The sequence below is a fragment of the Bos indicus genome, chromosome 24 (assembly GCF_029378745.1).
Source record: "Bos indicus isolate NIAB-ARS_2022 breed Sahiwal x Tharparkar chromosome 24, NIAB-ARS_B.indTharparkar_mat_pri_1.0, whole genome shotgun sequence".
NCBI lineage: Eukaryota > Metazoa > Chordata > Mammalia > Artiodactyla > Bovidae > Bos > Bos indicus.
Window position 1 is genome coordinate 23,152,837 of NC_091783.1, and position 62,048 is coordinate 23,214,884.

At 40.5% G+C, this 62,048-nt stretch overlaps 1 protein-coding gene across 1 annotated transcript; it reads left to right on the plus strand.

Moving 5' to 3' along the window:
• Positions 1–38,142: 38,142 nt before the first annotated feature.
• Positions 38,143–38,888, plus strand: LOC109577717 (protein maestro). Its single transcript, XM_019986473.2, is given in 2 exon segments — positions 38,143–38,484; positions 38,487–38,888. Coding segments are annotated over 2 exon segments (744 nt in total).
• Positions 38,889–62,048: the final 23,160 nt, after the last annotated feature.

Genomic DNA, 62,048 nt, shown 5'->3' on the forward strand with positions numbered 1-62,048 from the left:
CCTGATCTTAGGGGAAAAAATATTCTCTTTAGTGTTTTCTTTACATCCCTCTGTATCGTTCTCCTGTTTCAGAGGCCGGCAGGTGCCCTTGACTTTGGTACTTGCAGCTGCAACCCCCAGGACCCAAAGGTGGAGACCTGGCACAAACGGCCTGATTCTGAACTATCAGAGGCTGGCTTGAAGATAGTATGAATCCTTTCTCACCTCTGGTGGCTCAGAAGGTAAAGAATCCATCTGCAACGCAGGACACCTGGATTCGATCCCTGGGTCGGGAAGATCCCCCGGAAGGGAGGAAGTGGCAACCCACTCCAATATTCTTTCCTGGAGAATTCTGTGGACAGAGGAGCCTGGCAGGTTACAGTCCATGGAGTTGCAAAGAGTCAGACACGACTGAGCAAATAACATTTTCACTAACACTTTTCTCACCTGTTTCTCTTTGTCCATTCACAGCCCCTGTCCTCCTCTCCCAAAAGAATCACTGGGGAATTTCTAGCACGCTCCAGCTTCCTGACCAATAGCTTGCTCACTTGTTCTGACCAACCTTAAATAAGATGTATGATAAATAAAAACAGTCTGATGGAAGGAGTCCTAGGATGCAGTGATTCCAATTTAGACTCCAAATCTGCAGAAAGCACATAGTCCAAGAGTGGGATAGCAGTGTCTTTTGCCTGTGGGGAGCCTGTGTTTCCTCCTGAGAGAAAAGTCCCCTTAAGGTGGAGGAAGCTCTAGTTTACACCTGGAGCAAGTCTGGCCTTGTGATTTCTGCTAGATAATGCACAGGAGGCAGAGAATACTTCAGTTGAGCTATATGAAAAGGAAATTATAAGTGATTATTCAAGAAGTCTTATTTTCTTTTTATTATGAGACTTTAAAAAAAAAATTAATTCAGGATGCCAGTGTCTTGGAATCATTCAGTTTCAGTGTATTCATTTACTATTGGTGCAAAACAAATTACCGCAAACTCCCAGGCTAAAAACAATACATTTCCTGTGATTGTGTTTTCTGATTCTTGTTGTGTATAAGAAAGCCATCAATTATCTCAAAGTTTCCACACTTCAGGAGTCCAGGCATATCTTCACTGGAGCCTGTGCTCAGGTCCTTGGCTCACAAGACTGTTAAGGTGTCCACCAGCCTACACTGTGTGTGTATGCTAAGTGGCTTCAGCCATGTCCGACTCTTTGCGACCCCATGGACTGTAGCATTCCAGGTTCCTCTGTCCCTGGGATTCTCCAGGCAAGAATACTGGAGTGGGTTGGCATGCCGTCTTCCGGGGATCTTCCTGACCTGGGATTGAGCCCTCATCTCTTATATCTCCTGCATTGGCAGGTGGGTTCTTTACCACAATGGAAGCTCAACTGGGGATGAATCTGCCTCCAAGCTCATATGTGTTGTTGGCAGAATTCATTTCCTTGCAGTAGGAGGACAGAGGTCATGACTTTTTGCAGACTGTGGGCTTGAGGCCACCTGCAGTTCCCTATGTGTGGCCCTCTTTGTAGGCAGTTCACAGCATGGTTGTTTTCTTGAAAAGTAATTTTTGATATGAGAAAAGGCTATTAAATTATCTGTTACTTTTTCTAGTTGTGAAAGTTATTAGATTTTGACTGCAGTGTAACAAATTTCCATGAGCTGAGTGGCTTGAAGACACCCACTTATTGACTCAGTTTTATATGCCTGAAGTCTGGGCATGGTGGGACTGGGTTCTATGCTCAAAGTATTACAAAGTTGAAATTGATACGCCAGCAGGACTGATTTTTCTTCTGGAGGCTCTGAAGGAAAAATCTGCATCTAGATTCAATGGTTGTTGGCGGAACTAATTTCCTTGTGGTTGTAGGACTGAGGTTCATGTTTCCTGGCTATCAGTCAGCCAGGGACCACTCATAGCTGATAGGAGCCACTCACAACTCCTTGCACGTGGCTTCCATGGGCAGTTCACAACCTGGGGTTTTCTTCTTCCAGGCCATGGAGAAAATGACTTTCTGGCTTCTCCCTGTAAAACCAGGCAAAAGGAAAATAATCTTCTCACTTTTAAAGGGTTCAAGTGATTGATTAGGTCACACCCAGCCAGATAATTTCCCTTTCTTGAGATTGAATGATATGGATTCTTCATTATATCTGCAAAATGTTTTCCCAGCAGCCCTTATGTTAGTGTTTGATAGAATATCTGGGAGAAGGGACGTATACACCAGGGGTTGTCTCAAAATAGTAGTTTTCTCATAACTTCAGCTGTTCTGATATGAGTACCTTAGCAGGGTGATTGGCTGTCTCCAGTGTACTCTGTCTTAGGAGGAGTTATAGAGAGTTATGGGGTGGTAAAGAATCTGCCTGCCAATGCAGGAGACCCAGGTTCGATCCCTGGGTCAGGAAAATCCCCTGGGGGTAAGCATGGCAACCCACTCCAGTATTCTTGCCTGGAGAATCCCATGGACAGAGGAGACTGGAGGGCTATAGTCCATGGGGTCTCAAAAAGTTGGACATGGATGAAATGACTGGGCACGCACACATGGAGAGTTACAGTGTTCACCTTCTGCACCCTCCTGGGCTGAGTCAGAGGACATGAGAGCTGGAAAAGTTGTTAAAGATGAAGGCCAGTCTATGGGAGACCATAAGAGGTGGGGCCAGAAATGAGTCACACAGAGGGTGGCCCTTCTGTCTCTGGCCAACACCTTCTGACTTCTGGGCCAGCCTTCAGCCTCCTCCACTCAGCAGTGCTGCTGCTTGGTAGGGCTTTCACCAGGCTGAGGGAAAATTAGTAAGTCTTTAATTTTACTAAAAATTTTATTTAATTAAAGTCCTATTTTTTTCTTTGTCTTTTTGGTAGTGGCGAGAGATGAGCTAGCCAAAGTGCAGCAAAATGATTTGTATGATTTTTCCAGAATTATTATTTTTTTTTTGGCAAAGATGTAATATAAGTCTTTTGATTTCTAGATCAGGACCTAAGTATGAAAGATCATGCTCTCTAGAGCATTAGATCCTTTAAGAGAAGGAAAAATAAAACCATGTCAAAAGTGAACATATTTTGCTCCAACTATTTCAAGTACTTAGTCTGCTTTTGACAGCAGGAGAAGGGGGCAACAGAGGATGAGGTGGTTGGATGGCATCATCAACTCAATGGACTTGAGTTTGAGCAAGCTCCAGAAGTTGGTGATGGACAGGGAAGCCTAGCATGCTGCAGTCCATGGGGTCACAGAGTTGGACATGACTGAGTATCTGAACATCAACAAAGTCTGCTTTTTAGTTATTATTCACTAGTGTTCTTAAGAAAGTTCATTGCCATTTAAATTTTCAGATTTATGTTACAACTTCCCACCCCAACACATACCACATACTTGGTAGTGGTGATGAAATTTAGGCACAGTAGGGTCAGATGTCATTCTTACGGTCACTGACATTTCAGTGACTGTTGGGATGGAGCCACGGAGTCCCTGAATTTTTAATCTGTTTTATCACCTTAGTTTCGGACATGTTCAGAAAACATTGTGAGCATGATAATTATCTTTCCTAATGGATTCATAAGTGTAGTTATAGGGATTATTAAGAATTAGTAGCAGGATCAAGAAAATGGATAAATATGTAAAAGCTGTCATTTAGTGATGACTGCTATGTGCTGCCTGGCACGCGGAATCACTTTCTCTAATTCACTCATCAAGGTAGATATTATCCTCTCCATGCCACATGTGGATAACAATTTTCAGAGAGATTAAATAACTTGGTCACAGCCAGAAATCTATGAAAGGGCAGAAGTATAATTTGATTTCAGGACTCCCTAGGCCAGGTTCATTTTGCTGTGTGCCTGTTAGTAAGCCACTTCAAGAGCAAGTGGATATCTTTTTCCCACCACATCAGAATGATTCTATTCAGAGATGAGATTTTACACTGCTGCTAAGAAGCTCTAAACCTGGAAATGGGAATGGACTGTAGGCTTGACACTGTCAGTCATTTTGATGAAGTTGGGTGAGTCACTTTGTTAAGTTCTCTAAACCTCCGTTTCCTTGTTGGTACAACAAGGTGATGGGACAAAGTGATTCCCACTGGTGGTGACTGACCTGAAAGGCTGGCACGCTTACACTGAGATTAATTTGCCTTGCTTTGTTTATTCAATCACTTCCTTCCTCCCTCCTCCTGCTGTTTATTTCTGTGCCTGTTACCATTTCCCCTGCTGAGGCAAACATTGGTGTGGCTACTATCCATATCACTACGCTGCTGTTGCATTTAGCGCTGTGGTGACAGCCTGCAGTATCACTAGTAAGTTCCATGACAATCCCGTCTCTTATTTGGATTTCAAAATTTCTGTGAGATCAGTTGTTATTACCTTGATTTTTACAACGGAGAACTCAAGTATTTGGAGACAGTTTTAAAACTTACTAGAGATCATGTGACTAATCAGTGGTAAGTACAGAATTTAAAATGGTCCTCAGAGCCTGAGATCTTTATCATAACTACCAATGTGACATGTATTAGATTCTCTTTATCCAGTGCTAGCTTCCAGAGAAAAATAATCTTTTAAACGTGACTTGATAAAAAGTGGACTTTCTAGGATGATGGACTCTGTTTTGCCTGTGACTTAGGCTCCTACTGGTACACAGAGACATACTCCTGCAAAAATGTGCTGTGCTCAATCGCATCTGACTCCTTGTAGCCCCATGGACTGTAGCCCGCCAGGTTTCTCTGTTCATGGAATTCTTAGGTGAGAATACTGGAGTGGGTTGCCATTTCCTTCTCCAGGGGATCTTCCCCACCCAGGGACTGAATCCTCGTCTCTTGCCTGGATGGGCAGGCAGATTCCCTACCATTAACACCACCTGGGAAGCGTGGGAGTATGGTTACCCAGATTTGAGAAACTGGGGAGAGAATCAGCTCCTGGAATTTCATTTTTCAGCAGATCTTTACCAGCCTCTGTTCTCTGACAGGCACTGTGCTAGGGGCTGCAGATGCAAAGATGAGTAAGAGTATCCCTGCCCCAAGGGCAGTAGGGGACCAGGCAAGGGAGGAGGTTCCAGCAGCTGTCTGGCTCCTGCAGAGGAAACCTGGGGGCTCTGGGTCATCTTGCTGTATCTCAGGGAATGATGTACAAAGCCGGTCAGTCCTCAAACCTAGCTACAGAGAGAGGCTGTCCAGTTTGGGGCTAATAGTGATTTCTCTTTGAAATAGAAAGATTTAACTGTGGGCCTGAAACACAAAGGGGGTGTGGAGGCAGCTGGTAGGAATGAACTTTCCCTGAGGCACTGAGAAGAGTGTGCTGAAGATTATTATCTTTCAAGATGGAAATGATCATACCGCTCAGAAACCCAGAGGCCTGAAGCAGGGCTGGGAAGCCAGAGCCCTTCTATTCTGACCAGTCAGGGAGTGTGTGTGTGTGCAGCTGCGCATGCACGGGAACATGTATGAATTAGCATGCACGCACATGTGTGTCTTTATATTTGTGCAAGCATATGAATGTGGGTAGGTGTGTATGTGCCTGTTCTTGTGTGTATGTAAAGGTGTGCAGGTCTGTGCATGGTGTTCACATGTATATTGTGTTTGCAGATCTGTGCACCTGTGTGCATGTGCTCTGCAGAAGGGAAGCTTGCAGAATGTATTTCTGTTGATGGAGTCAGATGCCTATTTGTTCTTAGTCGAGGATGGACAGATACTAGGAAAGCTATGAATGGATGTGGCTGAACCCATAAGAGTAAAAAAGCAAGGCATGTTTTGGAGATGAACAATATTTTTGATGTCTCATGTTTCCCAAAAACAACTTGCACAGCTGAGAAATTTAGCCACCAAGATCCCCAGAGTATGTGAAGGAGTGGTTTGGAGGGAAAAGGAGTGTATCCCGTGAGCATCTATGCTTTCTATAACACAGGATCTACATCTCTGCATGCCCCCTGCTTGCCGGAAACATTGCTTCCTTTGTCTGAACTTGTTTACAACAGATGCCTTATTACAGACTGGGTTTTAATTGTCCTTGTGAACACTGGAAACGAAATGAAGGCAGCGGAAAAACAACAACAAACAATATCTATCTACAAATAGTTTTAAACAGAGCCAGAAGACATGATACATTCATTTCAAAGGATTTTAGTTTGATAAGGAGGCTGGAAGCCGGGCTTTTTCCTGAAGGGGTTAAGTCCCTGGGGCATGGATAATTACGATGTTCGTTACACACACAGAGCTGTAAGAATCTGTTGTCTTTCTCTCTGGTTGATGATTTTCTATTCCAGTGAGCTTCTGTGAAAACAGAGCTTTTATATCTATTTCTGAAACTGATTTTAGGCCTTTTGCTTTCAGCATAAACCAAAATAGTGTGTTTCAGGTACTGGTTTGATAAGAGCAACATTCCAGACCTAGAATACAGCCTATGTGTTTATTTAGAATCGAGTGAATTTTCATCTGGGTACATAAATGCGATGTTTTGTTAAAAAGAAAGTGCCTTCTTTCCTTCTTGTACAGTTGATTTTTTTTTTTAAATGCTAAATGTTAAATGTAAATCTGAAGTCAGACATCATCAGGCTTTGGATGGCTCATTTGTAAAAGGGTCTCTGGTTCTCAGAAAGCAGTCTTTTTGTACAGCTTTGACAGGCCTTCTGGAAGCCCCAGAACAATTGTGGCCCAGGCTGCAGTGGCAGCTGCCATGGCCCAATCCAGCTTTCAGGGCAAGAAGTGCATCTCTTAGCTACGTAATCAGTAACTCTGAGAACCCACCAATAAGAAGGAGTACCAGATATGTCCCGCCTTCACTTCATTTGGCAATTGATCATGTTAAAGTAGCTTAGAGTCATGGAGCATTTAGTCTGTACTTCGTGAAAAGTAGTATTTTGGGAAAAATGGGAGAGACTGAATATCTCGGTGCCTTTGGGTTCTGAGAGCACCTTGCACAGTCTAACATACATTGGTGCACGCATGCTTGCTCAGTCGCTCAGTCATATCTGACTCTGTGACTGCATGGACTGTAGCCCACCAGGCCGCTCTGTCCATAGGATTTCCTAAGGCTAGAATACTGGACTGGGTTGCCATTTCCTTCTCCTGGGGATCTTCCCGATCCAGGGATCGAACCCATGTCTCTTGCATTAGCAGGCAGATTCTATACCACTGAGCCACCTAGGAAGCCTGAAATACATTGATATTAAAGATAAACTCCATGTGCAGCCCAGGAAATATCCTTGACGCTCCATGCTTGAGGACAAAGGACTCCAATCAATAAGACATTAGAATACTCCTGAGTGTAGGGAGGAGGCAGGGGAAAGAAGGGAGGTTGGAAGGCCTCTGATGGATGGGCCAGGGAACTTCTCTGTAAGCAAACATGAAGAGCAGAGCCAGTTAAACTTCAAAAAAAGGTATTCAAAGGACAAGCAAGCTGGGGTGGCTTCCACAGTGAGGAAGTGGCCCAAAGGCAGAGGGCAGAAAATTAATCACTGAAAATGTCTGACCATCAGCAAAATTGTGGACAATTCATGAAAATCTAGGCTAGATGCTGATTTATGGGTAGAGGTGAATCATGAATCTGGAACAAGGGAAGGAAATGCAAAGTCAGGGAAAATGGGATTAAGACTATGTTTGGAGGACTTCTCTGGTGGTGCCGCGGTTAAGACTGCACCTTCCAGTACAGGGGATATGGGTTCAATCTCTGATCTGGGAGCTAAGATCCTGTGTGCCTCACAGCCAGGAAAAAAAAAAAAACATAAAACAGAAGGAATATTTTAAACAGATTCAATGAAGACTTTTAAAATGGTCCATATAAAAAATTCTTAAAAAAAAAAAAAAAAAAAAAAACCTTTTCAGGTGGTTGGTGGCTGCAAGCCAGAAAGAGGTTTTCAAATGGGCGAGAGGTCTCAGATTTTCTTCAAATACCTGATCAGTGTCACTGCTGTCTTCCCTTTGGGAGGGAGCTTTGGGGGCCCTGAATCACACTGGTTAAGCTATAGAATTACATTGCTGGTGGAGATGGGATTCTTGGTGTCTCTGGCTGTTGGAGCCAGAAGGAACTTTGTATATCATCTCATTCAATCACAGATGTGGAAACTGAGGATCCGCAAGGTGAGAAGACTAAAGTCCACTCAGCCAAGAGGTGGCAGAATTGGTGTGAGAATGGACCTCCTGGTTCCTGTTTTGTTCTCTCTCTGTCCTAAAACAAAAAGTTTTCCTATTCCTCTGAAACAAAACTTACATTCCCTCTAGTGACCAATGAGCGTGATTGATTTTTAATAGATAAGACACCTGTCTAAACACTAACAGAAAACACTCAAGTCGCTATTATTGATTTCTGCTCACGCTTCCGGGTACCGCATCATCTGAAACCAGGAGGCAGCATTTTCACCCTGGGAATGAGTCCAACCACCCTGTGGGTTTATACAGTATGCCACACAAATAGCAGTCAGGTAAACCTGATCCAACAGGTGCTCCCATAATAGGTTCATCCAACCTCCAAACCTATTTACTTAAACCTTGCTTAGAGATATGAAACCATGACTTTCCCCTAAATGGTTCATCTGTTCTCTATTCTCTGAGCTCATCTGAACCATTACCCAGTGATGTGCCAGAATAAACTGAAGACATGCAGTTCCCATCACACACATGACATGGAACATGCAGTCTGGCAGGGAGAGCTATTTGTGTAAAACCACCAATGTTTATCGGGAACACATGGTAAAAGGGCTATGAGCTGATCAATGATTTCTTCTCTAGTATTTTTATGCATGAAATCTTAACTTATTACAAGCTTATGGACTAATGAACAGCTAGCTAGAAAGTTGAGCTCCAAATAAGCATGCTACCAATAGCATGAGTATAAGAAAGTTCTCATTTATGGCTTTTTAAAATGTGTCTCCACTTCCCTGGTGGCTCAGATGGTAAAGAATCTGCTTGCAATGTGGGATACCCGGTTCAATCCCTGAGCCAGGAAGATCCCCTGGAGAAGGGAATGGCAACCCACTTCTGTATTCTTGCCTGGAGAATTCCATGGACAGAGGAGCCTAGCCAGCTACAGTCCACGGAATCTGCAAAGAGTTTGGCACGATTGAGCGACAAACACTGGCCCCTTGCCCCTTAGTTGTTTGACTTGAGCTTGCCATTTTCTGTTGTCAAAAGCACTTATACAAGCCAGTTAACTCCACAGTCCTTACATTTATCATTGTCCTTGAATTGTCAAAGTTCAACTATTACAAAAGCCAATGCTTCCTCTTCCATTACACTCAGCCCAATCCACTTCTATGAACATTTTGGTAAGTGAGGGCATGACACCACCACTTTACAGATCTAAGCCAGTTCTCAGACCCAGACTTATTGATTGAGATGGAAGCAGGGTCCCCTTGAGGAAGAATGTATACAGTCATCATTCCCATAATCTCCCTCCAAAGGCACCTTCCAAGGATATTTTGACATTTTGAGAGTTTTTAGGACCAGATGTGATCTGAGATTTAGAAACCCAACAGTTTTTAGAGTGGTTACAGTGATTAGAGACCAGGAGATGAACAAAGTCCTGACCCAAGTCTATCTGTCTATTTGCGCTGGATCTTAGTTGCGGCACGTGGAATCTTGTAGGTTGCAGCATGTGGGATGTAGTTCCCTGACCAGGGACCGAGCCTGGGCCCCCTGCATTGGGAGCTCAGTGTGTTAGCCATTGGCCAGCCAGGGAAGATCCTGGTCCAAGTCTCGTCATTGTTGAGTTTGTTGGGTTTATGGATCCGTTCTGTGGGTATTGACTCATTTTGCTACTGCATGATCAGTATGGATAGACTTAGCAGCTGGTTGTTATTGTTGTTCAGTCACTTAATTGTGTCCAGCTCTTTGTGACCCCATGGACTGCAGCACGCCAGGATTCCCTGTCCTTTACCATCTCCCAGAGCCTGCTCAAACTCATGTCCATTGAGACAGTGGTGCCATCCAACCATCTCATCCCCTTCTCCTCTTACCTTCAATCTTTCCCAACATCAGAATGTTTTCTAATGAGTTGGTTCTTCACATCAGGTGTCCAAAGGACTGGAGCTTCAGCTTCAGCACCAGTCCTTCCAATGAATTTTCAGGGTTGATTTCCTTTAGGGTTGACTGGTTTGATCTCTCTTCTGTCCAAGGGACTCTCAAGAGTCTTCTCCAACACAGTAGTTCAAAAGCATAAATTCTTCTGTTCTTAGCCTTCTTTATAATCCAACTCTCAATCCACTCATGACCACTGGAAAAGCCATAGCTTTGACTATATGGACCTTTGTTGGCAAAGTAATGTCTCTGCTTTTTAATATGCTTCTAGGTTTGTTATAGCTTTTCTTTCAAGGAGCAAGTGTCTTTTAATTTCATGGCTGCAGTAACCATCTGCAGTGATTTTGGAGCCCAAGAAATTAAAATCTGTCACTCTTTCCATTATTTTCCCATCTGTTTGCCATAAAATGGGACTGGATGCCATGATCTTAGTTTTTTGAATGTTGAGTTTTAAGCCAGCCTTTTCACTCTCCTCTTTCACCTTCATCAAGAGACTCTTTAGTTCTTCTTCGCTTTCTGCCATAAGGGTGTTGTCATCTGCATATCTGAGATTATTGATATTTCTCCCAGAAGTCTTGATTCCAGCCCAGCATTTCTCATCCTTTACTCTGTATATAAGTTAAATAAACAGGGTGACAGTACACAGCCTTGATGTACTCCTTTCCCAATTTTGAACCAGTCCATTGTTCCATGTCTGCTTCTAACTGTTGCTTCTTGACCTAGATACAGGGTTCTCAGGAGGCAGGTAAGGTGGTACTCTTATATTGGTTCCCTAATCTATGGAGTAATAGCTGTTATTGTAGGAAAGGCCAAGTGGAAGCCCCAGAAGCTGTCCCCCTGCTTCCCCCAACTCCCAGCCCAGCCAAGATGGTAAATTACACCCTAGGAGGAATCGATGGGATTAGAGCCAACACGAAAGCCTTAAAGGATAGAGTGGTGGTTATCATTTTTGTCTCCTTTCCATTTAGTTGTATGGAGAAGGCAGTGGCACCCCACTCCAGTACTCTTGCCTGGAAAATCCCATGGATGGAGGAGCCTGGTGGGGTGCAGTCCATGGGGTTGCTAAGAGTCAGACATGACTGAGCGACTTCCCTTTCACTTTTCACTTTCATGCATTGGAGAAAGAAATGGTAACCCATTCCAGTGTTCTTGCCTGAAGAATCCCAGGGACGGGGGAGCCTGGTGGGCTGCTGTCTATGGGGTCGCACAGAGTCAGACACGACTGAAGCAACTTAGCAGCAGCAGCATTTAGTTGTATTGCTTTTGTGTTAGTTGCTAAGTTGCTTCTGACTTGTTTTGACACCCCATGAATTGTTGCTCACCAGGCTTCTCTGTCCATGGGATTTCCCATGCAAGAATACTGGAGTGGGTTGCCATTTCCTTTTCCAGGGGATCTTCCTGACCCAGGGATTGAACCTGTGTTTCCTGCAGTAGCAGGTGGATTCTTTACCACTGAGCCATCTGGGAAGCCTTGTTTAATTGTAAAGCCTCCATGGAACTCCTATGGGTTGTGGTTTGTGTTTGGGTTTGACATAAACTTAAGCAAATGATAGCCCTAATTGCAGCTGGTGTTCTGGATAGGAACTCTTACTAGAACAGTCTCAGGAATTACATATGTGACTATTGCCTTGGTATTTTCCCCCAGTTATTAACACAGAAGATCCAGAAAAATTGTATTAGGTAAGAAGACCAAAAACCTCCCTAGTCTAAGCTTCATTAATGCCCTTGTTTATGGCCACAGTGCAGTTCTCATAAACCCTGATCAATTCAATATCCTGAGGAATGTCACATTGGTCCATTATATTGGTAACAATACACTAATTTGGCTTGATGATCAGAAAGTGGCAAGTACTATGTATTCCCTGGTAAGACACACGTAGGCCAGAAGATGAGAATAACACCAGTGGAGATTCAGAGACCTGCAGGATCAGTGGAAATGTTGGGTCTCTGATGGTCTGGAGTATATTGCCATTCCTCTGATACAAAGGGTAAGTTATACCACCATCTGGTGATGTCAACCAGAGAGCATTCGTGGTGGAGGAGGCACCCGCCCACCAGGGTAACGAGATGACTGGTCCAGTGGTTATCGGTCAGTGCTTGTCCGCAGCCATCCTAGGGCTTGGACAAATGCAGCCGCCCACGTGGCAGGAATGGAGGTGCCTCACAGGTCCCGAAGCTCGGGCACTGTCACTAAAACTGATCTTCAGTACTTGCAGCTGTGCTTATTGCCCAAGCTTCCAAAAACATCATCACCAGAGAGCTTACTGCGTATCTGACTTAACAACAGGCCCATTTGCTCCTTATACCTAGTCCAAGATGGTGTGCAACTGCAATATCTACAGAAGACTTAATACTTACTGATAGGGGAACAAGATAGAGCCCCAACAGCTATGACCAACCCCACTGCCATACTCCATCTAGAATGAAATAGATGGAGCAAAATCTTCCTGAATAATCAATTTTTTTTTTCTGTTTGTGTCCCTTTTCTGGAACATGGGAGTGGACGTGTGTTTTCGTGCTGATGCTTTTGCTGTGTGTTCAGACACTCCTGCTCTGGCTGTGCTTTGTATTTTTTATTACTTAACTCCTCTGGGTTATGCTTTGCCCTGTGTGCTCTATTTTTCTCCCCTGTCCTAGATTTTTTCCCTTCCAGGAAGACTTTACTATTTCCCCTTAAAATTTCCCTAGATGCTGGTCTCTTATATCTATGTATAAAGTAGAATAATTTATGAAGATATATGTGAGATTGAAATTCTTTTGTTTTCCCTTTCTTTTCCATCCCTAGAAGTAACTGGAAACTGCGTATTCATTTGAAAAGGAAAAATTACTTATAGTCTATTCAGAATATTTTGGAATATATTTATGTACAGTTTGATAATCATATAGATGGTGTGGCCATCCTAATTTAAATAACCAGCTTACCCATGCTGCAATATTATTTCTTAGGTTTTAGAGACACAGCCTGATTCTTTATAAATAATTGTACTGAATTGATTATTCAGGAAGATTTTATTTCATTCTAGATGGATTTGCATCTGTTCTAAATCAGTGAGTAGCAATTCAAAAGAGCTACAGCTTGATTTCCAGTATCAATCAGAATTCAGAAAACCAAAGCCATACGTTCCATGTAGCTCCTGTGCTGATTAATCAGTTAATAGTGTTATTTAAGTACTGTGTCAGAGAGAGAAGAGCATACCCCCATTTCTCCTTTAGCCGTGTACACATATCTATAGCCTGTGTAATGATGTGTGTGGTGGAATCAATCTCAGGCAATTAAGCTCCCCTTCAATAGTATCTTTCAAGTGATGAATACCAGAGTGTGTTATAAATGGCTGATAAAATGAGTGCTGCAAAAATTCTACAAGAATGTAAGTCAAATGGAATAACTTGAGATCCGATTTAAAGTACACAATTGAAAGAACCTATTATCAAAGGAGCCCCAAAGAGACAGTTTCAAAAGAGAAGTTCATGGAAAGATCCTAGCTTATGTGTTAAGCCAGCAGAGTCACAGATGACTCCATTACCAGTGGACTTCAAGATATATCATCTATAAATACCATATGATATCACTTATACATGGAATCTAAAGTATGACACAAATGAACACATCTATGAAACAAGATCTCACTCAGATACAGAGAACAGACTTGTGGTTGCCAAGGGGAAGAGGAGTGGAGGAGGGAAATATTGGGAGTCTTGGGATTAGCAAATATAAACTATTACTATTATATTGGCTTCCCTGATAGCTGGTAAAGAATCTGCCTGCAATGCAGGAGACCCCGGTTCCATTTCAGGGTTGGGAAGATCCGCTGGAGAAGGGATAGGCTGCCCACTCCAATATTCTTGGACTTCCCTTGTAGCTCAGCTGGTAAAGAATCCGTCTGCAGTGCGGGAGACCTGGGTTAGATCCCTGGGTTGGGAAGATCCCCTGCAGAAGGGAAAGGCTACCCACTCCAGTATTCTGGCGTGGAGAATTCCATGGACTGTACAGTTCATGGGGTTGCAGAGAGTTGGACATGACTGAGCGACTTTCACTTCACTTCAAACTTTTATATATAGGATGAATAAACAACAAAGCCTTCCTGTATAGCATAGGCAGCTATATTTAATAGCATGTGATAAACCATAATGGAAAAGAATATGAAAAAATGTATGTGTATAACTAAGTCACTGCTGCCCAGCAGAAATTAACATAATGTTGTAAATCAACTACACTTGAATAAACTTTTTAAAAGATGTAATCTAATAGAAAAGTTGAGGGAGACTCAGCACTGTTCCTATGTCAGTTTTAAAATATGATATCAGAGGCTATTTATGAGAACATTTTAACCTGTTTATAATGAGACATCAAAAGCTATACTCTTTCCAAGGAATCTGCTAACTCTTAATCTATTAATATAAGAGAATGATAAAGTGATTTAGACTCAAGATTTATAGTTCTTATTTTTACTTTATTGTTAAGTTTAACTTTAAGTCATATATTTGAGAAGTTTTTTCCTCATCTCTCATAGACACACAAGCACATGCATACACACTATTTTGTGAATAACATTTAAAGTTTGATATTCACTCTGGTAGTCTCTTATTTTCCATGACATATACTTTTAGACATAATCAGATTTTTATAAGCAGTTTAACACTATTATTAAAAATAAACTTAAAATTTTCATTAAAATGCTAATATATTTCTTGCTGCTGATGCTAAGTCGCTTCAGTCGTGTCCGACTCTGTGCAACCCCAGAGACGAAAGCCCACCAGGCTCCCCCGTCCCTGGGATTCTCCAGGCAAGAACACTGGAGTGGGTTGCCATTTCCTTCTCCAATGCATTAAAGTGAAAAGTGAAAGGGAAGTCACTCAGTCATGTCCGACTCTTAGCGACCCCATGGACTACAGCCCACCAGGCTCCTCCATCCATGGGATTCTCCAGGCAAGAGTACTGGAGTGGGGTGCCATTGCCTTCTCCGAATATATTTCCTACCACATAGTAACATTATCAGAAGATTACAAAGTTCTCAGTGATCTCAAATGTCCATTTATTTCATTTTATGAATATTAATTTCAAATATCTTATATTTAAACACCAAATAATCCTCAAAATTAATTCTCTAGTATCCATATATGAAAGATATATGTCAATTTTGATAGAGTATTTTTGAAGTCTCATATTTTTAATGTTAGAAAAGATATTTTAGAAAATATAGGCAAAGCTTTTAAAATGAAATCACATATGAATTGTTCCTAAGTGTATCTCCCACATAAATTTGAGGTTTCACAGAGAACTTGAACCATAGCCTGTTCAGCTTTATGTTGCCAACACCCAACCCAGTACTTGACACATAGCAGTATGAATATATATGGAATAAAATAAAGTCTAATCTACAAATTATACTTACTACATCCATCACATGTTTTATTTGAGGGTGATTACTTAATTTTGGAATCTTTTCCCAAAGTATAGAACTTTTTCCTTGACTCAGATAAGCACTTATTTGTCTGCAAAGAACATGATTCCTGATGACTTAAAAATACAAAAAAAATAAAATAAAATGCCTCACGATTCCAGAAGCCCATCTTCATGGAACTTGAAAGCCTAAACCAGAAAAACAGACACTAGCAGGAAGGAGCAGCTCCTAGGAAAACATGCTGAAGAGTGTGAAAATGCTCCCAAGATTTGTGTCTAACATAAGATTCACTGACTAGAAGGAAACAGGGTTCATTTTAAAGCCAAGTTTCTGGTGTGCAAACAGAGAAGATACAAGGGGTGGAAGAAATGAAGAAGTCAAGATGAAGGAAAGGAATGGATTCCCATAGAGTAGAGGAAATAGCGGGATAGTGGCAATTGAAAAAAGTGGGACTCAAGTTCAAATGACATCCCTATGCTTACCTTTGTGATGCCCCAGGGCATCATTGTGCCACAGTAAAGTGTAAGATTGAGGAAACACTAGGTATGCAGATGGATCCTTATACTACATCAGGAAACATTTAGAGAGGAGGCAAGCTAAATTCCGTTCTTTGTGATTGTCTCAAAGCACGTCAGTAGTCAATGTCATGCTTAAGGCAACCCAACAGCTGTCTGTGGCCCATTTTCCATTGTTCAGAGAAAAGATAATCTGAATAGGGTACAGTGCAGATGTTAGTAGAGCTGTAACCGGGTATTGCATAGAAACTGTCCTACACTATGATCCAAAACTTCCCCAGGCGCCAGCAAACACCTCTCTCTGCACTCCATGCAAATTGGGGAAGCAAAGGATTTTATATGCAAATGTTGCTGAGTTGTGTGAGAATAAACATTAGAACCTTGGTGTAACTGGTTAAAAAAAAAAAACAAACAGTCATGAAGTTACAGAACAATTTTTCATCTTTCTCCCAGACCCACCCCAAACAGTCTAACCATTTAAATATAATAGTTTTTTTCAATACTGATGAAATTGGCCTGTTTCGGCAAAGCTTGCTAAATTCTCGCCTAGAAGGGGCCAGTGAATCAAGTGCCTGAGGGTTTGAGAAGAAAAAGAAAAGCTGACTGCTATTATATGTGCAAATATTTTAGGCTTCAACAAACTGAAACCCCTGATGATGGGTAAATTCTGTTCTAAAATTGTCACAGGTGTCATCACCCTTGCTGTACGGTTTTATGGACTGTGAACTCATAAAGGGACATAGCATTGTTCAATTCCCTTTACATTTTGTCACTTAATTTCTTGATCCCAGACCCCAGGGAGTGGATGCAAGTAAACTGCCCATCCAGAGAAAGGGCAGAGGAAATTGTTCTGGGTAGGGTTTTAATACCAGAAATCCCACCTCCTGGGAAGCTGTCAGTCCCTGCAAACCAGGATCTTTTTTTTTTTTTTTTCTAATTTTATTTTATTTTTAAACTTTACATAATTGTATTAGTTTTGCCAAATATCTAAATGAATCCGCCACAGGTATACATGTGTTCCCCATCCTGAACCCTCCTCCCTCCTCCCTCCTCCCTCCCCATACCATCCCTCTGGGTCATCCCAGTGCACTAGCCCCAAGCATCCAGTATCGTGCATTGAACCTGGACTGGCAACTTGTTTCTTACATGATATTTTACATGTTTCAATGCCATTCTCCCAAATCTTCCCACCCTCTCCCTCTCACCAGGATCTTGTTCACTCTAGTTCTGGTTTATTTGTCCTTTCTTTTCAGGGATAATCGGAGAAGGCAATGGCACCCCACTCCAGTACTCTTGCCTGGAAAATTCCATGGACAGGGGAGCCTGGTAGGCTGCAGTCCACGGGGTTGCTAAGAGTGACACACAACTGAGTGACTTCACTTTCACTTTTCCCTTTCATGCATTGGAGAAGGAAATGGCAACCCACTCCAGTGTTCTTGCCTGGAGAATCCCAGGGACAGGGGAGCCTGGTGGGCTGCTGTCTATGGGGTCGCACAGAGTCGGACACGACTGAAGTGACTTAGCAGTTCAGGGATAATTTGCAGATGTACAGCAGAAACCTAAGAAATAGTGAAATGTAGTTGATCCAACCTAAGGAGCATAATCTCAAAAAACGAAGAAATGAATAGCATTTTGATATGGGATGGTGATTCCCAACCTTGGCTATGTGTTAGAGTACCGTGAGTTTTCAAACCTACCTGTGTCCTGCCACCAGGAGCCTTGATGTAATTGTTCATGGCCGTGACATAGATAAGTTCCTCAGGTGAGTCCAACATGTAGCCAAGATTGAGATGCACTGACATAGGCTGACTTCATGAAGCAGATTCCTATAGAGCACCAATTACTGATAGAAGGATGTTTAAATTTTGCTATTGTTGTAGCCACGAGTTCCGGGAAACAAACTCACTCAGAAGGACAATGCAGATAGTGGGGTGCAGTTTATTACACTGGCGGGGCCAAGGCAGAGCCTCCTCTTAGCCAAGGACCCCGACCAGCATTTGTGAAAATCTTTTATACCCCATGTGTATGTGTCTGAACCTACCACCCCAAATTCCTTGAGACTTACATAAACCAACGAAAATACAATCCCAATAACCCCATCATTCACATGCTATGTGCTCATGTGCTCAAACAGTCAAACAATTAGCCAATAAACCTGAGGTTATACTCAGATAGATACAGAAAAATTTATGGCCTGTCTGGAGGTGATTGGTGTATGTTTTCTCTTAGGCGATGAGTAACCTAGATACGATCTTCAAGGTTCCCCTGTCTGGAGGGGTCTTATCCTTCTGTTGTTTTCATAGGCACTAAACACAGAGTTCAGAGTCCACTGGAAAGGTAGCCGAGCATGATCAGCATGAACAGGCCTAAGATGGAGTCCAGGCCCTATGAATTCCTTCTTCACTATTTTTGATATAAGGAATCACACAAAATAGACTGTAAGAAAGACAACATTGACTAGTTGTACAGAGTTCCCATTTGATTTTCAACAAAGGAAACCATGTATTTATTAATCTACAATAAACTATATTTAATAAATAATTATAATTAATAAATAAACCATTTAGTTATTAATCTGATTCATTGCAATTGAATGACCTGAATTATGCATTATCATGGATCAGCCTTTTTAAACACATGACCCTTTCATATTTCTCAACTAATAGTTCAGTTCAGTCGCTCAGTCGTGTCCGACTCTGCGACCCCATGGACTGCAGCACGCCGGGCCTCCCTGTCCATCACCAACTCCCAGAGTTTACTCAAACTCATCTGCATTGAGTCAGTGATGCCATTCAACCATCTCATCCTCTGTTGTCCCCTTCATCTCCTGCTGCTGCTAAGTTGCTTCAGTTGTGTCCGACTCTGTGCGACCCCATAGACGGCAGCCCAATAGGCCCCCCCATCCCTGGGATTCTCCAGGCAAGAACACTGGAGTGGGTTGCCATTTCCTTCTCCAGGAAGGATCTTCTTCTCCTACCTTCAATCTTTTCCAGCATCAGGGTCTTTTCAAATGAGTCAGCTCTTCGCATCAGGTTGCCAAAGTATTGGAGTTTCAGCTTCAACATCTGTCACGTGAGTGTATGCTCCTCGGTTTTTGTCTCGTCACAACAAAAATTTGTAATGATGGACATTAAAGCCCCCTCGGCGTGTCACAGCTCTCAGGTCTTGGATAGACTGTGTTATAGCTCTCAGGTCTTGAAAGGACCATGTTATAGCTCTTAGACAAATCAGTGTTACAGCTCAGTGTTACAGCTCTATTTTATTTAGAAGATAGCAGGAAAATCCATCTTCGAGGCGTGAGGGCACGTCGATCCAAAGACGTGAAGAGAAGAGTGCCCCAGCGTGCGGGAGAGAGAGAGAGAGAGCTAGCTTCGGCTCCTCTTTTTATATGTTTTTCTCTTCCTGGGCCTGTACTATGTAAATTGGGCCAGCCAGGAGTGTTGTTTGTTTTACCTGAGGTCCTCACTCTGGTACTTGGACCTTCCTTTGTTCTATTTTCACAGGCTTTTACCTTCCTTGTCTTTTAGCCACCACCATTTTGGACTCCTTTTCCCTATTCTACCTACTTAACAAGTCCTTCCAATGAACACTCAGGAGTGATTTCCTTTAGGATGGACTGGTTGGATCTCCTTGCAGTCCAAGAGGCTCTCAAGAGTCTTCTCCAACACCACAGTTCAAAAGCATCAATTCTTCAGCGCTCAGCTTTCTTTACATTTGAACACTCATGTCCATACATGACTACTGGAAAAACCATAGCCTTGATGAGACGGACTTTTGTGGGCTAAGTAATGCTTCTGCTTTTGAATGTGCTGTCTAGGTTGGTCATAACTTTCCTCCAAGGAGTAAGCATCTTTTCATTTCTTGGCTGCAATCACCATATGCAGTGATTTTGGAGCCCAAAAGACAAAGTCAGCCACTGTTTCCACTGTTTCTCCATCTATTTGCAATGAAGTGATGGGACTGGATGCCATGATCTTAGTTTTCTGAATGTTGAGCTTTAAGCCAACTTTTTCACTCTCCTCTTTCACTTTCATCAAGAGGTTCTTTAGTTCTTCTTCACTTTCTGCCATAAGGGGGGTGTCACCTGCATATCTGAGGTTATTGATATTTTCCCATCAATCGTGATTCCAGGTTGTGGTGACAATATACAGCCTTGATGTACTCCTTTTCCTATTTGGAACCAGTCTGTTGTTCCATGTCCATTTCTAACTGTGCTTCCTGATCTGCATATGGGTTTCTCAAGAGGCAGGTCAGGTGGTCTGGTATTCCCATCTCTTTCAGAATTTTCCACAGTTTATTGTGATCCACACAGTCAAAGGCTTTGGCATAGTCAATAAAGCAGAAATAGATGTTTTTCTGGAACTCTCTTGCTTTTTTGATGATCCAGCAGATGTTGGCAATTTGATCTCTGGATCCTCTGCCTTTTCTAAAACCAACTTGAACATCTGGAAGTTCATGATTCACGTATTACTGAAGCCTGGCTTGGAGAATTTTGAGCATTACTTTACTAGCGTGTGAGATGAGTGCAATTGTGCAGTACTTTGAGCATTCTTTGGCATTGCCTTTCTTTGGGATTGGAATGAAAACTGACTTTTTCCAGTCCTGTGGCCACTGCTGAGTTTTCCAAATTTGCTGGCATATAGAGTGCAGCACTTTCACAGCATCATCTTTCAGGATTTGGAATAGCTCAACTGGAATTCCATCACCTCCACTAGCTTTGTTCATAGTGATGCTTTCTAAGGCCCTCTTGACTTCACATTCCAGAATGTCTTGCTCTAGGTGAGTGATCACACCACCGTGATTATCTGGGTCATGAAGATCTTTTTTGTACAGTTCTGTGTATTCTTGCCACCTCTTCTACTAGCTTCTGCTTCTGTTAGGTCCATACCATTTCTGTCCTTTTTTGTGCCCATCTTTGCATGAAATATTCCCTTGATATCGCTAATTTTCTTGAGATCTCTAGTGTTTCCCATTCTATTGTTTTTTCTATTTCTTTCCACTGATCACTGAGGAAGGCTTTCTTAGCTCTCCTTTCTATTCTTTGGAACTCTGCATTCATATGGGTGTATCTTTCCTTTTTTCCTTTGCTTTTTGCTTCTCTTCTTTTCACAACTATTTGTAAGGCCTTCTCAGACAGCCATTTTGCTTTTTTTGCATTTCTTTTTCTTAGGAATGGTCTTGATCCCTGTCTCCTGTACAATGTCACTAACCTCTGTCCTATGTTGGTTGCATAGATATTTACAATTGATATGTCTTCCTCTTGGATTGATCCCTTGATCATTATGTAGTGTCCTTCCTTATCTCTTGTAATATTCTTTATTTTAAGGTCTGTTTTGTCTGATCCAATGATTGCTACTCCAGCTTTGTTTTGCTTCCCATTTGCATGGAATATATTTTTCCATCCTCTCACTTTCAGTCTATATGTGTCTTTAGGTCTGAAGTGAATTTCTTGTAGACAGCATATATATGGGTCTTGTTTTTGAATCCATTCAGCCAGTCTGTGTCTTTTGGTTGGAGCATTTAATCCATTTGCATTTAAAGTAATATTTATATATATGTTCCTATTGCTATTTTCTTAACTCTTGGTGTTGATTTTGTAGATCTTTTTTCTTCTCTTGTATTTCTTGACTATATAAGTCCCTTTAACATTTTTTGTAAAGCTGGTTTGGTGGTACTTTTGCTTCTATGAAAAGCTTTTTATTTCTTCATCAATTTTGAATGAGATCCTTGCTGGATACGTAATCTTCATTGTAGATTTTCCCCTTTCAGTACTATAATATATTCTTCCATTACTTTATGGCCCACAGAGTTTCTGTTGAATGATCAGCTGTTAAGCCTATGGGGTTTCCCGTGTATGTCACTCATTGCTTCTCCCTTGCTTTTAATAATTTTTCTGTGTGTTTATTCATTTTTTGTCTGATTAGTATGTGTCTTGGCATGTTTCTCCTTGGGTTTATCATGTATGGGACTCTTTGTGCCTCTTGGACTTGATTGACTATTTCCTTTTCCATGTTGGGGAAATTTTCAACTATAATCTCTTAAAATATTTTTTCATGCCCTTTCTTTTTCTCTTCTTCTTCTGGGACCCCTATAATTTGAATGTTGGTGCATTTGACTTGTCTCAGAGGTCTCTGAGACTGTCCTCAGTTATTTTCATTGTTTTTACTTTATTCTGTTCTTCAGAAATTATTTCCACCATATTATCTTCCAGTTCACTGTTTCATTCTTCTGCTTCAGATATTCTGCTATTGATTCCTTCTAGAGTATTTTTAATTTCAGTGATTATGTTGTTTGTCTCTGTTTGTTTATTTAATTCTTCTGCTGCTGCTGCTGCTAAGTCGCTTCAGTCGTGTCCGACTCTGTGCCACCCCAGAGACAGCAGCCCACCAGGCTCCCCCACCCCTTTTGTTAATTGATTTTTGTATTTTCTCCATTTTGTTTTCAAGGTTTTTGATTATCTTTTTATTCTGAATTCTTTTTCAGATAGTTTGCCTATTTCCTCTTCATTTATTTGGACTTCTGTGTTTCTAGTTTGTTCCTTCATTCGTGTAGTATTTCTCTGCCTTTTCATTGTGTTTTTTAACTTATCATCTTGGAAGTTTCCTTTTCCCAGGCTTCAAGGAAAGTTGATTTCTTTCCTTGAAGAAGGTTGAATTCTTTCTTCCTTTTGGTTTCTGACCTCCTAAGGTTGGTCCAGTGGTTTGGGTAAGCTTTGTGTAGGGTGAGATTTGTGCCTAGTTTTTGTTTGTTTTCCCTCTGATGGACAAGGCTGAGTGAGGTGGTAATCTTTTCTGCTGATGATTGGGTTTGTATTTTTGTTTTGTTTGTTGTTTAGATGAGGCATCCTGCACAGGGTGCTACTGGTGGTTGGATGATACTGGGTCTTTTATTCAAGTGGTTTCCTTTGCATGAGTTCTCACTATTTGATACTCCCTAGGGCTGGTTCTCTGGTAGTCTAGGGTCCTGGAGTCGGTGGTCCCACTCCAAAGGCTCAGGACTTGACCTCTGGCTCTGCGGATGTGCAGCTGAGGGTAGTGGCTGTGACTGTGACACACATGTGTGGCAAAGTCCTCGTCATACGTCAGGCTTGGGACATACCCCGCTTGTCTGAATATGGTTGTAAGAGTCGAGCTGAGGCTCATGTAGGACGCCACAATGAGGAACATGAAGTGCAGGTCTGGCACCGCGTTGAACGCAGTCTGAATAGACTCTTTGCAGCAGCCTTGAATATTCGTCCACAGCCACAAAGAGGTGCATGAACAGTATGCTCAGAGGCTGCAGAAGAGGTTGTATTTTTTGTTAAAACATTCTCTGTCCCTCTCCATGGTAGGAATATTTCTCTCCACCCAACTGACTTTAAGCTTGACCATGGGACTTGCTTTGGCCAATGAAATATGAACACAAGTGCCATGTATCCCTTTCAGAGAGTAGCTTGAAGCACTGAAATTTACTTCTGCCTTTTTTTTTTCTTGACTAGCAACATGTACTTAATCTTACCATATGTAAGTTACAGCTCAAGGTTTTTTTTTAAGCCATGAATATTTTTCTTGCCCCTTTCCCCCCCAAATCTCCTGCCTTCTTGAGCTTTAACATTTTTGAAACACTTCTTACAGGCTCTTAAAAATATTTGATTTTACTTTAGAATTTTTATGACATCTTCCATGTTATGGTCCTCTCTTTTTAATATATGAATTCATCTTAATGTTTCTAATGCATTTTCTCTGGTTTCCTTAACCATATTTTTTTACATTGGAACTAGTCCTTCATGTCAGAATTTCATTTTAGATATTCTTATCCTTCTGGAGCTTTAGTTTCTTTTTTGGGGGGCCATTTGAAATACATATATAATTTTTAAATTTGAATTTGAACTTTGATTTCCCAAACCTTTGACTTCAACGGATCCATAGCTGGTATTGTTTCTCTTGTTGTTCAGTCACTCAGTCATGTCTAACTCTTTGAGACCCCAAGGACTGCTATGACATTATAAATTTCAGGGTGCTACTCTAACTTTCTGCAAGAATTCTTTCACTTCCTCATTAGGAATCAGTTCTCTCCCAGTGGCTTCTTTGTAGCACTGATAAGGAAATCAAAGGGTAGATCTGATTCTGTGACTTGTTCTACAAGGGGATCCTTACTGAGTGGTGGGCTTCTGCCCTTGGGAGGATCTATGTGGGTGACTCTATGAAGCTGAAATACTGGGTGTCATAGCTGATGTCACACAGAGGACTGCATGCTTGAATGAACATCATACAGAGATGAGAATCATCCTTGATCCCACCTCAAAGAAACACTTGGTCTGGACATAATTTTGCATCAGTAATAGTGGAGGCTACAAGAGCATGGAGGCTTTTTCTCAGCCCTTGTGCTTATGTGCTTAGTCACTCAGTCACGCCTGACTCTTTGCAACCCCATGAACTGTAGCCTGCTAGGCTTCTCTGTCCATGGGATTCTCCAGGCAAGAATACTGGAGTGGGTTGCCATTTCCTTCTCCAGGGGATGTTCCCAACCCAGGGATCAAACGTCTGACTCTTGCATCTCTTGCATTGGCAGGTGGATTCTCTACCACTTAGCCACCTGGGGAGCCCTCAGTCCTTGTATCTGAGGCAAAGTAAGAGTCATAATATTCCAACAGGTGGTGGTGGTTGTTGAGTCACTAAGTCTGCGTCCAACTCTGTGATTCCATGGACTATAGCCTTCCAGGCTCCTCTGTCCATGGGACTTCCCAAGCAAGAATACTGGAGTGGGTTTCCATTTCTGTCTCTAACTCCAACAGGGTAGAAGCATCAATACCCAGGCTTCTACATGTTGTCTGTCTTTTGGCTATGGTACAAGACTCTTTCTTTTGTGGGAGAGAAAGCAGGGTCCTGGGAGCACATTCTGGGGTAACTAGATCCTGGTGGGGACTTAGGAGCCCCTCTCCCTCTCCTCCTTCACTGAAGGGTTACATTTGAGTTCCATTTCCAGAGATGAAGTAAAAGTAAATTGAACTGGTCTTTTGAATACCTGTAAGAATCCTTAGAGTATTGGGGACATATATGGAGAATTTCAGACAAAGGCCATGAAAAATAGAGGCTGCATTTTCTACTCAACTGTAAATTGAACCATCTTAGTTACATAATTTTAGGCATATCAATCTTATTATAGACTCCTTTTCTTATTAATTTTCCATAGATTATGAGCATCACTTTCATCACAATGAAAGTGTTATTGCAGAGTAGTTATAAATCTACAATTTGGAATGAAATATACCTAGCATGAACCCCAGCTTCTGACTATTAACTGGGTAATTTTAGACAGATTATTTATTGTCTCAGACACCCAGTTTCCTCAATTATAAATTGAGTAGATTAAATGAGATAATTTATGTGAAGTGTTTAGCAGAATGCATGAACATATTAAAAGTTCAGAAAGTGGTTACTATTACTGTAATTATTATTCCATGAGATATCTGTTATCTTCCATAGTATTTGCCTTTTACTTTTACATGGAGCATTTCCATCCTCACACCCTCACATTTCAGTTTTGGCATATCTCAGTAATATTGATAAGCCTGCTTCCAATTTTCATGCTATACACATTAGCTCTTGGCATAGAATAATCTGAGTACTTTATATGTTTTGAGATAGAATATGCTTCATTTTTAAAACTTGAAGTTGGAAAAATTACTTAGAGTTATGTTTATAGATATTTGCTAATAAATAGAATTGCTGCTGCTGCTGCTAAGTCACTTCAGTCGTGTCCAACTCTGTGCGACCCCATAGACGGCAGCCCACCAGGCTACCCCATCCCTGGGATTCTCCAGGCAAGAACACTGGAGTGGGTTGCTATTTCCTTCTCCGATGCATGAAAGTGAAAGTGAAGTCGCTCATTCGTGTCTTACCCTTAGCGACCCCATGGACTGCAGCCTTCCAGGCCCCTCCATCCATGGAATTTTCCAGGCAAGAGTACTAGAGTGGGGTGCCATTGCCTTCTCCAAATAAATAGAATTACTGCTATAAAAAAATAAAACTAACCATGCAATTTAAAATGTTCAGAGTGGTAATAAAAATGAGGACGAAATCTCTCTAAAGAAAATGGTATGCCTTTTATAATTCCTCATATATTTAAGCAAAGGCTCATAGAGGATTTGATGTGATTTGAACTTCTGTAATATTTTTAAATCAAGTATTTATAAACAAAAAGAAGACATGGTCTCAATGTGGTAGATATTTAATGCACCTTGATAAATGAGTGAATTAATAAGAGTCTATAAATACACAGCTTTTTGTTCAGTAGGTGAAACTTACCAGTATGAAGCAAAAAGACCCAGTAAAACAATATCCGTAACCAGATCTAATAATTAATCTTGGCAATTATATTTAAAAATTACAAATGGCCCTGTTTTAAAGGGCACATCATATTTATAAAATGCAATAGTTATTCTGATTCTATTAAAAGGGAAAATAATAAACATATGCTAAACCATGATATGAGTAATATTCAGGATCTTGTCTTATTAAATATATTTGCTAAATTTATTGAGATTGGATAAGATTCAATTACCATTTCAAGGACTGAACTCTGGATGAAGGATAAGAAACACAGTTAATAATAAAGGGCAATGTCAAGATAAGGTGTGATGGCTAAAGATACGGGTTTTATGGGTTGTCTTGTTTAACATCTGTATTAATTATAGAAGAAGTGCCCAGTGTGTTAATTAAGCTTACAGATGGTTCTAAATTAGGAGATGCTACAAATACCACCGAAAACCAAGAAGTAATCTCAGAAATAAAAGGAATTTATAATTAAAACTGTCATTAAATAATACTGAAGGAAAATAAATGAGTTTGAGTGAAGATTTCAAATACTATTGCTCTCACTTTCTGGTCTTCTGAGGCAGAAGCTAAGTACAAATCATAAAACAAGCATAAAATGACTTTTGAGGCTAATGATTTTTAACTTTGAAAGAGGGTCGTAAATGACCATCTTTTAGAGCTCATCACTGTCAAGTAGGTACTTAAAACTATGCTTAGAGAACAACTTGGTATAATGAATTTCACTGTGTTTGAGGAGAATACAGACTTGGATTCTGATGGTTCAAATCCTAAACTTAGTGCACAAGTTCTTATTTTGTTGTCTAGATGGTTACTCTGAATTCTGAAAAGTGAAACTCTAGCGCTGAACTGCCATCTCTAGGGGTTGGGTTTCTCTTACTTTTGTCTTCTTATCAACATGTTTGTCTGAACCTCTGTTAACAGTTTCTGACTTGCTGAGTGCTTATCAGTTGCCAGGCAATTTTTAGCCCTCTCATTTCCCTTTGGGGGCTCTGTGTAGTCTCAACATCCTACCTGTTGCCTTCAGAGTGCTCAAGTCTGCATCTGATAGCTTCCAACTGCTCCTGGACACAACTATTTGGAAACGTGTTGCTTCATACTCAGTGCTTCTAAAGAAAATTCATTATCTTTCTGTCCTTGAAGAAGACCCCTCTCCTGATTTCTTCATCAATGTCAGTGCTGATAGATTTCATCTAGGTCAATGGGGTTAATCACTCAGTTATGTCTGACACTTTGTGCCCCAAGGACTATAGCCCACCAGGCTCCTCTGTCCATGGAATTCTCCAGGCAAGAATACAGGAGTGGGTTCCCATTCCCTTCTCCAGGGGATCTTCCTGACCCGGGAATGGAACCTGGGTGTCCTGCACTGTGGGCAGATCCTTTCTCATCTGAGCCACCAGGCGTTGTCTGTGACATTTTCAAATTCAAGATCGTCTGATTTCTATTGTTTATGCAGTCTCTTTGAGTCCTCTTTCCAAATTTATATTAATTTTCCTCTTTCCTCTCTCACTTCCATTCTCCTTCTCCATGCCTGTATCATTTATATTTTTATTATTATAATAGCCTTTTGGGAGGGAGTAAAATAAAAATATCAATAACCTCAGATATGCAGATGACACCACCCTTATGGCAGAAAGTGAAGAGGAACTAAAGAGCCTCTTGATGAAAGTGAAAGAGGAGAGTAAAAAAAGTTGGCTTAAAGCTCAACATTCAGAAAATGAAGATCATGGCATCTGGTCCCATCACTTCATGGGAAATAGATGGGGAAACAGTGGAAACAGTGTCAGACTTTATTTTGGGGGGCTCCAAAATCACTGCAGATGGTGACTGCAGCCATGAAATTAAAAGACGCTTACTCCTTGGAAGAAAAGTTATGACCAACCTAGATAGCATATGCAAAAGCAGAGACATTACTTTGCCAACAAAGGTCTGTCTAGTCAAGGCTATGGTTTTTCCTGTGGTCATGTATGGATGTGAGAGTTGGACTGTGAAGAAAGCTGAGCACTGAAGAATTGATGCTTTTGAACTGTGGTGTTGGAGAAGACTCTTGAGAGTCCCTTGGACTGCAAGGAGATCCAACCAGTCCATTCTGAAGGAGATCAGCCCTGGGATTTCTTTGGAAGGAATGATGCTAAAGCTGAAACTCCAGTACTTTGGCCACCTCATGCGAAGAGTTGACTCATTGGAAAAGACTCTGATGCTGGGAGGGATTGAGGGGCAGGAGGAGAAGGGGACGCCAGAGGATGAGATGGCTGGATGGCATCACTGACTCGATGGACGTGAGTCTGAGTGAACTCCGGGAGTTGGTGATGCACAGGGAGGCCTGGCGTGCTGTGGTTCATGGGGTCACAAAGAGTTGTACACGACTGTGTGACTGAACTGAACTGAAAATAAAAATAATAAGAATAGGTTTTATGTTCTCATAAAAGTAAACACATATAGCTAAGGGAAACTGATTTGCAACACCACCCTTCCAAAAATGAATACTCAAATATTAAACATTTGAGTAAAAGCAAAACAAACATAACCATGTCAGGTTAACACCACCTAGAAACTTCTGGATTGGAAGTTATATGTGGAAGTGAAGGTCTGGTTCTTGCATGGTTTTGATCATACATTATTGCATATTCTTAGGAGAAAAGCAAACAGTAATAACATTATCAACAAAGAAAAACTAGACTGTTTCAACACAGACATAAGATAACTGACATGGTTGCATGATGGAAGTATTAGCTACTGCTACAGTGGTAATTGTTTTGCAGTATATAAGTATACCCTTTAAACTTACACAATGTTATATAGTAGTTATATCTCAGTAAAGTGAAAGAAAGTGAAAGTTGCTCAGTTGTGTTTCTGAATCTTTGCAACCCCATGGAATAGTCCATGGAATGCTCCAGGCCAGAATACTAGAGTGGGTAGCCATGCCCTCCTCCAGGGGATTTCCCAATCTAGGGATCGAATGCAGGTCTCCCGCATTGCAGGCAGATTCTTTACCTGCTGAGCTTCCAGGGAAGCCCTCATCTCGGTAAAGCTGGGGGGTAAAGTCATGGCCTTGAATTACGGTTCATAGGCACGTCATGTAAGAAAATAATTGAACAAGTTTGAATTGAAATCGTACATTTCAATGGTACAATTGAAATGGTACATTTATTACAGCCAGGAAGTTTAAAAAATATACACATACCATATCATTGAATGAAAAAGCAAGTTACACTGTAGTGTACATAGTATGACAGAGCCATTTTATGTGTATATATTTTTTGTGCATGTGAATTCATGCCAAAGTATTAATGACATTCATCTTTGGAGAGTAGGGCTTGGGATGAAAATAAAATTTATATTTAAATTTGCTACTTGTTAAATTATTTTTATTGAGTACAGTGACTTTTGTAATATAAATTAGTTATCCATTTTAATTTCAGAAAAATTGAAGAAAAAGATATAATCACGGAACACAGATATAACTACTGTTCATACCAGGCTCTGTTTCCCGCTACAATTCTTATGCTTACATACAATTGTTTGGATATATTTCAGATCATACCATTTATCAATTTATTCATTTGATAATCAGCATCTTTGTAAGGAAAACTCTGGCTCATACAGTGGTGAATGCATGAGGAAAAAAATGAGAAGAAATCTTCCATCCAAATACATTTTATTTACCAAATTTATTCATTCAGCAAGTATTTATCTAGAGCATTTTATGTACCGGCACTGTTCTAGATATGACAAGCGTGTAACCAGGCAATCTTCTGTTCTTAATGGAAATAGAAAGCATCAAAATCCATTTGAAATGTCTTAGTTTTAAAGTGCTTAAAGACATATCTGGTGTTCAGATAACCTATTAGGCATTTAGCACACTAACTATGTTAAAATTTTTTAAATGAGTAGGGGTTTTTTTTCTCTTGAGTTTAAGGTCACAATCATTTAAATTTCTTCCAGTGAACATATGCTTGCAAACTCATGCCAGCTGACTTAATGAGTAGAAGATAAATGTGTTCATGAGTAGAAGAGAAGGGGACCAAGAAAAAGACACATGCAGCCAGGAAATGGATTCAACAAACGGATTCAACAATTACCTTTGTTCCAGGCACCAAAAAGTGGGATGAAGGCAAAGACAAAATGGAAGAAAGGTTAGAAATTAACATCAATGATAATATGGTAACTATAAACAGATTATTTCAGCTACTTGCTTTGATATTCCCAATTGCTTCTCTTTCTTGTGCTGGGCAATTGGCTTCTCTGATGACAAATGCAGGTGTCAGTAGGCTGGATGGAGCCAGAGATTATGGTGACAAAGGAGAGGCTGTGATCCAGGAACCAGGCAGGTCCTGGCAGCGGACTGGGGCAAGGCAGTAAGAAAGGTGGGCATGCGAATTTCAAGGGATGGTCTGAGACATCGAAAAGTACAGTAGCTGGGGGCCAACATGGGACTTATATGTCTCCAGAATAAAGCAGGTACTAGAACAGAGCATGAGGCTAGAGAGACACTGAGTTCTGGCTTGACTCCTTTTTTGTTCCCCTTAGCAATCTGGCCCCAGGCCTACAGATGTGAATTACTCTGCAAGTAGAGCTTCATTCTACTCCACTATAGAACCTGACTTTGGAGGAAGCTCATTAAATAGGGTGGTCACGCCTCTCCATGGTATGAAATCCAAGAACTTGTAGCAAATTGGAACATAATGGTGCTTAAGAATCATACCTTTCTAGATTTTTCTGATAACCAATTGTGACCCATGACCTTCTCTTTTTGCACTGTCTTTCCACCCTATGGCGCTAGTTTGAGGACTCCTTTTCCTTTCTTTCTACTTTCATTTTGGACTAAGATGAGAACTATATTGAAAATGTTATGATGGGAGAGATGGTAAATTATAAATTGATATCTATGTCAAACAAAAGCTAACAACTTCTTGCTCCCTAGGAAGGGTTTTTAGATAATTTTATACTCTACTCATGCTGGACCAGTTATCTAGACAAATTGGATTTAATATAAAAGGCATTTTATTTTCTCAAAATACTACTTGCTCAAATCCAGGGTTTCCATTTTGAGTCTTGGGTATGTTGAGATGCACTGAAATTGTACCATGTATGGCCTGTATGACTGTGGGTTGTAATTTTGTATATCTTCGTCATGTTATTGGTCAAATTGAATTTTCCAGAGGTTGGAAAACTGAAATTATTTCATGTTTGCACATCTTACCCTTGGAAAGAGAAGATGGCAGTCAATCTGTTTTTCCGTTTATTCAATTTTTCCTTTGGAACCTCTCAACTGGTGATAAAGAAAACTGCATTTGTTTTAAGTGGAAGGAGCTTAATTGAGTGTGTTGGTTTTGTTATAGATGGCTATTTGTGAGTATGCAGAAACCAAATGCCACCTGGAAAGTAAAAATCATTTTTTTTTCCAGTGCAGTATTTTTAATTATGTCTTTTCACCAGAGCTCCAGGGCAAAAGTTCCATTTTTCTCCCTGCTCATTATTAGTAAAACCCACAAGGACAAGGTTTTCTAATTTCATATTTTTAAGTGAATTTAGCATGCAAAATGTTCTGAAATGACATGAGATATGTAGTTAAGATAACACCTAGGCTCTGGAATTTCTTGGCTTCACACAAATCATTACCTTCTACCCAGACTGACTCCGTTCACGTAGAAATACTTAGCCACACAACCTGCCTGTTACTGAAAGTGTATTCAGTGACTTGTAATTATTGTTTGTATGCTACACACATTTGAAACATATGGTAGCTATTATGAGAACTATATATATATTGTTGCTGTTGTTGTTTGTTTTCATTTGTGTTGAGTGTGATTTAGTGCAGTATGCAGGCTTGTAAACGTTTTGAAATTAATTAACCTGAACACAGTTGAATTCACCCGTCTGGGTTCCTACTAGCACACTGGCTAAGACACTGAATAACAAATGAGAGGAAAATGGAAGCGGTGAGATTCCAAGGAGAGAGAACAAGGACTTATGCCTCCAGAGTGTATAATCCCCATCCTGCCATTGTTTTCCTCTGTGAACTTGAGTCTGCCCTCCTTTGCTTTTGTTTTTCTGGCTTTGGCAAGAGAGTAATGGCAAGCCCAGGCAGCGTGGCACTGAGGATGAATGAATGCCTAAAATGTTCTTTGGAAGCCTCCAGTAAAACACACTGGGCCACATGTGGAAATTATTATTAGTTCATTCTCATGCACTTTTAATCCCTGCCCTCTAGGCTCAGACTGGCAGCCAAGGCACCAATTACTGTCGATGGGGCTGTTGGTTCTTGTGATGTGAACACCTGTCCTCCAGCAAATGAACTGAGATAATACACAGCAATTTACTATGTGTGTCATATACCCTGCAAATTGAATCTCCAAAATACACTCTGAGTTGAATAATACATGACACTGGCTTGAAATGACAGGAAATAGGCTCAGTACAATTGCTGGGGCATCTGTGTCCATCCCAGGCTTTTGTCCACCCAGTCTGCTGCTGCAACGCCAAGCCAGACCTCCCTTCGCATTCTCAGAGCTGAATAAGGGGGGCCATCCATATGGGGAAAGTCACTGCAGAATTGCTGGCTTTCGTGGGACAGCCTCGGGCTGACTCATCCAGTCAAGCCAGGGCTTGGCAGACCCAGCCCCACACTGTTCATCAGTTACGACGAAATTGCACTATGTACAATTCCAGGGTCTCTCCAGTTCATATTTAAAGAAATAGTCGTTAGACGCTGGATGATCTGCCCCATGTAAATTGTTACCCTGAAATTTACAAGAGATAACATTTCAGAGTGAAAAAGGGAATGAGATCAGTCTAGGATAGCGGTTGAGGGAATGAGTTTTAAAGGTCAGACACTGGTGTGAATCTTGCCTCCACTTGGACAAGCTGTGCGATTTCTGGCAAGTTCCAAACTATAATTTCTCTAAACTTCAGTTTCTTCATTTGCCTTTAAAACCAGGACCGTAACTAACTTGCTTTGCATTCATATCCCCGGTGCCCGGCATATTATCTGGCACATAGAAGGTACTGAAAAGTCCTGGATGATTCAAGATTTTTCTGGAATTGTTTTTCTTAACTGCTTGATCCATACTCAGTCATTTCCCATTCTTTGTGATCTCATGGACTGTAGCCAGCCAGGCTCCTCTGTCCATGGGATTCTCCAGGCAAGAATACTGGAGTGGGTTGCCATGTCCTCCTCAAGGAGAATCTTCCCAACCCAGTGATGGAACCCACGTCGCTTGCTTCTGTTTTATTGGCTGGTGGATTCTTTACTGCCATGCCACCTGGGAAGCCCACTGCTTGTTACAGCTACTGATGTAACAGCCAGCAGAAGCAGTCCTGGTGCACAGCCCTCTGTATCAAGCCACTCTTGTGCCTTCCTTCTAGTCTCTAGAGGACCTAGGGGAGAAGGAGGAAACTGGGCTTTTAGTGTTTGGCCTGCTGTGCCTGATGCCCAGCCAGCAGGCTCATCATGACACTTCAGCTTGTTTTGTGCAACTCAAATCTCCTTCCTCAAAGAAGGTATTTTGCACAGCCAGAGCTGCATATTTTGAAACATTTTACTTGTATATTTGTAGAATTGTATACGTGTAGAATGGACGGAGGAGCCTGGTGGGCTGCAGTCCATGGGGTCGGGAAGAGTCGGACATGACTGAGCGATTTCACTTTCACTTTTCACTTTCATGCATCGAAGAAGGAAATGGCAACCCACTCCAGTATTCTTGCCTTGAGAATCCCAGGGATAGGGGAGCCTGGTGGGCTGCTGTCTATGGAGTCGCACAGAGTCAGACACGACTAAAGCGACTTAGCAGCAGCAGCAGCAGAAATTTGTAGTGTGTCTGTTGTGTTCTTCTCAGTTTGATAGCATGATTCTCACATAAATATGGGTCTATTCATTTGCATGGTTGTATTTGTATTGCACATAAGTATGTACAATTTTCCTTTCTTTCATGTTTAATTATATGTTAATCAGTCAGAACTATCTTGATCCATATACTCTCTATTTTCTAAGTCTAGTTGATTTACAATATTAATTCAGGTGTACAATCTAGTGAGTCACTATTTTAACAGGCTGTACTCCATTTAAAGTTCAAAATAGTGGCTATATTCCCTTGTGCTGTACAATATATCCTTGTTAGTTACCTATTTTATACGTAATAGTTTGTATCTCTTAATCCTGTACCCCTATTTTGTGCCTCCCCATATCCTCTCTTCACTGATAACCACAAGTTTGTTCTCTGTGAGTCAGTTTCTGTTTTGTTAAATACATTTATTTTTTAGATTCCACATATAAGTGGTAATATAGATTCTCTGTCTTGCTCCATCTAACTTATTTCACTAAGCATAATACTCACTAGATCCATCCACATTTATTGCAGGTGGCAGAATTCCATCATGTTTTATGTCCAAGTAATATTCCACTGTATATATATATCACATCTGCTGAAGCCACTCATCTGCTGATGGACACTTAGGTTGCTCCCATGCCGTGGCTATTGTAAATGGTGCTTCTGAGAACACTGGGTGCAGGTTTCATTTTGAACTAGTGTTTTCCTTTTCTTCCTTTACCCAGGAGTGGAACTGCTGGATCATATGGTCGCTCTGTTTTTAGTTTTTTGAGAAACCTCCATACTATTTTCCACAGTGGCTGCACCAACGTATATTCCCATTAACAGTGTACCAAGGTTCCCGTTCCTCCACATCAACACCAACAGTTGGTATTTGCCATCTTTTGGGGGATAGCCGTTTTGACCAGTGTGAGGCGACGCCTCACTGTGGATTTGCTTTGCATTTCCCTAATGATTAGTGATGTCGGGCATCTTTTCATGTGCTTGTTTACCATCTATATATTTTCTTCGGAGAAATATCTATTTGGATCTTTGTCCATTTGTAATTGATTTTTTTGTTGCTATTGTTGAGTTATATGCGGTGTTTATGTATTTTGGATATTAGTCCCTTATTAGTCATATCAGTTGCAAATGTTTTTCTCACATTCAGCGGTTTGTCTTCACTTTGTCAAAGGTTTTCTTTGCTGTGCAAAAGCTTTTAAGTTTAACTTGATCTCATTTGTTTAGATACTACCTTTTTTTCTATAGATCTATCCATTTCTAACATCTGATCAAGGAGAAAGGTGGAGAGAATAAATACTCTGGGAAATAAAAGCAAGGCAATGAGAACAGGCAAGGGTACTACACAATGCCAGTATTTGAAAAACAGACAAGCGCTTATTATTCTACCCACTTTTATTTCATAGTTCCTCTTCAATTAATGCCTAAACTCTAAAAAGACGAAGTCTTAGTTGTCTTTTTAGTTTCTATGTTACCCCACATAATGCCTTTGCTTTATTTTGTAGGTTCATCATTTGCAATGAGGGCTGTTAATACATATAAACTCATAGGAAAGGGTCTGCCCTGCAACTGAGTCCCACAGCTGAGTTGGCAGTGAGCATAAGGGCATGACAGGAAGCGCTCCCAGGGGCTCTACCTGGGGCATGAAGCTGATAGCATCTCCCAGCTCTTAGGAGGACCTTGGGAGTATTTGTACACCACTCCTCTTTTGTGCTTTCCCTTCCTTAAGTCTTCTTGCCTCTACCCTGGATAAACCCTAAAAACCTTGAATTTGCCACTTCCTTCCAACTTACCCCATCTTTTCCATTATTGCCTCTACCCATATTCCCTTTCTCTATCTCGTTCTTTGACTACTTTAATACACCCCACAGAAAATCTCACACTGGCAACTTCTCTCTTCCTTTTGCCATGTTCTAAGATCTTCTCTAGGTCTGGACATCTCTTTAGAACTTATCTGTCAGTCTGTCCCTGTTCCAGGTCCTCACATCTCTGCAAAGTGGCAATTGGTGGTATTAGATGACTATGTTAAACATAGGAAAAGTGGAAAGAGTTCTCTTTATTGACTGGTTCAAGTTTTCACTTGCTCTTTATAACCTACTGTGTTCTCCTAGCAAGCTATTAATTTCTCCATGCCTCTGTTTTCAGTCATTAATTTTTCATCCCTTTTTCATGCCCTCCAATCACAGCACCTTCCTTTGGCTGAATCTAGCATAAAGCCAGCTGACACAGCATCCAGAGAACTACGTGCTGCAGGTCTTGGCAACTGTGCTATAGAAAAGAACATGGAGAGGCCTCAGAAGGCAAGCCAGCCCTGGACCAGCATGCAGGACTGATCATGCTTGTTTAGTAGGTGTCTCCCCTCTAAGAATGTGAGTTTCCTAGAGCCAGGAGCTGCATTTCTTTGACTTTGCATCCCCTGCTCATTTCATAGGACTTCAAATAGAATACAAGCTTAATCAATGTCTATGGGTGGACTTGTTAGTGAAAGTGAATCATTTCCAGAAAGCATGTTTTCACTTTTATCCAGATAGATCTGCCTCGTTAGGGGTCCATGCTGCCAGTAGTGGGTCCTGGTGAACGTGTAGTGTGGTGAAGAGGAGACTGGAGAAAAGACCAACTAAAAATTATTCACAATTTTTCAAAAACTCTTACTAACCTGGACAGAGGGCAGATTAGTTTGATAGCACAAAATGGTAATGAGATTTTAGAGAGCGTAGGATGTTGAGAGACAACTGGGTGGGATGGGACAGAGTCATGGGCCTGGACAGACAAACGGCATGAGTTCCTGATGTTACAGGATAGTGTAGGGAAAGAGGCACTGCCATGAAAATGAATCTACAAACCGTGAAAGTGAAATCGCTCAGTCATGTCGGACTCTTTGCGAGCCTATGGACTGTAGCCTACCAGTCTCCTCAGTCTATGGAATTTTCCAGGCAAAAATACTGGAGTGGGTTGCCATTTCCTTCTCTAGGGGATATTCCTGACCCAGGGATTGAACCCAGGTCTCCTGCATTGCAGGCAGATGCTTTACCATCTGAGCTACCAGGGAACCCATGAAGCTGGTATCAAAGATAAAACCACATTAAATTCACTGTGGCAACCCATTCCAGTATTCTTGCCTGGGAAATTGCATGGACAGAGGAGCCTGGCAGGCTACAGTCCTTAGGGTTGCAAAGAGTCAGAAACAGCTGAGTGACTAACACTCGCAGCATTTATTGCCTTGGATCAACCTCGTAAGTTCCCCCTCGCCCTACCCTCATTTGTTATATTCTTCTCTGCAGCAAGATACTCTATCCTGTGTTTACAACAGTACCTGGCAGGGGAATATGTGTTGAGTGAACATTATGTAGAGGGAAAGGAAGTTTAAGTGCAGAACCATATTTACATGTAGGTTCACTTTAATCCGGAAGCCAGAATTATAAAAACACGTGTAGCTAGCAATCTTTTTGTACTATTTTTCTGTTAAAAACAGTCACACTTTGTCTCTGAGGAATCATTAAAAGTAGTCACCAGAGGCTCTCTCCCTGGGCCCTTGGAGAAACAGGAAACTAACATGAGAATTTTCAAAGTTTGTAAAACAGCATGGCCTGTAATAGATCTCTGGCAACTATCAGGGACCGATAGCCAAAAAAGGTCTTACTAGGGACTTCCCTGGTGGCTCAGATGGTAGAATGTCTGCCTACAATGCAGGAAACCCAGGTTTGATCCCTGGGTTGGAAGATCCTCTGGAGAAAGAAATGGCAACCCATTCCAGTACTCTTGCCTGGAGAATCCTGTGGACAGATTCTTGTGGGCTACAGTCTGTGAGTTCGCAAAGAGTTGGACATGACTGAGCGACTTCACTTATGTATTTCCCACTTGTGATAAAACACCAATCTGCTCTATGTCTCATCTTCAAGGGCAAAATGCAACTGATGGCCAGCCCTGAGCTTGTTTAAAGGACAGCAATGTTCCTGGAAGTGACCACTTCTTTCACTAGGATGAGTTCTGAGGAGGAAGCCTCATCACCCTGCTCAGGAATTCACAGCTGAGAAAACTGAGCTGAGTCATCCCATCGGGGAACAGCAGCTCTGCGCACCACATGGAGACCTGTGCTCTAGCCACACCTGCCACATCACCACGTGACCGCAATTCCATGGACCAAACAAGGAGAAGAATAAGGGGCCAGCCCCTTTCCAGCCCCGCCACCCAGCTCAAGAAGAAAAGGACATCAATGATCTCTTTCTTTTCCAAGGTCTCTTGGAATCTGAGGCTCCAGAAGCAGGAACCTCTGAAGAATGTGTTTTGCATCTTGGCAGAGACAGGCTGGGACCCCAGTGTTAAAGAGTGTTATATGGCGATGAGAGGCCTGGGAATCATGACCTGTGAGACCCCAGACAAGGCAAGAAAGTATAAGAAGATTGTTCTAGACCTGCTGGTTCATGGTCTGTATGACCTGGTGAGTTCTGAAGTAATCCACCAGAGCATGAAGATCCTGACACCATCGTCCTAGGCAAGATGCAGGGGAAAGGCCTGAGCTCCTCCTCCTTAGACATCACCCTCCAGACCAGGGCTTTGCTTGATGACGAGAATGACAGCCTGAGATAATTGACCTTTGTCTTGTTTGGACAACTGGTTACCCTTGCTGGACGGAAATGGAGGACGTTCTTCACCCATCAGGTGAATCTGACTTGGGAATCCCTCCTGTCCCACTTATAGGACAGGAATCCCCAGGTGGCCAAGGCTTGCAAAACAACCTTTTGAGCCTGTTCTCCATATCTGAGATAAACCAAGGACTACAGCTTCCAGAATTAGGAAGGTCAAAGGAACCCTAAACTCTGCCTGCAGCTGAGCCCCTACCATCCAGAGCTCCTGCAGTTCTATGCAAATAAAATCCTGTAAACACAGAGAGACAGGGAGATTGGTCCAGTGAGCTGAGCGCATGGCTGGGGGCTGATAGTCCCCCTCTTTTAACCCTTTGGAGGCTCTGTTGCCTCTGGTGATTGTGATAGAAAATGGGATGTTGGGAGACCAGTTGATGGCAAATGTAAGACCATGGAATTGTATAATTGTATCCAAAGTAAATTCTAAATAGCTTATGTCTCATTTTCTTCCATACATATTTGATGATAAGGTGCGTCCTTTCTTTAAAACATTTAAAGTACATGTGGATTCAGTGCTTTTGTTCTCAGCGTTTTTCTTCTTAAGGATATTTCTGTCACCAACCTTTCTTTTCAATTTTTAAGGCTCAGGAGAATATTACCTGAAGTTTTTTTTTTTTTTTTTAATCTGCTATTGATCCTTTGCCATTTGCTATTAAAACCTTTTTCTGGCAAGATCTATTTAAAGTTAGCCAAAATTTAGTGTGGAGGGCAATTTTTAGCTGCTTATCATCTTTGACAGTCAGTGCCTCCAAGATCATTCCAAACAAGAGCTAATAAAGAGAAAAAAAAAATTGAAAAAAAAAAAGTCACCAGAAAACATTATTTTAACCTTCTTTAGCTTTGTGTGTGTGTGTGTGTGTGTGTGTGTGTGTGCACATGCATGCGTTCGTTCTCTCAGTCTCTTCAGTTGTGTCTGACTCTTTGCAGCTCTATGGACTGTAGCCCACCAGGCTCCTTGTCCACGGGATTCTCCAGGTAAGAACACTGGAGTGGATTCTTGACCCACCAAGCCACCTGAGAAGCCCCTTCTTTAGCTTCAGTTCAGTTCAGTCGTTCAGTCGTGTCCGACTCTTTGCGACCCCATGAATCGCAGCACGCCAGGCCTCCCTGTCCATCAACAACTCCCGGAGTTCACTCAGACTCAAGTCCATCGAGTCAGTGATGCCATCCAGCCATCTCATCCTCTGTCGTCCCCTTCTCTTCCTGCCCACAATCCCTCCCAGCATCAGAGTCTTTTCCAATGAGTCAACTCTTTGCATGAGGTGGCCAAAGTACTGGAGTTTCAGCTTTAGCATCATTCCTTACAAAGAAATCCCAGGGCTGATCTCCTTCAGAATGGACTGGTTGGATCTCCTTGCAGTCCAAGGGTCTCTCAAGAGTCTTCTCCAACACCACAGCTCAAAAGCATCAATTCTTCGGTGCTCAGCCTTCTTCACAGTCCAACTCTCACATCCATACATGACCACAGGAAAAACCATAGCCTTGACTAGATGAACCTTTGTTGGCAAAGTAATGTCTCTGCTTTTCAATATGCTATCGAGGTTGGTCATAACTTTTCTTCCAAGGAGTAAGCATCTTTTAATTTCATGGCTGCAGTCACCATCTGCAGTGATTTTGGAGCCCAAAAAAATAAAGTCTGACACTGTTTCCACTGTTTCCCCATCTATTTCCCATGAAGTGATGGGACTGGATGCCATGATCTTCATTTTCTGAATGTTGAGCTTTAAACTCACTTTTTCACTCTCCACTTTCACTTTCATCAAGAGGCTTTCTAGTTCCTTTTCACTTTCTGCCATAAGGGTGGTATCATCTGCATATCTGAGGTTATTGATATTTCTCCTGGCAATTTTGATTCCAGCTTGTGCTTCTTCCAGTCCAGTGTTTCTCATGATGTACTCTGCCTATAAGTTAAATAAGCAGGATGACAATATACAGCCTTGACGTACTCCTTTTCCTATTTGGAACCAGTCTGTTGTTCCATGTCCAGTTCTAACTGTTGCTTCCTGACCTGCATACAGATTTCTCAAGAGGCAAGTCAGGTGGTCTGGTATTCCCATCTCTTGAAGAATTTTCCAAAGTTTATTGTGATCCACACAGTCAAAGGCTTTGGCATAGTCAGTAAAGCAGAAATAAATGTTTTTCTGAACTCTCTTGCTTTTTCCATGAGCCACCGGATGTTGGTAATTTGATCTCTGGATCCTCTGCCTTTTCTAAAACCAGCTTGAACATCAGGAAGTTCACGGTTCACATATTGCTGAAGCCTGGCTTGGAGAATTTTGAGCATTACTTTACTAGTATGTGCTGCTGCTGCTAAGTTGCTTCAGTCGTGTCCAACTCTGTGCGACCCCATAGATGGCAGCCCATCAGGCTCCCCTGTCCCTGGGATTCTCCAGGCAAGAACAGTGAAGTGGGTTGCCATTTCCTTCTCCAATGAATGAAAGTGAAAAGTGAAATTGAAGTCGCTCAGTCATGTCCGACTCTTAGCGACCCCATGGACTGCAGCCTACCAGGCTCCTCCATCCATGGGATTCTCCAGGCAACAGTACTGGAGTGGGGTGCCATGAGTGCAATTGTGCGGTGGTTTGAGCATTCTTTGGCATTGCCTTTCTTTGGGATTGGAATGAAAACTGACTTTTTCCAGTCCTGTGGCCACTGCTGAGTTTTCCAAATTTGCTGGCATGTTGAGTGCAGCACTTTCACAGCATCATCTGTCAGGATTTGGAATGGCTCAACTGGAATTCCATCACCTCCACTAGCTTTGTTTTTAGTGATATGCCTTCTAAGGCCCACTTGACTTCACATTCCAGGATGTCTGGCTCTAGGTCAGTGATCATCAACCACCCTGATTATCTGGGTCATGAAGATCTTTTTTGTACAGTTCTTCTGTGTATTCTTGCCACCTCTTCTTAATATCTTCTGCTTCTGTTAGGTCCATACCATTTCTGTCCTTTATTGAGCCCATCTTTGCATGAAATGTTCCCTTGGTATCTCTAACTTTCTTGAAGAGATCTCTAGTCTTTCCCATTCTGTTGTTTTCCGCTATTTCTTTGCATTGATTGCTGAGGAAGGCTTTCTTAGCTCTTCTTGCTATTCTTTGGAACTCTGCATTCAGATGCTTATATCTTTCCTTTTCTCCTTTGCTTTTCACTTCTCTTCTTTCACAGCTATTTGTAAGGCCTCCCCAGACAGCCATTTTGCTTTTTTGCATTTCTTTTCCGTGGGGATGGTCTTGATCCCTGTCTCGTGTACAATGTCACGAACCTCATTCCATAGTTCATCAGGCACTCTATCTATCAGATCTAGGCCCTTAAATCTATTTCTTTAGCTTAGGAAAAGGTAAATGGGAAAATTTAGCTTAAATCTCATACCCTAGATATATTGTTCTTTATGTCTATGACACATTATATATTCACCAATTACATTTTCCTTTCATTTCTGCTGAGTAAGCCATATCTTGCTCATTCCATTACTTCTGGTTTGGTCATGTGATTTGTTTTGGCCGATGGAATGTGAGCAGGTGTGATATGCAGTCGTCCCTTTGTATCCACTAGGAGTTGGTTCCAGGACTCCCTCAGATATCAAAATCCAAGGATGCTCAAGTTCTTTGTATAAAATGGGTAATATTAATACAGTTGGCCACCTATGGTTTCTGGGTCCACCATACCAGGGCCAACTGAACTGCACATCAGAGCACATCTTCAAATACGCTCATTTAGTGTTGGTTTTGTTCCTTTTATGCCCACCCTTTACTTGAACAGAACATGACCCAGAGAGTAGTTGTCTTTGAACTGGGTTCCAAAATAAGAAAACTAAGAAGAACCGAACAGAACCTGTCAGAGCCACAGCTGACTTGCTGACCTCAGATATTTGAACAAAAAGTAAGCATTTGCCATTGTAAAGTAATAAGGTCTATGTATTTGATCATTATTGCTGCAGTAACAAATTAACGCCAACTTTGCAGCATAAACAGCACAAATTTATCTTATAGTTCTATAGATGAAGTCCAACATGAGTCTAACTGGTTAAAATCAAGGTGTTGGCAGGGCGAGGTCCATTTCTGGAGGTTTTAGGGGAGAATCTGTTTCTTTGCCTTGTCCAGCTTCTAGAGGTGGTTCATATCCCTTGGTTGGTGGTTTCCTTCCAACTTCTTAAGAGCCAATGACATTGTATCTATTTTCCCACAGCTACATCTCCCAGCTGATTCTTTTTCTGCCTTCCTCTTTCACTTTTAAGTATTCTTATGATTTCATTGGGCTCATTCACTGAATTTGGATGGTCTCTGAAACTTAAAGGTCAGCTGCATAGCAACCTTAATTTCCATTTGTCCTGTAACCTTAACATATTCACAAATTCTAAGGATTATGACAGGGATATCTTTGGGGGCAATTATTTTGCAGTGTGGGTATCATGCTCAAGGATGATACTACTAAGATAGCAGAGAACTAGCAACTACTTTGTAAATGTAGATAAAACAGTGACTTCCTGTGGTTGCTTGAAATCAAAAGAGAAAACATACAAGCAGAGTCATGTTGACTCTGATGGTCTGGCTCCATTGTCTTATACTGACCCTAGCTGTGGGACCCTGGGCAAGTCATTTGATTTATTTCACTCTCAGTTCCTTTACTTTTAACATGGAAATACTCAACATTGATTCTGTTTATCTTTCAGGGTTACTAGGATCAAATGAAATAAAGTAGTATAAGGATATCTCTCTCTCTCTATATATATATATGTATTCCATTTTTTCTTCTTTATTATGGCTGAATAATATACCATTGTGTGTGTGTGTGTGTGTGTATACACACATGATATTTTTATATCCGTTAATCAGTTGGTGAACACTTAGATTGTTTACATATCTTGGCTCTTTTTTTAAATCGAAGTATAGTATAAGGCTTCCCTGGTGGCTCAGAGGATAAAGCGTCTGCTTGCAATGCAGGAGACCCGGATTCGATCCCTGGGTTGGGAAGATCCCCTGGAGAAGGGAATGGCAACCCACTCCAGTATTCTTGCCTGGAGAACCCCATGGACAGAGGAGCCTGGCGGGCTATAGTCCACAGGATCGCAAAGAGTCGGACACGACTGAGTGACTTCACTAATGCTTTGTAATAGTTTCTGTACAGCATAAATTATAGGTGTACAGTGCAGTAATTCACAGTTTTAAGGGTTATATTACAATTATGCTTATTATAAAATATTGGCTATATTTCCTATATTGTCAAATATATCCTTGTAGTTTATTTTATACCTAATAGTTTGTACCTGTTACTCTGCTACTCCTGTGTTATTTACCTCTCTTCCCTCTCCCCACTGGTAACCACTAGTTTGTTATCTGTATCTGTGAGTCTTTTTTGTTCTATTCACTAGTTTATAGTATTTTTTTTAGATTCTACATATAAGTGATATCATACAGCATTTGTCTTTCTCTGTCTGACTTATTTCACTTATCATAATACCCTCCAAGTCCATCTATGTCGCTGTATATGTAAAAATTCGTTTCTGATGGTTGAGTAATATATATTTATACCACAGCTTATTTATGCAATCATCTGTTGTTAGATGCTTAGGCTGCTTCCATTTGTCTGCAATTGTAAATAATGTTTCCAATATCTTTTAGAACTAGTGTACGACTTCATTCTTTTTTCTCTGTAATAGGGTATATAGGTTGGTAATAGGGTCATCAGATTCAATTTTGCCCTGAATAGTCTTTTACGTGGACTATGACTTCTGTGTCTATGCATGTATATTTGTGTGCTTTTAACTATGCTGTGACTATACATTCAGCTAACTTACCTTTCCAGTGAAACAGTACTGCAGGTTTCAAAGATGCATACCATCTTCATTTCTTCACCAGTGAGGACTATTAACAAATAGTAATAAATGGGTAAAATTAAGATATTGTTTTTTAGTCACTACGTCACGTCCAACTCTCTTGTGACCCCGTGTAGCTCTCCAGGCTCCTCTGTCCATGGGAATTCCCAGGCAAGAATACTGGAGTGGGTTGCTATTTCCTTCCCCAGGGTATCTTCCCAACCCAGCAAGGGGACCCATATCTCCTGCATTGCAGGTGGATTCTTTACCACCGAGCAACCAGGGAAACCATCAAAATTAAGATACCAATTTCCATTAATGAAAACTCCCATGTTTTCAGAGAGATATGTATATGCTTATGTCTGTTTTTGTTTTATATTATACAATTTTTCTTTTATTTAGCCTTCCATATTATATCACAGCATGGTCTTGGCATTCTAAGTTTTTGGTTTCATAGGTTTTTTGAGAAGAACCTCACAAACAGAATGATATATAAAATTGCTTTCTCCTTTTTTGGGGGGTTCAGCTTGGTGCTGATCCCCCTAGCCAGTTCCTAAGGCTTCCCTGGCTAAGTAGCAGCTGTCTCTGCCAATGGCAGCTAGATGCTCTTCTTAATATTTTGGTATCTGAAGGATAGAAGAATTTATCTTACCATTATACATAGGTTCATGAGAGATCATACTTTTATAGATATTTGAAGAGTTTGTCTTTCTACATCTTTTATTCTTGCCTGCTTTCACGTGTTCTTTACTATTTAGATATGTTTTAGATACAATTTATTTAAATGTATTCTTGTGTGTTTTTACTGGTGTATATATACACAAGTTATATGTGCTGCTATTTCAGGTCAAATTATGATACTTGTCCAGTGACAGAGCCACATTTTTAATAAGCTGTTTTCAAGAGATCACAAATTTGGCTGAAAGCTGAATTTTTTCAGCAAAGCAGTGCATCAGAGAAAACTATCACTTGTAAAAACATTTTCATGTTTAGTACTGCTGCTGCTGCTGCTAAGTCGCTTCAGTTGTGTCCGACTCTGTGCGACCGCATAGATGGTAGTACAGGAGCTTACAATCATTCCATGAAAGTATGCTGTGCTATGCTAAGTACAAACGTGTGAATTAGTCCAAAGCATGGTAATAATAAAAAGTCCTATAATATACAAACTAAAAATTCAGAAGAACAAGAATGAAATTTCAGAGGTATACATGCCTTCCAAAATAAAAGGAGTTAATCATTCAGAGAAATAGTTATCTTGAAAATTCTGCTGCTGCTAAGTCGCTTCAGTAGTGTCCGACTCTGTGAGACCCCATAGATGGCAATTCAGTTCAGTTCAGTTCAGTCGCTCAGTTGTGTCCGACTCTTTGCGACCTCATGAATTGCAGCACGCCAGGCCTCCCTGTCCATCACCAACTCCCAGAGTTCACTCACTCACATCCATCGAGTCAGTGATGCCATCCAGCCATCTCATCCTCTGCCATCCCCTTCTCCTCCTGCCCCCAATCCCTCCCAGCATCAGAGTCTTTTCCAATGAGTCAACTCTTCGCATGAGGTGGCCAAAGTACTGGAGTTTCAGCTTCAGCATCATTCCTTCCAAAGAAATCCCAGGGCTGATCTCCTTCAGAATGGACTGGTTGGATCTCCTCGCAGTCCAAGGGACTCTCAAGAGTCTTCTCCAACACCACCTTTCAAAAGCATCAATTCTTCGGCACTCAGCCTTCTTCACAGTCCAACTCTCACATCCATACATGACCACAGGAAAAACCAAAGCCTTGACTTGACGGACCTTTGTTGGCAAAGTAATGTCTCTGCTTTTCAATATGCTATCTAGACAGCAATTAGTGCCTAGTAAAATGAAAGATCTCTATTCCCTTGTCCAGTTCTATTCTCTAAAACTACATATTCTAAAATAGTTTTTGTTTTGAAGTTCATTTTGATGTTAGCCATTATATTGATAGTTTATAAGACAATAACTGCCTAAGATAACAAGATATAATAATTATTATAATTAGTAATTATCAAACACAGTGCCTTTTAAACAAATTAAAATTGCAGGCATACACAATAGTATGTGTATGGTTGTATTATAATTAGTAATATCAACCAAAAGGGTATGCATTAAAAACAATAGGATGGTTGGGAAGAATGGAAAATGAGATTATGGGACGACAATAAAGGAATATGTAAATTAATAAATGAATCAAACAGGGGAGTATTTAATGTGGTATGAATTAAGGAGCATGATTAACTTAACCTCTGCACCAGGGGTTCAAAAATACTAATCTGTTTGCACTTCACCTTCTTTTGGAGGCAGTGTTTCAATTTAGGATGCAAATTATAATGACCTGAGGCTCTTCTAAATATGCCCACACTTGTACACAACCCCTAGATTTTGTGACTTGATCAGGCTGGGGGAGAAATTTGTTGTTGTTCAGTGGCTCAGTCATGTCCAGCTCCTTGCGATCCCATGGACTGCAGAACGCCAGGTTTCCCTGTCCTTCACCATCTCTCGGAGCTTGCTTAAACTCCTGTCCATTGAGTCGGTAATGCCATCCAACCATCTCACCCTCTGTTGTCCCCTTTTCCTCCTGCCTTCGATCTTTCCCAGCATCAGGGTCTTTTCTAATGAGTCAGCTCTTTGGATAGGTTGGCCAAAGTATTGGAGCTTCAGCGTTAGTTCCAATACTTTGGAGGAGAAATTAGGTATGTATATTTTTTGTGACTAAATATTATAAAGTGAACACATCTGTGTACAGTTAATCGAAAACATAAAACATCACAAACATCCCAGATGACCTTCTCTTTGTTAAAGTAGTACTTTTGAAAGCTCCAGATCTGATTCTAATGTTTCCATAGGATTAAGGACCATTCTTCTGGCTCATACTCAGGCTGATGCCTTCTTCTCTCATGGCTTTCTTTCGCTTGCATTTGTTTTTATTTATTTTGCAGTTTTCCAAGCATTCATAGTAAGTAGTGATGATCCATAAACCTTCTCAGTCCTTTTATCTTAAAAATGTATCTATTTTCTTGTTGATTGATAGATTTACTACATGTAGAATTATTATTTCAAATCATTTTCCACTCAAATTTGATAGCATTTTTCACTGTCTTTGAGCCTCTAATTTTGGTGAAATCAGTTTGATGTCATTTGTTGTACATATCTTTTTTTATTATCTCTTCCGTGGAAGTTTTATTGATTTCCTCTGAATCCTTGAAGCCCTGAAATTTCACTGATATGTATTAATATGTGCTTGATTCTGCTACCCAGCTCAATATCTGGTAGGTCCTTAAGTTAAAAATATTTGCATTATTTCTTTATTTCCTTCCCTTCACTAATCACTGACTCCTTCTAAGAATGCCTGGCATTCTGAAATTGAACCTCAATGTTGTAAAGAAAAAAATTACATATGTGTATTATATAAACTAAAATATATTTACATATAACAATTATATTCTACAGTATGAGAAATTTCTTAAACATAATATTTCCAATACTAACCTTGGTCTTAACTGGATTATTCCTTTATACAGTTCATTGACTAAGACTCCATAATCACATATTTTTTAATTTCACAAATTTATTCTCTGATAGTTCCCTTTTTAAAGAAATAACAGTCTATCCTTGTTTTCTGGATGCAGTATCCTCTTAAACTTCTCTGAATAAACAAGTGGAATATTTTAAACTTTCCTTTTTGTTCTGAAATTATTTCTGTTTCTTATAGGTTTAATTTTTTGTTTTATTCATTGTGATTTTTACCATTTTTGGTCTTCCTCCTTAGATAAAAATCTGTATTGAATAAAGGATTAGAAAGATTAATGATCCATTTACATAGAGAAGATGTCAGTTACTACTGCTTTGTAAGTTACTAAGCATGAACCCTTCTAGGTGACTGGGGACTTGCATAATTAGGCAAATAAAGAGGACTTTGAAAGTGAACCTGTTAGTTGCTCAGTCCTGTCTGACTTCTTGTGACCCCAACCCCATGGACTGTAGCCCACGAGGCTCCTCTGTCCATGAAATTCTCCAGGCAAGAATACTGAAGTGTGCAGCCATTCCCTTCCCCAGGGGATCTTCCCAACCTAGGGATTGAACCTGGGTCTTCTGCATCACTGGCAGATTCTTTACTGTCTGAGCCACCAGGAAAGCCCAGATTAAAACTCTTTAGTGCGTATATTTTTTTAGAGCTGTTTCTCCTCTTTCTTTCCTCAGCATCTGCTGTGTCTATCTAAATCCATTCTCCTAGCCTCTCTCTCTCGGGCTCCTATAGGAATGGTAGGTTTATTCCCTAGGCAGATCAACTCCCTCTTTTAGAAAGTTATTTTGCTCTGAGTTGGCTTAGTTAATTAAAACATTATTTCTTAATCATTTTAATTAAGGGGTCCATTCCAGCTTTTTGTGCTTGTTGAGTTGGAATTTGGAGCTAGTCCTTGGTTATCTTGGGGACAGAACTTTCATTTAGTGTTTAGGTCTAAGGTTTCTCCATCCTGTTTTACCCTTCAGTCTGATTCTTTTTATTAGCTAGGATTCCCTCAAACTTTCTTCCATACTGATGGCTCACATTTTTATTTTTAAATATTGTGATTTTCATTAAAAACATATATATACACATAATTGTGTGTATGTGTATATTTGTTGTTGTTCCATCGCTAAATCATGTCCGACTCTGTGACCCCATGACCTGAATCATACCAGGCTTCCCTGTCCTTCACTGTCTGCCTGAGTTGGCTCAAACTAGTGTCCATTGAGTCAGTGATGCCATCCAACCATCTCATCCTCTATTGTCTCCTTCTCCTCCTGCCCTCAATCTTTCCCAGCATCTTTCCCCAGGGTCTTTTCCTCAATCTTTTCCCAGGGTCTTTCCCCCAATCTTTCCCAGGGTCTTTTCCAATGAGTCAGCTCTTCACATCAGCTGGCCAAAGTATTGGGGCTTCAGTTACAGCACCAGTCCTTCCACTGAATATTCAGGGTTGATTTCCTTTAGGATCAACTGGTTTGATCTCTTTGCTGTCTAAAGGGACTCTCAGGAGTCTTCTCCAGCACTACAGTTAGAAAGCATCAATTCTTTGGTGCTCAGCCTTCTTTATGTCCACTCTCACATCCGTACATGACTACTGCAGAAAAACCACAGCTTTGACTATGAGTATGTATATATATATGTATGTGTGTGTGTGTGTATGTATGTATATGCTTAGTCGCTCAGTGATGTCCAACTCTTTGTGACCTCATGGACTGTAGCCCACCAGGCTCTTCTGTCCATGGGGATTTTCCAGGAAAGAATACTGCAGTGGGTTGCCATGCCCTTCTCCAGGGGATCTTCCCAAATGGGGGATTGAACCCAGGTCTCTTGCATTGCAAGTGGATTCTTTACAAACTGAGCCGCCACCAGGGAAGCCACACACACACACACACACACACACACACACATACATATATATATCTGAAGAGAAAGTGGACAGTGTTGTTTGCATAAATCTGACATCTTTCACTGGAAGTCCTGATGAGTATATAATAGATTTTCATTAATCAAAAGGAAAGTATATAGATATTGGAAAATTCTGTTATATCAGTGGCCATATTCAGTAAGTTTATTGCCTTAAACAGGACAATATACTGCTAAGAGAAAGCAATAGTGAAAATATCTGAGATATTTCAATGGAAAACTTAGAGATATTAAGTAAATAAACCCAAAATGATCTAATATATACAGTCAATGTGTTTTCAAGACAATAGACCAAGATTTTATAGCTATGGATATCTAATTATCTACTCATTCATTTGCCCATTTATTTCTCTTACTTTGTCCTGCTTTCCATCTCTCCAGCAAGTCTTAAAGCAATGATAAAAAGTGCTCAAGTATCTTAGGCTTCCAGATAGAGAAGAAGATAATGGCCCTAAGACTTTGCTGCCAAGTTGCTTCAGTCGTGTCCGACTCTGTGCGACCCCATGGACTGCAGCCTACCAGGCTTCTCCATCCATGGGATTCTCCAGGCAAGAACACTGGAGTGGGTTGCCATTTCCTTCTCCAATGCATGAAAGTGGAAAGTGAAAGTGAAGTCGCTTAGTCGTGTCCAACTCTTAGCGACCCCATGGACTGCAGCCCACCAGGCTCCTCCATCCATGGGATTTTCTGGGCAACAGTACTGGAGTGGGGTGCCATTGCCTTCTCCCTAAAACTCTTTAACTCAATATTTAAATTACACCAATAATTTATAATTCTTTTGTACCATGAATCCCTTTGGTAGTCTGATAAAACTTATGAACCCTTTTATGAATTAATATTTTTAAATGCATAAAATAAAACATACAGGATAACACTGGGAACTGAGTATATTGAAATATATTTGTTATAGTAACAAATTTGTTATATATTTCAAATTTCTGATGACTGTTCTGTCTCTTAATTAGTAACACCTTGTGATAATCAGATTATCGGTCTTTTCTAATAATTATTATCCACATAAAATAATACTGTTCTTCAGTCAGTTCAGTTCAGTTCAGTCATTCAGTCATGTCCGACTCTTTGGGACCCCATGAATCGCAGCACGCCAGGCCTCCCTGTCCATCACCAACTCCCAGAGTTCACTAAGACTCATGTCTATCGAGTCGGTGAGGCCATCCAGCCATCTCATCCTCTGTCGTCCCCTTCTCCTCCTGCTCCCAATCCCTCCCAGCATCAGAGTCTTTTCCAATGAGTCAACTCTTCACATGAGGTGGCCAAAGTACTGCAGTTTCAGCTTTAGCATCTTTCCTTCCAAAGAAATCCCAGGGCTGATTTCCTTCAGAATGGACTGGTTGGATCTCATTGCAGTCCAAGGGACTCTTTTTCATTAATTTCAGAGCTTTCTTACTTCCCTTTTTTCTTCAATCTTGACCTTTATTCTAATTTATTCTCTTGTTATTTTTCTAGCATATTTAATTGGAATATTATTAGTTTCCAGCTTTTCTTCTTATCAATATAAGAACATTAAGTCCATAAAAGTTCCTCTGAATAAATCTTTACTGCATCCCATATTTTTGATATGTAGTGATATTATTGTCCCAATGTATTTTTCTGTTTCTTTCAGGATTTAATCATTGACTGAAGAGTTATTTAATAGCATATTTCTAAAGGTTCAGTGAATGATCAAAGTTAGTTGTTGTCCCCCTCTCTAGAAACCACTTATTCCTGAAGTATATTCACATTGTGTTTTTTTTTTTTTTTTTTCATTTCATGGCTGCCACCACCATCTGCAGTGATTTTGGAGCCCAATAAAATAAAGTCTCTTATTGTTTCCATTGCTTCTCCATCTATTTGCTATGAAGTGATAGGATCAGATACATGATCTTCATTGTTTGAATGTTTTTAAGCCAGCTTTTTCACTCTCCTCTTTCACTTTCATCAAAAGGCTCTTTAGTTCTTCGCTTTCTGCCATAAGGGTGGTGCCATCTGCATATCTGATGTTATTGATATTTCTCCTGGCAATCTTGATTAAGCTTGTGCTTCATCCAGTCCAGCATTTCTCATGATGTATTCTGCATATAAGTTAAATAAGCAGGTGACAATATATAGCCTTGATGTACTCCTTTTCCTATTTGGAACTAGTCTGTTGTTCCATATCCGGTTCTAACTGTTGCTTCTTGACCTGCATACAGATTTCTCAGGAGGCCAGTCAGATGGTCTGGTATTCTCATCTCTTGAATTTTCCAGTTTGTTTTGATTGACACAGTCAAAGGCTTTGGCATAGTCAGTAAAGCAGAAGTTGATGTGTTTCTGGAACTCTCTTGCTTTTTCTATGATCCAACAAATCATAGAAAATTTGGTCTCTGGTTTCTCTGTCTTTTCTAAATCCAGCTTAAACACCTGGAAGTTCATGGTTCATGTACTGTTGAAGCCTGGCTTGGAGAATTTTGAGCATTATTTTGCTAGCTTGTGAGATGAGTGCAATTGTGCGGTAGTTTGAACATTCTTTGGCATTGCCTTTCTTTGGGATTGGAACAAAAATGGACCTGTGGTCCCTGCTGAGTTTTCTGAATTTGCTGGTATGTTGAGTGCAGGACTTTCACAGCATCATCTTTTAGGATTTGAAATAGCTCAATTGGAATTCCATCACCTCCACTAGCTTTGTTTGTAGTGATGTTTCCTAAGACCCACTTGACTTCCCATTCCAGGATGTCTGGCTCTAGGTGGGTGATCATACATACCATTGTGGTTATCTGGGTCATGAAGATCTTTTTTGTATACTTCTTCTGTGTATTCTTGCCACCTCTTCTTAATATCTTCTGCTTCTGTTAGGTCCATACTATTTCTGTCCTTTGTTGTGCCCATTTTTGCATAAAATATTCCCTTGGAATTTCTAATTTTCTTGAAGAGATCTCTAGTCTTTCCCATTCTATTGTTTTCCTCTATTTCTTTGCATTGATCACTGAGGAAGGCTTTCTTATTTCTTCCTTCTATTCTTTGGAACTCTGCAGTCAAATGGGTATATCTTTACCCTTCTCCTTTGCCTTTCACTTCTCTTCTTTTCTCAGCTATTTGTAAGGCCTCCTCTGACAACCATTTTGCCTTTTTGCATTCCTCTTTTTGAGGGATGGTCTTGATCCCTTCCTCCTGTACAATGTCATGAACCTCCGTCCACAGATCTTCAGGCACTCTGTCTATCAGCTCTAATCCCTTGAATCTATTTGTCACTTCCACCGTATAATCATAATGGATTTGATTTAGATCATACATGAATGGTCTAGTGGTTTCCTCTACTTTCTTCAATTTAAGTCTAAATTTTCAATAAGGAGTTCGTTATCTGAGCCACAGTTAGCTCCTGGTCTTATCTTTGCTGACTCTATAGAGCTTCTCCATCATTGGCTGAAAAGAATATAATCAATCTCATTTTGGTATTGACCATCTGGTGATATCCATGTGTAGAGTCTTCTTTTGTGTTGTTGGAAGAGGGTGTTTGCTATGACCAGTGCATTCTCTTGGCAAAACTCTGTTAGCTTTTGCCCTGTTTCATTTTGTACTCCAAGGCCAAACTTGCCTTTTACTCCAGGTATCTCTTGACTTCCTACTTTTGCATTCCAGTCCCCTATGATGAAAAGGACATCTTTCTTGGGTGTTAGTTCTAGAAGGTCTTGTATGTCTTTGCAGAACTGTTCAAATTCAGCTTCCTTAAAATTACTGGTTGGGACATAGACTTGGATATCTGTGATATTGAATGGTTTGCCTTGGATATGAAGAAAAGTTATGACAGCATATTAAAAAGCAGAGACATTACTTTGCTGACAAAGGCCCATCTAGTCAAAGCTATGGTTTTTCCACTAGTCATGTATGGATGTGAGAGTTGGACTATAAAGAAAGCTAAAGTGCTAAAGAATTGATGCTTTTGAACTGTGGTGTTGGAGAAGATTTTTGAGAGTCCCCTGGACTGCAAGGAGATCAAACTAGTCCATTCTAAAGGAAATCAGTTCTGAATATTCATTGGAAGGACTGATGCTGAAGCTGAAACTCCAATACTTTGGCCACCTAATGTGAAGAAAAGTCCCTGATGCTGGGAAAGGTTGAAGGCAGGAGGATAAGGGGATGACAGAGGATGAGATGGTTGGATAGCATCACTGACCTGATGGACATGTGTTTGAACAACTCTGGGAGTTGGTGATGGACAGGGAAGCCTGGCCTGCTGTACTCTTTGCCCTACAAAGAGTAGGACGCAACCGAGCGATTGAACTGACTGATTCCCATTGTTCTCTTAGTGTTTTATCTTGGCTTGCTTTTGTCTGAAACTAAGGTTTATTTCATCTTCACTTTTTTTGTTTGTTTGTTTGTTTGCCAAACATCTGTATATCACATTCATTCCTAAATGATAGTTTTGGATAGAGATGAAATTCTGTCTGCTATCTATTTTTCTTCTTTGAATCTCCTTCCAGCTGTCTTCTGGCTTCTAGTTTTGCTTTGAGAACTTGTCTGTTTTGTTTTTCCTTCCCAGAAAGTGTCTTTTTTCTTTGAATGCTTTAAAGTCTATCTTTAATAATCCGCAGTTTCACTGTAGCTACTGTGTTGTGTCTAGGTGTCTTTTTCTTTTTAGTAATTCTGTTGGAATTCCTTCAACCTTCTAGCCTCAGAATTGGTGTCTTTATTAGTTCTCAAAAATTCCTAGCCATTATCACTTTGGCTATTGCCTTTTCTCCTGTTCTCCCTGTTTCTCAGGAACTCTGAATAAACACAGAATAACCTTTTTACTTTATATTCAGTATCTATTTTTCTTTCATATTTTCATTTCTTTATAACTCATATCTTTGTGCTGCATTCTGCATAATGAGTTAAATTCAATATTCTCCTTCATGAATTCTCTCTTCAAGTTAGCTAATGGGAGCTAATTTGTTTTTAGCCCATCTAATTCCAGTTGAGCTATTCCAAATCCTGAAAGATGATGCTGTGAAAGTGCTGCACTCAATATGCCAGCAAATTTGGAAAACTCAGCAGTGGCCACAGGACTGGAAAAGGTCAGTTTTCATTCCAATCCCAAAGAAAGGCAAATCCAAAGAATGCTCAAACTACTGCACAATTGCACTCATCTCACACGCTAGTAAAGTAATGCTCAAAATTCTCCAAGCCAGGCTTCAGCAATATGTGAACCGTGAACTTCCTGATGTTCAAGCTGGTTTTAGAAAAGGCAGAGGAACCAGAGATCAAATTGCCAACATCCGCTGGATCATGAAAAAAGCAAGAGAGTTCCAGAAAAACATCTATTTCTGCTTTATTGACTATGCCAAAGCCTTTGACTGTGTGGATCACAAGAAACTCTGGAAAATTCTTCAAGAGATGGGAATACCAAACCACCTGATCTGCCTCTTGAGAAATGTGTATGCAGGTCAAGAAGCAACAGTTAGAACTGGACATGGAACAACAGACTGGTTCCAAATAGGAAAAGGAGTTCGTCAAGGCTGTATATTGTCACCCTGTTTATTTAACTTATATGCATAGTATATCATGAGAAACGCTGGACTGGAAGAAACACAAACTGGAATCAAGATTGCCGGGAGAAATATCAATAATCTCAGATATGCAGATGACAGCACCCTTATGGCAGAAAGTGAAGAGGAACTCAAAAGCCTCTTGATGAAAGTGAAAGTGGAGAGTGAAAAAGTTGGCTTAAAGCTCAACATTCAGAAAACGAAGATCATGGCATCTGGTCCCATCACATCATGGGAAATAGATGGGGAAACAGTGGAAACAGTGTCAGACTTTATTTTTCTGGGCTCCAAAATCACTACAGATGGTGACTGCAGCCATGAAATTAAAAGACGCTTACTCCTTGGAAGGAAAGTTATGACCAACCTAGATAGCATATTCAAAAGCAGAGACATTACTTTGCCAACAAAGGTCTGTCTAGTCAAGGCTATGGTTTTTCCTGTGGTCATGTATGGATGTGAGAGTTGGACTGTGAAGAAGGCTGAGCACCGAAGAATTGATGCTTTTGAACGGTGGTGTTGGAGAAGACTCTTGAGAGTCCCTTGGACTGCGAGGAGATCCAACCAGTCCATTCTGAAGGAGATCAGCCCTGGGATTTCTTTGGAAGGAATGATGCTAAAGCTGAAACTCCAGTACTTTGGCCACCTCATGCAAAGAGTTGACTCATTGGAAAAGACTCTGATGCTGGGAGGGATTGGGGGCAGGAGGAGAAGGGGATGACAGAGGATGAGATGGCTGGATTGTATCACTGACTCAATGGTCGTGAGTCTGAGTGAACTCAGGGAGTTGGTGATGTACAGGGAGGCCTGGCGTGCTGTGATTCATGGGGTCACAAAGAGTCAGACACAACTGAGTGACGGATCTGATCTGATCTGATTGAGTTTATCATTTTGCTGATAGTAGTTTTCATTTCCAAAAGTTTTATTTTGAAATTTTGGAAACTACACCTGATCAACTTTGATGGTCTATGTTCTGTAGTCACATCCTTGCCATTTTTTTTTTCTTTAAACCTACTTGTTTTATATTCCTTGCCTAATAATATCAACATTTGCCATCCCTGGTGTATTATTCTGCAGGTAAAAAAATTTTTTCCCTACTAATTCTGCCTCTTTTTGATGATAGTTATTTTCCTCTTTGTGGGAATTTTGTGAGGATGAGGTTTAAAAGTCTCCCCTTCAGAGCAGATTTGTTTCTGGTTTCTGCACGTGAATATAGACACTAATGACCAAGAATCACTTAATATGTGACTTATGGATTCTATAGACCAGATAGCTAGCATTAGGTAATTTCATTCCCAATCTCAGGTAAGGATTCATTTATTTTTGAGAAGTTTCTAGGAGAAATTTTCTTTTTATTTTCAACTCTATATAGATTAATGGTCAAATTAGGCAAATATCCTACCATGCTCCAGTGTAATATATTTTTTTTCCCCTTTCAACACAGAGAGCACTGCCTTTCAGCATTCCTAATTCTATGTGGGATTCAACCTTCCTTTCGTGTGCTCCCTACCAGTAATTTTGATTGTTCTCCATGCCTGTGGCTCATTAAAGTCAAAGCTATATGTCAACATCATGTTCTTACCTCTCTAGATGTCTCCAAAAGCTCATATGTCTGTGCCAGCTCAGCCAGGCATTTAAACATTATTTTAAAAATATCTGATAATCACACCTGTGACTAGATTGTGGTTTCTAAATACTATTTTGGAGTAATGACTGCTCTTTTAGGCCTGGCTTAGGGAAAGTACACAGTGAGCCTGTTACATATTCTTGTGCCAGAAAACAAGCAAGCTTTCAAAGAAGGGAGACTTGTCACAAGGACCCAGGAACTAGTTTTGGAACAGTTTAAGCATCAGAAAGAATAATGACTATAATTGACTGTAACCACTTAGTCTAAAAAATCTGTAGTGTCAGAAAGTGAGAGACATGCTACCAATGAGATTATTAACTTATCCTTGAAGTTTGTAATTAAAGGCAAAGTTAGGCATTTAGCATAAGTCTTGGAGGAAGTGAAGTTCAGCCTGTGGTCATGAGATAAAGTGCTCTCTTATTTTTATACAGATGTTTAAAAATGCTAATTGAAAAAGAAGATGAAATTATAGAATTCAAAAATGACATTTTTATAACCCTAAGTAAAATAGTTCAGTATAGGATCATCACTAGAGACTAAAATCATTAGGGGAAATGTTGAGATCAAAGTGTCACACTAAAACACCTCTTGCCAATTTCAATAGGCAGGAAAACAAAATCCTTGACAGTGGAGGGATCTGAAAGTCAACGTTTTGACCATGTGATGTAAAGTAGTCGCATTAACAGTGGGCCATATGTCATTTATACTTCCTGCTGATATATCACAGGACATACAGAGTATTTTTGCCTGGAGTGCTACACCTGAATCAAGTCAAGGCTTGACATTTAACTTTCTGATGGTAAGAAATACAGAGAATTAGAAAAACAAGAAAAATGACACCATGAGGGAAATGTGGATCTCAAAATGTAGAACCTTGTTTATGCTAGCTGCTGCTGCTAAGTCGCTTCAGTCGTGTCTGACTCTGTGCGACCCTATAGACGGCAGCCCGCCAGTCTCCCCCGTCCCTGGGATTCTCCAGGCAAGAACACTGGAGTGGGTTGCCATTTCCTTCTCCAATGCAGGAAAGTGAAGAGTGTAAGTGAAGTTGCTCAGTCATGTCTGACACTTCTCGACCCCATGGACTGCAGCCTACCAGGCTCCTCAGTCCATGGGATTTTCTAGGCAAGAGTACTGGAGTGGGGTGCCATTGCCTTCTCTGAGTCTCTGCAAAATTTCAGATGATTTAGGGAAAAAAAGGTAGGAAGCATAAACTCTTTTCTTTTTGGTTGTGCTGGGTCTTCTTTGCTGTGCAAGGGCTTTATCTAGTGGAAGTGAGCCGGGGTGGGGGCGAGGGGTTGTGGGGAGTTGAACTACTCTCTACTTGTGGTGCGCAGGGCTTCTCATTGCAGCGGCTTCTCTTGTTGCTGAGCGTAGGATCTAGGTGCACAGGCTTCAAGAGTTGGAGCATGCAAGCACGGTAGTTGGGACTTGCTGGCTCTAGCGCATGTGGGTTCAGTAATTGTGGCTTGTGGGGCCTAGAGCGTGCAGGCTTAGTAGTTTTGGCACATATGATAAGTCGATCCACAGCATGTGTAATCTTCACAGACCAGGGATCTGGATGCATGCACTGGCAGGCAGATTCTTATCCATGGTACCACCAGGGAAATCCAAGAAGAACGAATTTTGAATCAAAATTCAAAAAAGGGCTAAAAATATATTTTAGAAAAAATTGTGGCAAGAATATTCAGAACAACTATACAAAAAAGATCTTCATGACCCAGATAACCATAATGGTGTGATCAGTCACCTAGAGCCAGATATCTTGGAATGTGAAGTCAAGTGGGCCTTAGGAAGCATCACTACGAACAAAGCTAGTGGAGGTGATGGGATTCCAGTTGAGCTATTTCAAATCCTAAAAGATGATGCATTCAATGTGCCAGCAAATTTGGAAAACTCAGCAGTGGCCACAGGACTGGAAAAGGTCAATTTTCATTCCAATCCCAAAGAAAGGCAATTCCAAAGAAAGTTTAAAGTACCGCACAATTGCATTCATCTCACATGCTGACAAAGTAATGCTCAAAATTCTTCAAGCCAGGCTTCAACAGTACGTGAACCGCAAACTTCCAGATGTTCAAGCTGGATTTAGAAAAGGCAGAGGAACCAGAGATCAAATTGCCAACATCCACTGGATCATTGAAAAAGCAAGAGAGTTACAGAAAAATATCTACATCTGCTTTATTGACTACACCAAAGGCTTTGACTGTGTGGACCACAACAAACTGGAAAATTTTCAAGAGGTAGGAATACCAGAATACCTGACCTGTCTCCTGAGAAATCTGTATGCAGGCCAAGTAGCAACAGTTAGAACCGGATATGGAACAACAGACTGGTTCCAAATTGGGAAAGGAGTACCTCAAGGCTATATATTTTCACCTGCTTATTTAACTTAAATGCAGAGTACATCATGCGAAATGCCAGGCTGGATGCACAAACTGGAATAAAGATTGCCAGATAACACCACCCTTACGGCAGAAAGCAAAGAAGAACTAAAGAGCCTCTCGATGAAAGTGAAAGAGGAGAGTGAAAAATTTGGCTTAAAACTCAACATTCAGAAAATGAAGATCATGGCATCTGGTCCCATCACTTCATGGCAAATAGATGGGGAAACAGTTGGGAACAGTGGCTGACTTTATTTTGGGGGGCTCCAAAATCACTGCAGATAGTGACTGCAGCCATGAAATTAAAAGACAGTTGCTCCTTGGAAGAAAACTCTGACCAACCGACAGCATATTAAAAAGCATAGACATTACTTTTTCAACAGAGCCCCATCTAATCAAAGCTATAGTTTTTCCAGTAGTGATGTATGGATGTCAAAGTTGGACTATAAAGAAAGCTGAGCGCCGATGAATTGATGCTTTTGAAATGTGGTGTTGGAGAAGACTCTTGAGAGTCCCTTGGATTGCAAGGAGATCGAACCATTCAATCGTAAAGGAAATCAGTCCTGAATGTTCATTGGAAGTACTGAAACTGAAGGTGGAGCTCCACTGCTTTGGCCACCTGATGTAAAGAACTGACTCATTGGAGAAGACCCTGATGCTGGGAAAGTTTGAAGGCGGGAGGAGAAGGGCATCACTGACTCTATAGATGGACATGATTTTGAACAAGCTCCAGGAGCTGGTGATAGACACAGAAGCCTGGCATACTACAGTCCATGGGATTGCAAAGAGTCTGACACGACTGAGTGAACTGAACTGGGAAATAAACAGTGGGTATAGCAAGGTAAAGATTTGGTAATGTTGTTTAAAAATCTATACTTTTTAGTTGTTCAGTTACTTTGGATGGTTTTTCTGCATGTGTACTTCAAGATAGACCTGTATCATGTAATAGGTATATATCTAATTTTAATTTTTTATTGGTAAATGATATACCTTAATAATTCATTTGGTTACTTTTAGTAATTTGCTACACCCTTCAGAAAGTAAATTTTCAAAATGCAATGTGTGAACTGATCTTTTCACAAAGCATTGTTAATGCTTACATAATTTATATTTTAGTTTATTAGAATGTTATAACTATGTTATAGATTACATGATGTATATCAAAGCATATATTTATAATTAACTTATCTTGACCTTCCAATAACTGTATGTTTCCATTTATCACATTTCATTAGTATGTGTATTATTCTTTGTAAGTATTACTTAAAGATAGTCAAATTACATAATATTATTATGTTTAGCCAGAAAGTTACCCTATTCCAAAAAATTGCAGAGGAAGTAACACTTCCAAACTCATTCTATGCAGCCAGCATCACCCTGACTCCAAAACTAAATTTAAAAGTGGACATATGTATATGCATAACTAATTCACTTTGCCATACACCTGAAATTAACACAACACTGTAAATAAACTGCAGTCCAATATATTTCTGTTAAAAAGAAAAACAAAATAAAAAACAAGCAAACAAAATTAGGACCTAAGGCAGGACAGTAATTGTGGTTTAGTCCCTAAATTGTGTCTGACTCTTGTGACCTCATGGACTGTAGCTCACCAGGCTCCTCTGTCCATGGGATTTTCCAGGCAAGAATACTGGAGCAGGTTGCCATTTCCTTCTCCAGAGGATCTTCCAGACCCAGGGATTGAACCCAGGTTTCTCCTGTGCTGCAGGCGATCTCCTGCATTACAGGCAGATTCTTTACCAACTGAGCCACCAGGGAAGCCCCCAAGCCAGAACTACTTTCAGTAAAACTTAAGTCGTTCTTATCTTCTCTTTGAGAGCTCACTGCACAAAAATAATAAAACTATACAATAAAGTGTCCTTAATTGGTCCAATAAATCAAATTCATATAAAAAAGAATATTTGAACCTCAAACATTTAGCAGAGAATTTGGTAATTTCATACAGAGACAGCTGTGAACATATAGTAAAGTAATACCTAAAGACACAACCAGAGTTTTGATTTGGCCCTAATTTTGTTTGCTTGCTGTTTTTTTTTTTTTTTTTAATTTAAGCTATTTTGTCTTTATTTCTTAAAAAATTTTTTTTGTTGGAGTTTAGTTGATTTAAAGTGTTCTGTTAATTTCAGGAGCATAGCAAAGTGAACCACTTTCATTGTTTTGTAGATTATTTTCCCATGTAGGTGATTACAGAGTATTGAGTAGAGTTCCCTATACTATATGTAATATGTTCTTATTAGTTATTTACTTTATATTCAAATATTCTTTAAAATTCCATATACATACATGATCTTTCCTGACACAAATAACCTTACTAATATTAAAAAAAATAGTTTAGAAAAACACACTGAGATTTTAAAATAAAAGACCTAGAATAATGATCAATTTATTATTATTTTCTACTTCAAATCTTACCTGCCAATTGATCTTTGACTCTCAGAGATGTTTAATTAAAATAATATTTAATTTGTAAGTAATTAACTTCCTTAAGGAAATCAATTATAATCTAGGAGAAACTAATGGACCATAGAAAATCTTAGAAATATATTTTATGTTTTATTAACTTTCTTTTCTTTATAATTCAGCAGATGCATTTGAAACTTTCAAAGAAAGGGCATTGCC